The sequence below is a fragment of the Mangifera indica genome, chromosome 16 (genome assembly GCF_011075055.1).
Source record: "Mangifera indica cultivar Alphonso chromosome 16, CATAS_Mindica_2.1, whole genome shotgun sequence".
Taxonomy (NCBI): Eukaryota; Viridiplantae; Streptophyta; class Magnoliopsida; order Sapindales; family Anacardiaceae; genus Mangifera; species Mangifera indica.
The window spans coordinates 13,218,190-13,289,489 of record NC_058152.1 but is presented as its reverse complement, the minus strand read 5'-3'; the positions used below and the strand labels follow the sequence as shown (position 1 = coordinate 13,289,489).

The window sequence follows — 71,300 nt, the reverse complement described above, 5'->3', positions numbered from 1 at the left end:
GTCTACTTCAGTTGTTTGCTAGTTCCGCATCATAAGCCATACTCAACTGCACTAGCTGGAAGAGGAATGTGGATAGTTGTTGTTTCCGTATAATAAGCCATGAAAGCCATAAAGTGTTAGTGGATAGCTTTGTTTTCCTAATTCTTAGCATTATTTTATTTTCTACAGCAATTGTAAGACTATTATATATAGTCAACAAAATCTGCAATAAAGCATAGTTTTTAAAAGCCAATAACTTCCTCTCTTATTTTCTCCTATCTCCCTTATTAAAAATTCTCATATCAGTGGTATCAGAGCCCGGTTTCCACAGGTCTCAGGTTTCTACCATGGATACTCGTGGTAAAACAAATGCAGAATTTCGCAATGAGGTCAACGAAATATTGGCCCGACATGAATCAAGCTTTGATCAAGTTAATACTACCCTGCAAACAGTGTTAACAGAGCTTCAAGCTTTACGAGCCTTGAGAAACTCACACACTAGCCATCCTGAAATCAACCCATTTTTCCAGGGAGAATCTTCACATTCCCCGAATGCTGCTCACACTAACACCAGTAATGGCCACCATCACCAAAACCTCAAATTATCCTTTCCAAAGTTTAATGGCGAGGACCCAACTGGATGGGTCTACAAGGCAGAACAATATTTTGATTTCCAAAATATTGTACCTAACCAACAAGTTCAGCTAGCATCTTTCCATCTTGAAGGCATTGCCCTACAATGGCACAGGTGGTTAACGAAATTTCGTGGGCCGCTTACATGGGACGAATTCACCAAGGCGATCATTCATCGTTTTGGTCCAACTGATTACGAAGACCCGTCAGAAGCTCTCACTAGACTTAAACAGACCTCAACTGTAGCAGCATACCAAGAAGTTTTTGAAAAACTTTCCCACCAAGTTGATGACCTTCCTGAAAATTTTCTTATCGGTTGCTTTATTGCGGGGCTTCGAGATGACATTCGTCTCGATGTAAAAATTAAACAGCCTCGCTCCTTGACAGATGCAATTGGAGTTGCGAGGTTGATTGAGGAACGCCATCAATTACAAAAGAAACCAAGCCAACCATTTCGCTCCCAACCAACTTTACTGACTCCAAAGGTCAATCCCAACTCAACAGCTGGCTTACTAGGCCCCCTACCAAATCAACGTGTGAATTCAAATTCAAATAATCCTCCAACAACATTTCGTCGAATCACCAATCAAGAGGCACGAGAGCGACGAGAAAAAGGGTTATGTTACTATTGTGACGAGAAGTTCATTCCAGGCCATCGTTGCGAACGTCCGCAATTATTCATGATCGAAGACTCACTGCCTCTTGGTTCCGAGGATAATAACACTGCTCGACAAGAGCCAGAGTGTCTAGATGCAATTCCTGAAATTTCCTTTCATGCGATTGCAGGAACCAGTCATCCACAAACAATACGCGTCTTAGGCAAGCTGAAAAACAAAAATATAACTGTGCTCATAGATGGCGGCAGTACCCATAATTTCATTGATCAAGCCTTAGTCAGCAAATATGGATTACCTGTGATTCGAGACAAGAAATTCCAAGTTATGGTGGCTAATCGAGAGAAAATAGAATGTGCTGGGCAATGTCAAGCACTCAGCATCACTATCCAAGGTCATTCCCTCACTGCTGACTATTATGTTCTTCCCGTTGCAGCATGTCAATTGGTCTTAGGCGTACAATGGCTTGAGACTCTTGGCCCTATCGAGACAGATTACAAGCAACTGACCATGACTTTCAAAGTTGGAGAGGTTCCCTGCACTTTCCAAGGATTGAAGCATGCCGACATGGAACCTTTAACTGATAAAGAACTCAATAGCCTAGAAGGTATTGGACTTTTCTTCCAAATCATTCCATCTGTTAATGGCCCCCAACATAACTCATACCTACCTGACCTGGATCGTCTTCTCACTGAGTTTCCCCAAGTATTTGAACCACCCACGAGCTTACCTCCAAAGCGACTGCATGACCATCACATTCCATTACAGCCAAATGCAGAACCTGTAAGTGTGCGACCATACCGATACCCTTATTACCAGAAGACTGCAATAGAAAAAATGGTGAAGGAGCTTCTGCAGTCTGGCTTGATAAGGCCCAGTAATAGCCCATTTTCATCACCGGTCTTATTAGTGAAAAAGGCGGATGGCGATTGGCGATTTTGCGTAGACTACCGGGCATTGAACAACATAACAATCAAAGATAAATATCCAATTCCTGTGATCGATGAGCTTTTAGACGAGCTTCATGGGGCTAAGTTCTTCTCTAAATTGGATTTACGAGCTGGCTATCATCAGATTCGAGTGCATGAGGACGACATTTTGAAAACAGCTTTTCGAACACACGAAGGACATTATGAGTTCATTGTCATGCCATTTGGTCTCACCAATGCACCCGCAACCTTCCAAAGTCTCATGAATGACCTCTTTCGTCCTTATCTTCGAAAATTTATTTTGGTTTTCTTTGATGACATTCTGGTGTACTCTAAATCCTGGGAAGATCATCTTTCACAATTGCGAACGGTTTTAACAATCTTATCAACTAACAAATTGTTTGCAAAGGAATCAAAATGCAGGTTTGGAGTTAAGCAGGTCGACTACTTAGGCCATATTATTTCAGAGCAAGGAGTGGCAGTTGATCCAACTAAAATACAAGCAGTCCTTGAATGGCCAACACCGACCACAGCAAAAGGAGTACGGGGATTCCTTGGCTTAGCAGGTTACTATCGAAAGTTTATCCGTAATTTTGGATCTATGGCTGCTCCTCTAACTCAACTCTTGACCAAGGATGGGTTTCAATGGAATACGGATGCTGAGATAGCCTTCAAACAATTGAAGCAGGCATTGACTTCACCACCAGTTTTGTGTCTTCCAGATTTTTCTCAAAAATTTGTGATTGAGAGTGATGCAAGTGGAATTGGAATCGGTGCAATACTTTCTCAGAACAATCGACCAATAGCTTATTTCAGCGAAGCTTTAAAAGGATCGGCCTTGGCACTCTCTACCTATGAGAAAGAAATGTTGGCTATTGTCAAATCAATTCGAAAATGGCGTCCGTATTTACTCGGAAAACCATTTACAGTTCGTACTGATCAAAAAAGTCTGAAATACCTTCTCGAGCAACGAATCACTACCCCGACACAGACTCGATGGCTCCCAAAAATACTTGGTTATGATTATGAAATTGAATACAGAAAGGGATCTGAAAATCAAGGTGCAGATTCCTTATCACGTGTAGCTGAATTTCAATTTTTATCCATTTCAATGCCACGAGCAAATTGGTGGCAGATTCTCCAAAAAGAAGTTCAACAAGATCCTTTCTATAAGGAATTGATTACAGCCAACAAACACCACCAACTGGTTTTCCGAGATGGAGTGTGGTTTAAAAATAACAAAGTCTACTTGAGCCCCACTTCAACTTTGATCCAAGAAATAATTACAGACTGTCACTCATCACCTACTGGGGGGCATTTTGGGTTCCATAAGACTCTCTCTCGTATTAAACACAGCTTCCTCTGGTCTAATATGTGTTCGACGGTGAAGACATTTTTGCAACAATGTGATATATGTCAACGATACAAAAACGATTGTATGAAGCCTGCTGGATTGCTTCAACCATTGCCAATCCCTACTCGAATATGGACTGATGTTTCAATGGACTTTATTGAGGGGTTACCACCCTCTAATGGACATACTGTTATCATGGTCATCGTTGATCGACTCACAAAGTATGCCCACTTTGTTGCCTTGAAACACCCATTTACTGCCATCATCGTCGCCAAGGCATTTGTTGCCAATGTTGTTCGTCTCCATGGCATCCCAACATCCATTGTTAGCGACCGAGACAAGGTGTTTATCAGCTCTTTTTGGCGAGCACTGTTCCAGTTGCAAGGAACCAAGCTTTGCATGAGTTCAAGTTACCACCCACAATCCGATGGTCAAACTGAGGTTGTAAATCGCACCTTGGAGCAATATTTGAGATGTTTTGTCGGTGACCAACCACGAAAATGGCTGGAATGGATTCCCTGGGCTGAATTTAGTTATAACACATCAGTTCATTCTGCCACCAAGATAACACCCTTCGAAGCAGTTTATGGCATACCACCTCCAAGTGTTTTGGCTTATGTTCCAGGTACTTCTCGTATCCAAGCTGTTGATGAGTACCTTCGTGATCGTGACGTCATTTTACGAGAGTTACGCCACAATCTTTCACTGGCACGAGATCGAATGAAATGTCAAGCGGATCAAAATCGACGCGAGGTTTCTTTTGCCATCGGAGACTATGTGTATTTGAAGCTTCAACCATATCGACAGACTTCCATTGCTTTTCGAGGTTCAATGAAGCTTGCCCCTCGTTTTTTTGGTCCATATCAAATCATTGAGAAGGTAGGTTTGGTGGCATATAAATTGGCCCTTCCTCCTAATTCTCAAATTCATAATGTGTTTCATGTTAGTTTGTTACGGAAGTATTTGGGATCAGCCACTCCGACCTCTATTGAACTTCCACCAATCACAGAGGATTCTACCATTCTGCCCCAACCTGAAACTATCCTAGACCGTCGTGTCGTTCATAAAGGCAAATATCGTCCAAGGTCTGAGATCTTAGTCAAATGGAAAGGAGCACCGGTAGAAGATGCGACCTGGGAAAATGCATGGCGCTTTGCTAAATCCTATCCTGATTTTATCCTTGCGGACAAGGATCTTTAAAGGGGGGAGGAATGTTAGGTGCCACCATTTGTGGTAACTTACCACTTACTCAGTTGGCAACATGGATTGACTCAGTCTACTTCAGTTGTTTGCTAGTTCCGCATCATAAGCCATACTCAACTGCACTAGCTGGAAGAGGAATGTGGATAGTTGTTGTTTCCGTATAATAAGCCATGAAAGCCATAAAGTGTTAGTGGATAGCTTTGTTTTCCTAATTCTTAGCATTATTTTATTTTCTACAGCAATTGTAAGACTATTATATATAGTCAACAAAATCTGCAATAAAGCATAGTTTTTAAAAGCCAATAACTTCCTCTCTTATTTTCTCCTATCTCCCTTATTAAAAATTCTCATATCATGTTGATACAAGGATAATAGGGAATCCGTATACCCTCAAGAGAAAAATTCTCATCCCTTCCCATACTTGCAAAAAATTAGTTGAATATTAGGTGTCAAAGTACATGTGTAATAATTCAAAACTTTTAATTTCCTTACCCTGTGTTGATACGAGGATGATAGGGAATCCGTATCCTCTCAAGAAAAAAAATTCTCATCCCTTCCCATATTTGCAAAAAATTAGTTGAATATTAGGTGTCAAAGTACATCTGCAATAATTCAAAACTTTTAAAAATAATTCAATATATTCAAGTTTAGTGGATGTGTCAAGAAAGGGACGAGCCAGATAATGGATAGACCAAAAATATATTTATCTTCATCCTTGACTATAATGATTTTAATTGTCTATGTCTCTGTTCCTATTGGAGAATTCTCTCTCCTATCAAGGACAGTTAGGTTGGAACTCATTTTAGAAAGTCAAATTGCCATCCCTAACCTCCCTACACCCGATCCCTTGTTTGAGTATTTTGATCCTTAATTTTAAATAAATGATGTTGATGTTATCATGACAATCAAACTAGTCTGGTTGAACGATTGTATTACATCGCTTGATACAATTCACTCAATTTAACTCATGGTTTATTTGGTCTAATGACTAAAATAAGTTTAAACATTTATCTAAACTGGATTAATCATCAATTCCAAGAAGGACCAATTAGACCGACTAGTCTAGTTTGGTTTTTAAAACACTTATAAAAATAGGAGAGGAAAATATACATAATTGAGAAGTTGACAAGCACATAATGTCGCAAAGTTTTCATGATATATATATATCTCTCTCTAAAAAGTTGTTAATCTTTTTTATTTCATTGATTGATGGATGATGATCTTTTCTACTTCAGTTATATATAAACCAATCACTTTTAATTCACCTTTGGTTTAAATTTTGAATGATGGGAAAAGTTGTTTCAAAAAATTTTGGATCTTTTTGGGGTGAAAGAAAGCTAGCACATACAGAAACAATCAATTACATATATAATCTTCTGTGTTTGTGTGTAAAAGAGATCAAATTCATCCTTTTTGTTGATGATAATCACACTATATCTTTCATAAATCTGAGAATATAAAATTCAAATGATTAGGCATGGGATTTTGGGAGATTTATAAGGGCCAGGGTGAGGGAAAGAAGAGAAGAGTGTTGTTTTGTGTTTTGTGAGCTGTGACTCTTTCTCTACTCCATCTTTTCTTTTAGTATCATGCATGGTGGCCCATCCCTGTGAAAACCTTTGCTTACTCTTCAGCAATCATGGCTGTCTCCTGTCTTTCTCTCTTACTCAGAATTCACTTACTCATTCACCCCCACAACAGGATTCTTCATCTTTAAAATTATGATCAGTTCAATATGTGGTTTCACACATACCCAAATTATCACTTCTTGTCACTAAAATGTATTTTATAACATTATTAAACGATAACAAAATAATTATTGTATTATATTAAAACTAAAAAAGAATTATTGAAAGCACTTACATATCGTATATAAAGGTTTAATCAAGTTGAGCTAAATACATTAGAGATATCAACGAGTTATCAAAAAAAGAGAAGAAGAAGAGATCCGATAAAGAATCATAAGCGAGCCCTCAAACATGAACTGAGTTGAATCTAGACAAGAGCCAACTTGAGCTTGAGTTTGAAGCGGCTTGAGTAGTAAACAATGACACAAGAAATTACAACGAGTTTCCAAAGAAGGAGAAGAAGAAAAATCACTGAAAAAGAAGAACTCCAACAAAGAAATATCATTGGCGAGCCCTCAAACTAGTTGATTTACTATGTTAAAACTTCAACTTTATCCAGCTCAAATCAAATCTAGCTTCAATGATACATCAACATGATAACATCACTAGATGGATTTTTGTTAAGTTGAAAGAGATATGGATTATTGATAATTACCTATATATAAAAGCTTAACTTAGCAAAAATTAAAAAAAAAAAGGCTTTAACTTAAAATACTCAGATCTATACTTTGCTCTCAAAGATTGCCAGGTTAGGGATATAGTGGCTCCATTTTCGAACTCCAATTTGCTTGTTTTACATGTAACACTTCAATGGGGGTAATACAACAGTTGCTTACAATATACAAAGGCTGAGCTTAAATTTTATATAAATATATTGATGGTGAGCTTTCTTTAAAAATGCCCTACAAATTTGAGCCAGAGAACTCAAAAAGATGATTGACTTTAGGTATCAACAGAAAAGGCTGGCTGGGTGGCACCATTCCCTTTTCGGTTGAAGCCATTCTCTTCATTTCGATCATGCAAACAGCTTAGCATTAGCATATATTCAAGTGCCCAACAGCAGAGACAATATTGTTTGTCACCTTTTGACTATTCTGCCTTGCATGTTTAGGCCCTGTGTTGATCTTCTTTCTGTGTGCCAATTAGAATTACATCTCTCTAATTTGTTGCAGACAGATGGAATATACGATATATCTCTACCTTTAAATTAATTTATCTATGATTTTTTAATTATGTATTCAATTCTTTGATACGAGCATCTTTATAAGAAAACGTATAAAGATTAAAAAATTAAATACTATATGTTAAAACTTTATTATTAAATGGGAAATAATTCTTAATCAATATTCTCATTAGCAAGTGTAAAAAAATATTAAAATACAATATTTAATACAATTATCAATTTAGTGTTCGATAGTGCCAATTAGGGTTGCAAAAAAACTTAATCGCTTGCACGTTAACATTAGGAGAACACATTTAGAGCTTGTGAAAATAGCAAAGCGTTTTGGAGTTGGTAAAAACATTAAGATCCAACCAAAACAGAGTTAGCAAAAGTGACAAATTAGAAAGAAAAAAAAAGTTTTCGACCTTTTATCAACTTAAAAAAAAAAATTCAACAAATTTAGCAAATAAATGAAAAAAATGAATCATTGTTTCATCAAAGTTCGAATGAAAAATAGTGATTCAACCATTGTTCGAAAGTATTATCTAATAATATTGGTATTTAATTATGTTTATGTGAAAAAGTCATAATATAATATATAAAAATTTTGTTAATTGTACATGTTAATTCTTAAAATAATGGTGTACCTAATTGGTAAAGCAAAAAATGAAAGCTCAATAACAACCAAAGCACCAAGGGTTGCTTGAATAAAAATAGTAAGTTTTGGTTGATTACAAAGACAATTATATATGATTAAAGTAAAGATTGATTGTGAAATGACAAGAAAGCGAGTGGGTCTTTCTTATTGCAAACACTAAACCTAAAATTTCAATTGGAAATTCAACTAAATAAACTATATATTATATAGTTTTTTTTTTTTTAAAAGTTAGGGAATTACATTATATTATTGTTACTTGGGTTATTAAACTCAAATCCCAAAAGTTCAATTCGAACTTAAACGGATAGTAATATTAAACAATAATGTTAAATAAGTGAATTGTCAAAAAACCTTTAAATTCGAACCAAAATACTAAACGGAAACTTCAAATAGAGTTCTAAATTTGAATCCACTACTGATTTAAGTTAAGTAAGACTTCTAAATTAGTTGGAGACGTGTTAAAACAGTAGCTATACATTTTCGCTTTGATATAGAATAGATTCTGTCACAATCATGTTATAATGGTATAGAATTTTTGGAATGACTTCATTTTCGCTTTGATAGATAACTTTATTATTTTTTCTTTTCTAAATTCTTAAATTCAAATGCATTTTACTTATGTTCTTCTTTTCATCAATACAATTTTCTTGTAACAACAATTCGATATATATAATCTCCATGAATTTGTTTGAATAACAAAAGAAGAGATTTTATTTACAAGAGAGCATGAGTTCAATTCTCTTTTAGTAATATATCAAGATCAAATTCTTAATTTACCTGGTTCAATAGTTGTGAGGTCAATCACTGAACTTGAAGTTTATCTTATTTAATATAATTGATTTGATCATGAAAGTAACAATCCGACTTGAATGAATTCCTTATTATAAAAAAAAAAAAAAACAATTTGAGTTAAGAGTAAAAAATATTTTAATTATTGAATCATATTGAATTGGATTTGAATCGAATGAATAGTTTCTAGCCATGGTTCAATTAACAAATCAAACAGATCAAATTGTCATAGTGATATCATATGAGTAAAATTTGTTTTAAAATTTTAATTATATCACGCTAATATCGTTGATCTAACTAGCCAACCTACAAATCGACCATTTTGATTAGATCCAACCTCAGCATCTAAAAACATGCGTCATAATCTATAGTTTTCAATTTTTTTAAAAAATTTTTACATAAAGAAAATACTCTATAATTAACAGATGGTTTTCCTTCCTCTGCAAGTAATTTCATATACTTCATACTAATTTATTAATAATTAAAGAATAGGTTATAGGTAATTAAAGTTTTAGCCCTATATATATATAAAATATAAAAGACATTGTATATGTTATAAATATAAATAATAATATATGTAGATGTGGCATTTTCCTAAACCATGACTATTTTTTTTTTCTACCTAATAAATTGAGACATGTAAATCTTGTTGGAAATTAAGAAACCAAAACATGACCAATTGGGAATTGATAATTACTTTAATTAATTAGTTAATAATAATAATTATAACATGAGAAACCAAAAAGATGAATGATTTATAAATGATTTAGTCAAGTAACACATGTTAAATATTGATTTCATATAATTACCTTGAAATTTTTCAATTTTTTTCAATTAAATCATTAGAATTTAAAAAATTAAAAGAAAAACAAAAAACAAAAAGCTTCTTTATTATATAGTCAACCATACCCATATCCTATAGCATATTTTCTCATGTTAAAATTGTTTATTTTGCAATACATACAAATTATTTAAATTAGTAATTAATGTATTTAAAAGTGATTTTGACAGTATTAAAATACTTATTAAAAAATGAATAGATTTTTTTTAAATTTTACAAACATGCCAAATTTAGCACTTGAATATGGACAAAACATTGTGAAATCACTCTCAAAATGAAATTTAAGTTTAAAATAAGTTAAATATTTAATCACATTTAAAGTTAATAAACATGCTTAATTATAATTTGCTTGCTTGAATTTTTACATTAAGGGTTGAATTGGGTCAGGTCAAATCTAAACAATAATCAGTTTGAATTTAAAATAATCAATTCAAGATCAAATTTAATTTATTATAAAAGAAAAAGAATTGTCAAAGATTCGATTTTTAAGTGAGACTAAGGTTGTAATAGAGCCGAGTTAAGTATTGTTTGGCTCAAACTTATCTCTATTGCATTTTACAAAGCTCGAGAAAAGATGAATTAACTTCATTTAAACAGGAGAAATTACATTTAAATTGCTCGTAATTTATATGTTTATTAATTACTCTTATATTCAAAGTCAAAAAATAATATTTTAAAGTTTTTAAGTGGTATTGATACTCAATTTTAGCCAACAAGTTCATCGGGTCAAGTCATAATAGTTCAAGTTCAATTCGATAATAATCAATTCAAACATGACATAGCTCATTTACAACCCTAGGTGTGACAACTCTCGTATGGAGAGAGAGTTCAAATTAAATTAATTTAAACTGAAATTTTTTTAATTTGAATTTGACTAATTTGAAATGAGTATTAACATAAACTCGGATCAAATTCACTTTTACTGTACTTTATTTCTTGTCCACAAAAATGGGCTAGGATGGTCTGCTGAAGGCCCACAATGTCTGCCACTTCTGTTCTTAACCACAAGCAAGCTGGGTCATGTAAAAGACAAATTGTCTCTTTAATTATGGAGATTAAGGTTTTGGATTAATAATTTGAAAAGGATCTACAAATAATTTGGGTTATGGAAGTTGATTTACCATGTTAATTAAAGCTTCATAATGACACAGATTGTAGTACTAAAATTAATTATCTCATTATCAGGGCATAATTAAATTTACATCATTTTGAAATTATTAGCAAATTATGAAAGGATCTTTGCTTGTTGGGGCCTCATTTACATGATTTTAAACAGTTCTACAGTCTTAATCACAACCCTTTTGAAAACTGTAGATTGTAAGGTAAAAATCAATATAACTAATTTTCTTTAAATCTATTGATATTTTATTTAAACTAGATATTATTTATTTTGTAGATAAACATATCCTTCAAAAACCATCTCGCCAAAAAAATTTAGTCGTTATATTGTGTCAATATGATAGTGGGAAGTGGCTAACTATGTTGCTTAGAGGTATAATAACCTAAAGTGTGTAAAAGCAAATTTTGATTATTACACTATAGGTGGTGCAAGGTCACCTTCGAGATATACGAAAAGTTTTATTGCATAGGTTTAGCCATGTGTATCCCACAAACAGGAAATGTGTTATCTATCTTTGTAACGTATTATGTCAAAGAGTAATAATCACTATAACAAACTTATAATCATCATATCGCATTGAATATAACATAATAACATCATTTCAATTTCAAATAGGTCGTGAAAATATTAGTGTTCTTCATGATGCCCATATCCTAAGTATCTTACATCTCAATATTTATGATAAGACTCTTCCCTCCTTACTTTATAAAGGGAAAAAGAAGTAGAAAATATTTTATTTTAGCTTTTAAAAGAGATTTTTTCTTGACTTAAATTTTGGGATCTCTTATTATCTCTTTCTCGTGAAATCTTCTTAATAAAAAAAAAACATTCTCTAAATCCTCATAAGAAGTCTTCTAATAATATATGAGATTCACTTTTTGTAATTATTCACAAAGAACACATTATATATATATATATATATATAAAGTAATAACAATATAGTGACCATAGATTTTGTTGATGTCTCAAGCAACCGAATCACTTAAAATACTCACCCTTTTAATGTTTCATTGCTTTTGTTATTCATACACGAATAGTCTTTGTTGCCCTCTCAATACAACTCTAGTGTTATATCTTCTTCAGATAATTACGTGATTACATTGGTGTATATTCTCTCATCAACACAATTCTTAAATTCTTTGTTGACTTGATAAAATTCAACCAAGTGAAAGTAGTCAATATTTTCTAACCAGTAAATCTAAAGTGTAAACATCTATACTTTAAAATATGACCACACTTCAAAACTTTTAAATCATTAACATAAACTCATTAATAAACACTAACAAAAACATATATGATTTTTTTGACTAATATACATACGATATGTTATAATACCCATTACACCCAAGATTTTTTATTTTTTTAAAATTTTATCAACACTTTTCTCTCTTGATTATATTTGACTATGATGAACATGTGAAGCTTAAACAGGGATCCCAATATCATAATTTAATTTAAATTTAGAATTGTCTCCCAGCAAAGCTCACAGAAATAGTGTAGAAAAGGGCCCTTTGACTTTGAAAATGGTGGAGCAACAAGAGACGAAATAAAGAGGGGTTTTAAGTGGACCCAAATAAGCCCAAACAGTCCTTTTACTCATCATTCTTGGTGCCTTTTCCCACGAGCCCAATTTTATGAATCACACAAAGTGTTTTCACTTTTTATTTTTATAAAGGCCAATGGCCTATTTTCCCGTAAATTTTGACGTATTTTTAAAATTATATTTATATAATTTAAAAATTTTAAAATCTTATCTATGGATTAGTTAGAATTAAAATTTTTTGTTAAAAATAAAGATAAAATTATTATTTTACTAATAATATTAAAAAATATATAAAATTTATTAAATTTATTCTCCTAAGTTTTAAAAACTAATAATTTTATCTTTATTTAAAGTTTTCTAATTTTAAGAAGTCATATTTTTCTCCCGAACCTAAGGTTTTCCTCGTATATATATCTCAAGATGTTCCTCTTGCACCTATATTGAGACTAAAATTAGGGTAAATTTGTAGGTGGGTTAGAAACATAGAATATATTATCTCACTGAAGATCAATAAAAGAAACTCAAATACGAGATTTTAACAAAAATAGATATTATATCCTAACTAGCTTTAACATCTAATTGCCCAAACATTAGAGTGATTATTTAAGTTAACCCATTCAAGATGGTCAAGGGTATCCTTGAACTAGCTTTTACTTATTGAGACTAAATACCCTCTCATTTCAAATGAAGGGCTAATCATCCATACAAAGAATAACGAATTCACAAGAAAGAAAACACTTTTTTTGGGTTTTTTTTTTTTTTTTTTTAAAGATCTAGAAAGAGAGTAATGACAGCCTAGAGCGTTGAAAAATCTATAGAGACAATTGAGTAAGATTGTGATTAGATAGAAGATGGGCAATAGCTTTCGGTGAGGCATTTCCCATCACATATAGTGTAAAATTTTGAAGTTATTCACAATGGCCCTTGTTTATCATTGTTAAGTGATACTTGTGGGGCATATATATCATTTGTAAATGGGCAAATGACCACGTCCCACCCAAGGTTTGATAAAATGATTATCTTCACCTTTTAAGTTTGAAAAAAATCAATTTATCATATTTTTGCCTTTAAGTTTGAAATGGCAATAGAAAAACAATTTAATAAAGTTTTGGGAGCTTTTTGTCTTTTCAATATTTTTATAAAAAATTGAACATTTTTTTAACAAATTTAACATATAGGTGGGAAATTGACTACTTAAAACTTAAAAGATGTGTCTTTGTCATTCCATCAAACCTTGGGTCGGTAATGGTTATTTACCTATTTTTCCTCAATTTTGTTTATTACACCTGACTATTTTGTATAAATAATTATTTTTTGCACTTTATTGTAATTTTTCCTTTCAAGTATCATTTTATATTGTTTTCTCAAATAAGGCTACAGTTGAACAAGTTGAATAGTGTTGGTCTCGAGCTCAACTTAATTGGGCATATGTCAAGTTAGAGGTTGAGACTTGAAAATACAAGCTCAAAATAGAAATAATTGACTTGAGCTCGGCTAAAAAAATTATAATTAAATCTTGTAACTTATATATTTATCAACTATATTTTATATTTAAACTGAATGAGTAACATTTTAGGAGTTTAAATGTAATATTTTAAATTTTAAGAGTTTATTGATATCATACTCTAATTTAGGTGTAAACTCATGAGTTCAACAAATTGAACAATAATAAGGTCAAATTTGTTTTGAGAATTGAATTCGAGTTATTAGAATAAAGGATCGATCAAATTTTGAGTTATAATCTATAAAAATAAATAATCAAAATAAAGTTATTTGAGTTTTTCGAAACAATAGGTGAATAGATAGATGGGTGAGTAGACAAATTGACGATGGACAAGTAGACGAGTAAGTGGCAAACGAATAAATGGGTAAATTGGTAGACAGATCAACAAGTAGGCGAGTAAGTGAGTAAACAAGTAGGTGGGTAGGCTAAGTACACGAGTAGGCAAATAGGCAACTAGGTAGGTTACGTGGGTAGGCAAGGTTAAAATATAATTTTAAAACTATCTGGGCTTATGTAAACAAATACAAAATTCTATTACCTTGTTTTCATATTCTAAAAATATGTGAAGGGTGATGGATAGCCAACATTCAAATGTCCATATCCATTGCCCTCCACATATTTCTAAAACATCATAAGATGCTATAAAATTTTGTATATTTTAATAAACCCAAACAATATAAAAAATTACATGTTAACCCCACCTACCCTTCTACTTGCCTACTCGCCTATCTGTTTATCCGCCTATTTGTCTACCCTTTACTCGCCCTAATTTACTTGCCTACTTATAATTCTGTATCAATCAGTTTTTAACAAATTATAATCGATCTTTAATTTGAATCTAAATTTAAAATAAATTAATTATTTATATAACTAAATTAATTACAATAAAATAAGAATTTATAAATGAATAAAATATAATTGGTTGTTATATAATAAAATCTTAATATTTTAAATTTTAATTTTTTAAATAAAATAACAAAAAATAATAAAAGGCTAATTTTAATTAAAGATTTATTTATTTTAAAGATTTTTAGATAACAAAATCTTGGATAATATAAAATGGATTAAAATAGTTAAACGCATTAGAAAGAAAATATTTTTAATAAATTTCTCAAAGATAATATTAAATGAAAAATAAAGAAACCATATCCAAATCGTTGGGAGGCGCGCCAAAAAGAAACTTAACTGTCAAGCATCATAGCCAACTATTTTTCTCCACGTGTACAGATGCTCACAACGTCACGTCATCTTTCCTTTCCGTATAAACAATCCACTCTCTACGAAAAGAAAAAAAAAATGGAATCACTGTCAAAATCTGACAATCCAACGACGGAGAATGAATCTCAGGCCGTCACGAGACGCATCCAACGGTTGACCTTACACCTGACTCCACTGTCCGATCACTACCGCCACCACCAACCCCACCTCCATCCTTCACCATGCAGCGGCGGCGGCGGCGGCAACAAGGCCAAGATTGAAGTGAATAAAACAGAGCTTTCGAATTACATGAGAGGGAAACACAGAGAAATTCAAGAGAGGGTGCTTGAATATTTTAACTCGAGGCCGGATTTGCAGACACCAATTGAGATTTCGAAAGATGAGCATAGAGAGCTGTGTTGGAGGCAGCTTGTGGGGCTGGTTAGAGAGGCGGGGATTAAGCCTTTTCGATATGTTGTTGAGGATCCTGCTAAGTATTGCGCCATTGTTGAAGCTGTGGGAAGCGTTGACATGTCGCTTGGGATCAAGCTGGGCGTGCAGTACAGGTAAATTTTCTTATTTTTAATGGTACAATTCTTTATGTTATATTAGTTTGGGATTGCTAGGATTCCAAGTGCATATCTTTTAAGGTTTGGTTTTCCCAAAGTTCATGTCACGGATGATTCTTTGAATGTTTGTTTATATGTATGAAAGTTATATAGGTATTTGGTCTTTGAAATCATTATTTTTTTAAGTTTTACTAAATCTTAGAATTTGACTGTATATCATCCTTGAAACGCCTATGTATGAAAGCTCTATGGATTAATTTCTTTTAGTTTATCATTTCTTTATTATGTTTTTACTTTGTTTTTAGAATTATGCTGATAGAATGAAAATTTGAATGTATGGATCTATGTGAAAATTGAATGGTTGCTTATTTTTAAGAGTCTTTAAGAGCGCGAATATGTGTTAGCATATGCCTTTGGTGGTTGAGAAGGGGAGTCTTATTTTTGTTTTCATTTTCTTGCTATGTATGCAGTCCCTTGCAAGTTGTTTGTTCATAAATTAAAGAACTTGAAACAATCTATTATTTAATTGATATGAGTTTGTTGATCATGGTTGTGGGATTGAGGATGATGGAAATTGGTGGGATGGTTGTTAATCTCCCTTGCAATATCTCCTAATGCAGTCTTTGGGGAGGTTCTGTCCTCAATTTGGGAACCAAAAAGCACAGGGACAAGTATTTTGATGGTATAGACAATTTGGACTATCCAGGTTGTTTCGCAATGACAGAGCTTCATCATGGTAAGCAAGCACAAATATTTAATCTTTTTTTTTCATAGCCTCTAATTTTGATGATGATATTGATAATTCGGTGATATTGATATAAAGACTAGCTTCTGGGAGCACTGTTTTTGTTTTGGAAGGTTTGTGTGATATTACCAGAGGTATTGGAATATAATTTTACTCATACTGTGGTCAAGGGGGTTTTGGGGTAAGTTGCATATGAAGAAAATAAGGGGGGATTGATGTAGTTATTGATAATTTGCTTTCACTAAAGAATTTTTTTTTCATACTCAAGTTTTTCCTTGGTTAGAGGTCATTATGAAATGTATTATATGTTTCTTTTTACTTAACATTTGTTCAGCCTGTTGCTTATGTTGGAGAGCTGTACTAAATATGCATGTCTATACTGAATTGTCATTTTTTCCTTAAAAGGCTCAAATGTTCAAGGCCTCCAAACAGTTGCAACATTTGATCCTATCACAGATGAATTTATAATCAACACACCAAACGATGGAGCCATTAAATGGTGGATTGGCAATGCTGCAGTTCATGGGAAGTTTGCCACTGTTTTTGCCAGGCTTATGTTACCAACTCATGACAAAAATGGATATTCTGATATGGGTGTTCATGCCTTCATTGTTCCAATTAGAGATTTGAAGACCCACCAGACACTTCCAGGAGTTGAAATACATGATTGTGGCCACAAGGTTGGTTTAAATGGGGTAGACAATGGAGCATTGAGATTCAGCTCAGTAAGGATTCCTCGAGATAATCTTCTTAATCGATTTGGAGATGTCTCTCGAGATGGAAAATACACAAGTAGTCTTCCAACCATAAATAAAAGATTTGCTGCTACTCTTGGGGAACTTGTAGGTGGAAGGGTTGGCCTTGCATATTCTTCAGTTAGTGTCCTCAAGATTTCTGCAACAATTGCCATCCGATATTCTCTATTGCGCCAGCAATTTGGTCCTCCCAAGAAGCCTGAAGTCAGCATTCTTGATTATCAGTCTCAGCAACACAAGCTAATGCCGATGTTGGCTTCCACTTTTGCATTCCATTTTGCCACTGCACATTTGGTGGAGAAATATGCGGAGATGAAAAAATCTCACGATGAGCAATTGATCGGAGATGTTCATGCACTTTCAGCAGGCCTCAAGTCATATGTGACTTCTTATACAGCAAAGTCATTGAGTGTTTGCAGGGAAGCCTGTGGAGGTCACGGGTATGCTGCTGTCAACCGATTTGGTACCCTGAGGAATGACCATGACATTTTTCAGACTTTTGAGGGTGACAACACAGTGCTTTTGCAACAGGTTATGAACAAATTTTTTTCTATTACATCGTTGATGTGAACTCTATATTTGTGACCTTAGATATGACAGTCCCAAAATTCATGTTAGGCCAGAATGTGTTAGCAATAGGGTTTTACTACTATAGTGAAAATTCTACTCTGAGCCCCAATAGGACCGTCCTGCTTCATTTGGGCACTTCTACCTTTACTCTGAGCCCCAAGCAGTGCACAATATTTCCATTGTCTTCAATTTCATGCAAATGGGTAGGTGATGTATTCTAAATATTTGACTTGAATGGGCCCTGTCCAAACCTAGCTCTGAAAACTGATGGCTTTCTCCTAGAATGCTAGAACCAAAGTTCAGTTAATGGCATTGCGCTAGTAGATAGCTTCAACTTTCCGTTCAGATATAATTTTTGTGTTTTGGCTTTTTGAATGTCACCCTTTCCTGGTAATGGATATTAAAAGATGTTTTGAGTTTCTAATGTATATGTCATTTGTGACCTTTTGCTTTTCATTGAATGCAAACTAGATCTGAATTGTTCCATTGTGATGCAGGTAGCAGGTGATCTTTTGAAGCAATACAAGGAGAAGTTCCGTGGTGGGACATTTGCAGTTACATGGAATTACTTGAGAGAATCCATGAACACCTATCTCTCTCAGCCAAATCCTGTAACTGCTCGTTGGGAAAGTGAAGAGCATTTACGAGATCCTAAATTCCAATTGGATGCCTTCAGAGTGAGTGTCATCTTTGTTTTTTGATTTCAAATCTCTTGCTTCTGCTATAAAATAAACTTATTTTATGTTCAATACAATATTTCTTTTTTTCAGTACCGAACATCTCGATTGCTTCAAAGTGTTGCAGTGCGACTTCGCAAGCACGCAAAAACCCTAGGGAGCTTTGGTGCATGGAATAGATGCTTAAATCATCTTCTCACCCTTGCAGAATCCCATATCGAGTCAGTCATCCTAGAAAAGTTTATTGAAGCTGTCCAGAAGTATTTCCCTCTCTTAGATTCACAGGTTCATGTATTGTTTGCTCTGTGATTTGTGATTTTTGATTACTAATTTGGCTTTGGTATATCCACCAGATGTCCAGATCCTAGTTCTCGAGCTGCTCTGAAACTTGTCTGTGATCTTTATGCCTTGGACCGAATTTGGAATGACATTGGAACCTACCGAAATGTCGATTATGTGGCTCCTAATAAAGCTAAGGTATTCAGAAATCCTAAGTAATGAATCAAATTATATTATCATAATATTTCTTCTAATTTCTCCAAAGCAGAAACACCCCATTTTTGCTTCAAGAATCAGCTTATATTGTTTGTTTCTTGGGGATGCAAATCCTGTGCACTCTTCTTCATTGATAATTTTGCTTCCTGTTCTGCAGGCTATTCATAAGCTATCAGAATACTTGAGTTTCCAAGTGAGGAACATTGCTGGGGAACTAGTCGATTCATTTGATCTCCCAGATCATGTTACAAGGGCCCCAATTGCCATGCAATCAGAAGCTTACGCTCAATACACACAGCTTGTTGGATTCTAATACTCCAAGGGAAAGCAAAAAATAGTGAAGTATACATTTGAAACAACTGTGGACGCAAAAAGAGGTGAAAGAAAGCTCCCACATTTATTATTATTATTTTTTTTCCCACTTAGAATATGATACTGAATCTGTGGAGCAAAACCCATGTTGGCATACCAGACAGAAAAATAATATGCTGAGATTTAAAGAAAAAATAGCATAGTTAATGATATTGTATGGAACAATGGATCTTGATTCTTGTTGATAAACACTATTAAATAAAAATTCAGTCAAATTTATCATCTTGGTTTAAGAACGAGTTTCTGTCAAGGGAGTGGGAAATAATATAAAATGGGAAAACTGTGGCCTCTTCTCTTTTTGGTCAGTGAGGCCATAAAGAAAGTAGGAGTAATGAGATAAGCAGGCAAAATTTTGTAGCAACACTCTCAATATTTTATAAAACCAAGAGCATGAAAACCTATAAATTAGCCGACACTTCCAGTTTCATTCTCCACTCTTAAACTTCCTGCTTCTCAAAGGCTTTATGCAACATCTTGAAATTTACACATACCTATTTCAACCACAAACTTAAAGATGTCTATATCGACAATCACAACATTCAACCTCTGGCTGGCTTGAGTCTTGCATATGACTCAACGGCTTGATCATTTTTCAGTCTAATATCCTCATACATTTTGAGGGATGCCTCAGAAAACTTGTTGAGTCGATCAAGAACCTTTGCCAGACTTGTATGTAAACATGACAAGTTTACAGAGGCATTATCGTTTTTCTCGTCATCTTTGCCTTCTGATTCTCCATTGTTTGCATCAAGTAATTTCTGTTTCTCCTGTTGCTGTTCTGCTTGTTGCTGCATTAATTGTTGCAAATCAGACAAGAAGGTTTTGATTTCATTGCTAAGTTCATCTGATGGCAAACTGCTAAGCCCAGCTGACCAATCACGACATAGAACAAATATAGGTGGGGCCACAGCTCGACGAGGGGAGAAAGGCTTCCTGCTTTTGGAACGCTCTTGTTGTGGAAGAATGCAATTGTTCAGCCAGCCGTTAAGAGCTATCACATAAGATGTGAGACTGTTGATCCAGTCAGCAAAGCTCAAGCCGAAGCATTCAACCTCCTCCAGGAGCTGAGCCAGAATCTGCTTGTGTGTATCTCCCTGGGGAGTTCCTGCTGAGCTCCTCGAATGATATGCCAATGAGATGGTGATGTACTGTGCATGATGACATTCAAGCATGGCCTTCCACATTCGGATCAACCTGCATAAGGTTCAGAAGTTATAGTTCCATTTCTGCTGAAGACTTAAAAAGCACAATTTTAGTTGAAATATAATGCCAAAAGCCATCAAATTATATAACCAAATGGCTGCTGGAGAAGCTTCAAAGTCTTACCCCTGAATTAGCTCAACAAGTTGTGGATGCAATTCTTCATCTCTCATTTTTTCAATTCGCCTGGATATGGAATCAACGGATTGAAGTGCCACAATGATTCTAGAGTATAGATCCTTTATCACTGACCGGGTTTTATCAATTGCGTGAGTACTATGATCCTTTGCAAACTGGTGCCTCAGCTGGTCACATTTCTGGTCATATTGCTTCTGGATATATTCACTGGCCTAAAGAACCATAATAAGCGCGTGTTAAAGAACAGTGGCACATTATTTAAGAGGTAAATTTAATTACTTCAAAGGCTTCACTAGAAATGGCAAGAACTAGGTCATGTTCAGGGTGGAGAATCTGCGGCTGCAATTATATGAGATGATACTTATGTTCATTAAAAATTCTGCAAGAAGTAACATCCCTTTCTACTGCCATTTATATCCAATGGGTTAAAAAATTGCTTCCTATCAAAAGAAAAAGCCATAATATGTAACATCATTTAAACGTGTCATGAATGTGCTTAAGGTGAACTATGGATGAAGCCTGTTTCTATGGAATATGCAACATTGGATTTCAAAGAAACCCAACTCTTAATACGAAAATGGTTACAACAAAATACCTTCACTTCATCATAGAGTTTTTTTTCCCATGCATAGAGTCTATCCAGGGAGGATGCATGACTTCCTGCTATCATGCAGAAATCTTCGAAAAAATCACTTCCACTGTCACTCATATCATCTTTTGCTCCTGTGTTTAGCGGATTCCTTGATGAAGATGACCTTGACGATGTTGTTCGCTTCCAAGTAATGACCTTTGTAACAGGTTGTACAGGTTCTACACAAACATTGAAAACTTACATTATGGCAAGAAAAGAGTGAAAGATTCTATCTGATATGCAGGAAAGGAGAAAAAGAGAAATGTCATCCACCATATAAAATTGCCAACTAATAGAAAGAGACCAAGCACTCCCATGTTGTACAATTAATAGCTTTGCATATTGTATATCAATCAATATAATCCCATGCACATTCAAAAAAAAAAAAAAATTACTGGATCTTAATTTAAGTTGTACAAGTCCTCAGTGCCACATAAAAATCCACTGGCTATTTGTTTTAAATATGGTCAAAATAAAAGTAAATTCTCGGCGTGCAATGGAAACAAGAAGAGTTTACAAGAAAAGCCATGTGATTAAACATTATGCTTCATCAATCAGAAAGGCACTACTCTTCAAAAGTGCTAACATAAAGGATTTTGCTCAGTAGACTTGTGCTGAAAAATCTAGGCTCAGGCACAAAGCTTTCAACAGAATGCGATTACATTCTGTCTAATTAGATAGAAATGAACAAAGTCAATGAAGCAAAAGGGAAGGCGATTTGATCTAGATTAACAAACCACTTTAAAAGTGGCCTAGGAAAAGCATAAGTTGTGTATTTCACATGGGTTCGTGAAAGTTATATCTAGATTAACAAAAACAAAAGCTTACCATCAGAAACTGGTCCATTCTTTCCACAGCAGCAACCTAGATGAAATGATGCCAAAGCATCTGAGGCTGATGAACTCCCTACAAGAAAGAATTTGGCATGAAAACTCATTAGGGAGAAACTAAGCCAACAAAAAGAAATCAAGATTATATTGCAATCGAATGCTGAAGAATCCATATCCAATCAACCAATACTAAAAGCAATAAGATCACATCAGCAAAAATGATTACCTTTTGCCTCAGAAATTCTAACCCTGATATTGGTTGCCTCAAGCATCCGAGACATTTCCTTGCCAGACTCAGATGCTCTAAAGAAACGGTGCTCTATATCCTTGATGCTGGACAGAAAATCCTTAGCTCTATGAGTAATGAACTCTGAAGGATCTTCTCTTTCAGCACACAAATCTTTATCCACCGTAGTATTCTCCCTCTTAGAACTTGATTGCTCAAGAGCAGCATTTCCCCTTAATTCAACTCCTCTGGAGCTCATCGGACAACCATTAGCCGCATTAAAATCCACAGATTCACCAGTCATTTTGGCATCTTTTTGCCCCCATTCCGGCCTCATAGTTCCCTCACGATATTCACTACTCCCAGCAGAACCAACCTTTGCCCATTTCCCCTTTCTCTCAACTACGTTATCACCAGCACCAACACCTTCAGTCCTAAACTGTCCCCACTCTCTCGTATCCTCATAGTCCAAATCAAGGCCCCCGTTATGCCCCACAAACCTAAAGCTCTCACTCTCATCACTAGGGTCAAAAAAGTCCCAAGAGCCTGACTCAAAAGGAGGTGGTGGTGGTGGGGGCATAGGCATTACCAGTGACTCATCCTCCAAAAAACCACTAGCACCACTATTTGCATTCATCACAACAGTCACAGAAGTGCTCTTAGCAGTTCTCATATAGCTTACATTTGCCGCCATGGGTGGGGCAATGTGATTGAGCTTAGGGCTAGGGCTAAGACTAGGGCTTTGCTCATTGTGCAAAGGTGAATCAGATGCTTCGTTAATATGTGAAGGAGATGGTGATGGATATGATGAATGTGATGGTGTTTTGTCAAGCTCAGTGGGTGAGGTTGTTGATAAAGAAGACTCAATCAAAACCTCAGCCTCAGCATATCTCCTTAAGCCAATGCCAATATTTTTAAGAGACTGAGTATAAGAAACATGGGCAGCCGCAAATTCATGCCTTGAATCAATTGCTTGTTTGATAAATTTCCTCCTTGCTTTGCACAAACGCAAAGCTTCATTTCTCTCAGATTTCGAACTTGATAAACCCATTTTCCCTTCAATTTAACTGCATTTCTTCTACTAAATGAAACAATCAAACCCTTACAACAACTTCAACAACAGACCTCATGAAATAAACCCCATTCACAGACTATAAAACCAAAATGTTGCAAAACTAAAACCCTAATAAACCAAAAAAACGAAGTACACAAAAAGGCAGAACCTTGTCTAAACCCTAAGCTTAAATTTCAAAACAGAGCAAACCTCTTTAAAACTCGTAAAAGCTGAAGACTTTCTTCACAAAACTAAAAACTCACCAGTAGAAAGCTTAGCACGGAGGATTGATGCATAATTTCAGTGGACTTATCAACACTAGTGTCAAAGTAAGACAAGAGTGTAAAAACAGAGTGAAAGAGAGGAGGAGCTGCTTTCAAGAGGCAAACTGCAAAAGCAAAGAAAAGAAGAGTTTGGTGAGCAAAAAATTTAACTGCATTAATTATAGGAAATGGATGCTATGAACAGACTACAGAGTAAAAGAAAGTGAAACGTAGCAGGAGCCAATAGGGAGGGTTAGTGTTGGATGAAATGAAATGAGTATTTTGCAGAAATGTGAAGAGAGAGAGAGAAAGGAGTAAAATGGAGAGTTGGAAAGGCAAAGAAAGAAGAAAAAAGTTAATGGAGAGAGAGAATGACAGGAGGGGAATCTGTGTCACAGAGAGAACAGAGATGGAGCTGCCTCGTTCTGTGTGTGATTCTCACTATGCCTTCTTCTCTTTCATCACTGTTACAAAACTTAAAAGGAAACAGAAAGAGTGGAGACCGGTTTGGGCTCGAGTTGGGTATTTTAAATTATTTAAAATCCAGTGGCCTTCCCTTTTAATCAAATTAAATAGTTTATATGTAAGTAATATTTTATTATTATATAATTAAATACTATTTTATTTTTTATTTTTAATTATATAATAATATATTATTATTTATATATAAAAATTATATACATAATATTATTTTTTTACCTTATTAATATAATTAAATATTTGAATTTAAATTAAAAAATATTAATATCATATCTTTGAATTATTTGGTATAATAAAACTCAAATTTTATTTAATTGATGCAGTTGATTCAATTTAAAAAAAGTAATTCAATTTAAATAAAATTTTTCTATAAAAAGAAAAAGGAAATGGTCGAGCTTAAGTCTAAGTCACATACTTAGAGAGATTTATCTTTTTGTCGCCATGTTTTAATTATTATTTAATTTTTTTCTGACATAATTATTATTTGAGCAACGTTACAATAAATATCAAATTAGAATTAACCCTAATTGTTTTCTAATATATTTAATAAAAAATATTAAAATTTTGTTTATTATTTTCTTTAAATAGAAAAAATTAAAAATTTAACATTAAAAAACTAAAAATTTAATTAATTTATTAAAAAACTCAATAAAATTTTAAAAAAAACTTTTATTTAAATCAAATTGTCCGAATAAGGTTAAACCAAATATATTAATATAGTGAAATGCCAAATATATCACAGAGCTTGATGAATTTTGAAGGCATTTGAAAGAAATTGATATCTGAATTCTGATATGTCCTAATTATAGAGTGGTGATTTAGGGCCGCGCAGGCAGAGAGGAAATGTTGAAAACACCAAAATTTGTCAGAGAGAATGCATGTTCTCTGTTTTTATTATTGAAATTGCCGAAGAATATTATTTTGACATAATTGCCCCTGCCTTTTATGGCGCAGACATAACATTCGAATCGTGTATCAAAAATTTAATTTTTATATCATGTATCTAATATTATAATATATCATATCATATGATACTATTTTTAATATATAAAATAATAAAAAATTTGAACTGATATATTCATTATTTTAGAAAATATCATAAATATTTTAAAAAATATAAAATATCTTATACATTCTTATTATATAATTATTTTATCTAAAAAAGATGTGTATCAATTTGTATTGATAATATGTATTATATTATAAGATATATATTATATTGTATGATACATCTATAGTATCATATTAATTTAATATAGTTTATGACACATATCGCTTTTTATTTATATCGTATCATATCATATGATACATATTATGTATTGTATGATACTGATAATTATAAGTGTAGGTATAATAACCATGTATAAATATACATGTTCAATCATTATGTGTCTCCATATAAGTCAATGGCATGGTATACTTAGAAAGGGCATATGTATATACACTGGAAATACACTTGTTTAGTTGCAAATTTGTCATGCATATTAGCTTGACTCAGTCAAGCGGTTCTTATACAAACTTGAGCCTAGAGATATTATATTATTGAACATAAGCTTAGAGAAGTTCGATTCAAAATAATCAAAACAATATTATTTTAACTAGTATATATCAAAATAATATTATTTGAACTATTTATAATACTAAATTTAGCTAAATTTAAGCTCAATTCAATCGTTGGATTGTAATGATTTAGTTGTCATGTTGACATCCCGTAACTAAAATTCGTTTTAAAATTTAAATTATGTCATTATAATGTTATTAGTCCAAATAATTGATTTGTAAACAAGCTTTTTGATTGAGTTACTACCTGATTTAAATCTAAAATCATTGTATAAATGAAGGGTTAGATTCCAGGTAAATCAAACATAAATTGGGTGAAACTCATTTTCGACTCATTGTCGAGTGGGCTTGGCTCGAGCTCATCAAGCATGGAGAAATATCAATTCGTGTTCGACTTACTTTATAATTTAAGAGTTTGTGATCGGCACGTACCTAGCTCAGGTTCATGTAGATGGGTCAGAGTTGGCTCATATTGTCATAAAATGTTCAGCTCAACTCTCCTAAACGATGTCATCCCTTTTAATTTTTTAATGATGTTAGCCAAGTTGTGCTCGGCTTGTGAGCTGAACACCTCTATTTGGGTGCGAATTCATTTTTTCTACTATTCTCTAGCTTATATTTAGGTTCATATTTATTTACCTTATATTCATATTCAAACTCATTTAAATAAAAACTTATTTTGAGTTTAAATAAACTCGATTTCAATTCAAACCTACATAAAGATTAATATTATAAAGGCCAAATAACTATTTCCCTCCCAAGTATATTATTTTCCTAAGTTTTTTTCATTTAACTTTGAAAATCTCAAATACCCACTCATAAGCAGTTAAAAATTAATGGAACCTTAACATCTTAAAATTTTATTTCTTTCCCCCCCTTAAGCTTTAAAAACTAAAAGTTTTCCCCCAACCTAAGTTTTAAAAAATGACAGTTTTCCCTTAGGGTTTAGTTTCCAGATCTCCAATGTCATATTTGACGCCATTGCCAGTGCCCTTTATCTCTCGAAGCTTTCTCTCTCTCTGACTGCTCTCTCCACCCATTTGGACATCTGATCGATGTTGAATGAGACTGATTGACGATGGGAGAAGAAGATGAAGATGTCGTCTTTGTCTGAGAAAACGATCATCTTCCTAGACGAAGAAGATAACTTCGTCTTCATATGAGAAGATGAAGAGCTTCGTCCTCATCTGAGAAAACGAAGAGTTTCGTCTTCATTTTTCAAGCTTTATTTGATGTTGATCGAGCATTCAAATGGGTGGAGAGAGACCATCGGAAGGAGAGAAAGCTTCAGGAGGGAGAGATCATCGACAATGACATCGGATTTTATATCAGAGATCTAGAAATTAAACCCTAGGAAGAAACTGTTATTTTTTAAAACTTTGGTTGGAAGAAAACTTTTAATTTTTAATATTTAGGAGAGGAAAATGAGATTATATTTTAATTTATTTTTAATATTATAAATTAAACTTCGGTTAAATAGATATTTGAAATTTTTAAAATTAAAAAGGAAAAACTGGAAACAATAACATATGGGCGGGGGAGTTGTTGGGGTTGCGAGGGAGGGAATATGTCCTTTTGCCTATTATAAAATTAAAGCTTGATAATGGACAGATCTGCTGCGAGTTTTTTAATTAATAATGTGATTTATTCCTGAATCAGATTGATGATAATTTTAATTCGGCGAACAGGTCAAAAAGAAGAAATGTAATTCCACTTTAGCAAATACTCTAAAGAGAAACTCATGAAAATGATACGCACATGGTAAAGCTTAAATAAAAAATTAGAAGTAAAAATAATAAAATTATGTACATATATAATATATATAATTTTAATATATAAATAATATTAAAAGATTTATTCTTATTCAAAGTTTAATATATTTTCAAACTTTTAACAGTAAAATTTCAAAACTTAAAATGTCTACTATTCTGTTAAAATTTTCTGTTAAAGTTAAGAGTAAAATCGTCATTTAATTAAAAATATTTAAAAAACTAAAATTTTATCATATATTCTCCCCTCGTGATAAAAAACTAACGATTACTCTATACCTAAAGTTTGAAAACTCACATTTTTCCCCTTTTAGGATTTCATTTTAACTTATCCTTCTCTGATCGATAACTGACATTCTTCCTTTGTCACGGACGACCACCAATACAAGTTACAACAAACCGCCCAAAGATTGACATTTCCCAAAAACTTTGTCTGCTCCTTTTTGCTACTAACATCGACACGAAACACCAATTGTTGGCATCCTTTGTCTTTAGGAATGTTGATTAGATGTAAAATGAAACCCTAAGGAACAAAAGGCAAGTTTTCAAATTTTGAATGTGAAAAAATTGTTAGTTTTTTAAACTTAGAGAGGGATATGTGATAAAATTTTAATTTTTTAAAACATTTTTAGCTAAATAATGTTTTTACTATTAACTCTAACAGAAAATTTTTACAGAAGAATAGGTATTTAAGTTTTTGAAACCTTGTAAATAAGAGTTTGGGAATACACCAAACCTTGGGTGGGAATAAGTCTTTTGGTTATATAAATAATAACATATTATCATATACTTAAGTATTATTTTATTTTTAAGTTAAATTTATCCAGTCATATGGTGATATGTATTACTTGTGTATATTATTTATACACATAATACTACTTAATTAAAAAATTGATGGGATTTTATTAATTTTGTAATTATTATTATCATATAGAAAATTACCAAAATAATAATTCTATTTTAGGATTTTTTTTAACACCATTCAAGTTGTTTGGAACAATTTTGGCAGCTTTATTACTTGGTAATTAATATGATCACATGGGTTATTATTATTATTATTATTATTTTACATGAAAATGTAAAAAATGTTTTTAAAAATTTAAAATTGGGTTTTTTTTTTTCACATGGGTTATTGTTGATATAATTTATTAATAACAATATATAATATTTTTTATTATTTCTTAAACATTAAGAAATTAATTATTAAATCTTAGAAGAACACTGTGGATCCCCCTTCAGGCTTTTGTCAAAAGTATAAAAGAGAAAAGCGAAAAAGCAAAATAATCAAACATTATCTTATTCAATTTTTACTTTATTTATGTCTTTGTAAATACTTAGGATATTCTAAAGTCATCTTTAATGATATTTTTTTTTATAACAAATTTAATCATCATGATTTCTTTGTTTTTTTTTTCTAATTTGATGTTAATGTTAGGATAGTTTTATTAATTATCATAGATGCAATATTATATACATTCAATTTTGAATATCTAATTAAATACCTAAATAATGTATAATTATATGATTAAATATTATTTTATCTTTAAAATTAAAAATATCCAATCATATAATAATATATTATCTAAATACTCAAAATTGGGTGTATATAATTTTGAAAGGACTCTAACCTTTGTCTAAGGGAGTTCAAATCTGTATAACATTTGGTTGATTGAATTTAATTTTTCAGTTTCATTATTCTTTTTGTATGCTGAAAAACCTAATTGTACTAATTATTAAAGCTTAGGTCAAGACCAACTATATCTCCATGCATTTCTTCCATAAATGTTCAGGTTTAAGTTTGAGATTACGTAATTGAACTTCTTGAAGGAAAAAACTTAATAATATCATGATATTGATTTGAAATTACATATACTAACCATAAGTATGTGAGGCTAAACTAAATATGAAAATGATAATAAATATATATAGTTAGTTGAATGAATGTACATATTATAATGTGGTTTAATCTGTTGTTCGAGAGTTTATATTTACAAGTATACTATTTCCATTTCCGAGAAAAATTCCACAAGAGAATTATAGAGAGTCCCCCAAGTCCTTTCTAACCCTCTTTTATTCTTTATAATCATATACTTGGGTCATAAGTCAAGTCAATATTTCTATATGTTACATCCAAATTTAATTTCAAATTTAATCACTTTATGTTTCATATGTAATACGATATGATGTGGTAAGAAGTTATTATTTGGTTACATAGTCACACAATAAGAGAAATTGTAATTTGATCTTCGTGTAAAGAATGTGTTTAATCATGTTATCTTTGTAACTTGTCTCCTTTTTTAGTGCTTATCTTTTTTTTTTTTAGTTTGGTTGAACTATTGAAAAATGTTTTTGAGAGTCATGTTAGTCAATGTTGACAAAACAACTTATATTAAAAGATAAAATAATTTATTCTATACGTTATGAGTTTTGGTGTTTTAATCACGTAGTTTAATCTCAAATTAATCTGGCCTAATGATCAAAACATGTTTTAAACATAATTGAATTAGATTTGAGACGGATTCTTGGGCTGGTCCAATCTAGATTTTAATAAACTTCCCTGAAACTTTTTGTAGGTAATAAGAGCATCTTCACAAGCATTATTATATATATAGCCTTACGTTACAGGCATGCATTTGCGAACAAGCTCACAAAACTCACCTGTGTCTTCTACATGAAATAATGGAAGCTCTCTCGTGGCTTTGCCTTCACTGTCAAACTCTCCACGTACGCTCAATGCCAACATCTCAAGTTCCTCCAAACTTTATCACAGGTGCCACAATTTCAGCCCCCAATTACCTCAGCATATCCCATTTCACCCTTCCTAAAATCATTACCTCGGCTCTTCATGCTCTGAGTGGTTATTTGTTTTCAAGCTTAATTGCACCAAAGTTTCAAAATCAGGGTTAGATCCGATAGGAGTTAACTCGATTCTAATGAGTTGATCTCAAGTAACAATTCCAACTTGACTCACTTGTCTATTATATGAAATTGTTCTTATCTCGTAGGTGACATTTTTGATAGAGATGTTAATGGGGAGGGGATGGCAGGGTGGAGATGACTATCCCTATCTCCATCCCTGCATGATAGGACACCTCTTAGTCCTCACTATGGAGATGATGAGAAATTTTCATCCTCTACCCTAAGGAATAAATAATGCAAAGAGGATAGGAGGAAAGTTATGAATATATCTATTTTCGTTCAAGGATTATCTTTGTTTCTATCCTTATTTATGTTAGGATATCCTGACAAAAACTCTATTTTTATTGTCAAATTACTATTTATAATTTTTAATTCCTCTAATGACATATTTCATCTATCAATAAGTCTCTTATAATATTATGTACTAATTTAAGTTGCGCATTATAGATTCAAATCGAATTCAAACTAATCTTAAAGTTGACTATGATTAGATTGGATTAAATCCACCCTCATCCATAGTAATAGTCATTGGTACACAAATGAGTGTATGTATCTGGATGACATGATATATTTATACATACTTGTACTTACACCGCCGTTGCTATTGTGTATATATGATTGTGACTTTGAATTTGGTCTCGTACCACCGACTCAATAGAGATCAAAAGTGAACGACTAGTGTCCTTGTTGCAAAGAAGAAAGGTGTATAAGTAGCTAAAAGTAGCGAGGAAAACATGTTGAAATTTATGAAGAACTTTTGAGTCCTGGTTCGGATGAACATGAAGGAGGAAGAGAAGAACCGGATTATGAGTCGGAAGAGGTCGGCTATGATGAGCTCAAGAAGCGGATGCAAAAACTCAAAGAGAAACGTAAAGACGAAGAAGCTGAATCCTCTTCAAGACAAGTGGCATCCCGGTGGAAGAAGATGTCAAGAGCTCAAGATTTAATCCTCAAGTACATGGTGAAGATTATGGAGGTCTGCAAAGCCCAAGGATTCGTGTAAGGGAAAACCTGTAACTGGCTCATCTGATAGCTTGCGTGAATGGTGGAAAGAGAAAGTGTGCTTTGACAAAAATGCTCCTATTGCCATTGCTGAGTTCATGGCGCCACTTTTGGAGGAGAAAGATGGAGAAATGGACTTGATTTCAAATATGCATCTTCTTCATGAGCTGCAAGATACCACTCTATGGAGTCTCCTTTATCCGCCCTGATGCAACATTGTGCTCCTCCGTGGTGGCCAATGGGAAAAGAAATTTGGTGGGTGAGCAAGGGATGTCTCAGGAACATGGCCCTCCGCCTTATAGGAAGCCTCATGATTTGAAAAAAGCTTGGAAGGTTAGTGTTTTGGCTTCTGTAATCAAACACGTCCCCAGATTTGAATAAAATGAGGAGAGTCGTGAGACAATCCAAGTGTTTGCAGCATAAAACGACAGCAAGAGAATCAGCCACTTGGTCGAAAGTGATTAACAAGGAAGAAGCTCTTTTGAAGCTCACTGAGACATGTCTAAAAATATCACCAGAGGAAGAAGAAGCAGAAGGGAGAAACAAAGAGAAGCATGCTAGTGAGAAAAGAAAGTGTATGTTTGAGAGAGAGGTCCAAGAGAACACTCTCTATGCTTGTCAAAATTTGAAATGCCCACAAAGTGAAATTGGGTTAGGATTTGTAAACAAGAACTCCGGGAGTGACCATGAGTCTCAATGTTCTTATAAAACGGATCAAGAAAGTGAACACAGTACTGAAGAAAATATAGATCCAAACTCGGATTCATCAGCCTGGAGAAGCTTCCCCACCACAAATAGTACTCTGAGTTCTCTAGATGGAACCAGCAGAGAAAGCCTGAGTCTTCAGGAGGCAAATGAAAGTATGAAGGAAGTTGGAGAGAAGTGTGAACCAGGGGGTATTTCTGCAGTGGAAGAATATGGAAGATTATTTTGGGATGGTGGAATTGAACATCGTGACATGGATGGAGCATTTTACACCCAGAGATACATGGAAACAAGTAATGTGAATGCTTTACAAGGCGATACCATTGGTCAAGGAGTGACTTCAAATTGGGATTTGGGATTTGAAGGGTGAGGCAAAAGTTTAAGTGCTAATTTACTGAAAATCTTTACGACAATAAAATTTTGTGTATTAAAAATGAGTGCTAATTTATATACTAATTGTAAGTGTTAATAATATAGGTTGACTGTGTATACACTTTATGAGCACAAGTAATGTATAAATAATTCAAATACAATTTCATATAGATTATTAGACATGGAGCAAAATAAGAAACAATAAGCTACAAAGTAAAAGAGATGAAACATTTTTATATGGTTCGGCTACAACCATAGCCTAATCTATGAGACTAAGTCTAGCAAATTTCAAATCCACAATGTATCTAAGTATCATATACAAGTAAAATCATCCCCTCAAATAACATAATTCACCCAATCTCAATTGACTAAAACTTTATTGATAGTATTTACATAAACATGAGTATGATACTCGTTTTTTTAAGCTTCTCGCTCAGAAAGAGAGGTTCAAGATACCCTTAAACGATAGAACTAAAATCCATTCATTTTGTTAGGTTAAAATTCTTTTAATCTCAAATCTAACCAAATATCGATTATTTGTATAGAGACTATGAGAGAAATCAATAAACGTTAGCAATAAAAAGAATATGGTGAACAAACCCAAAAATATTTGATATATAAAAGGCAATATTTATGTTCATATCAAATGAGGAAAGGGTAGTTTAAATACCCACTCAAGTTCTCTTGATTGTTGACACTTTCCTTATGATAATAATCCACTTATCCCATTTTGTAATAAAATTACAATAGAACATGTGCACACAATATCATTAGCATCAACGATGAATATTGCAATCACATTTTTCATGGTTTGCAAAAAAAAATCTACAATAATGATAGGAGATCATCATGTAATTGGATGATAATAAATTATATAATAATACGTTATAATTAGTATAAAAATTAATATTCACTATTAAAACGTATGTCACATAGCCGTACTCATCTAGTTTGGTTTGCACTTTCTGATACCCTTGAATAAAAATGTACATAGAAAAGATAAAGAGAGGATATATCATATCATCTGTATTAATTGAGTCATATCAAAAGTGAAAATTTCATTTTGTACATGTTCTAAACTTTTTAGTCAGTATTCATAGAAGCTATGCCTCTGGGGCATGCAATCTTCAAATTCGAAGGTTGGATTTGCACAAGAAAATCCCTTCCTCAGCTTGTTAATGTTGAGTTTATCCATTACATCTTTCTCCACCTTCACTGAGAACACAGCACAAACAGGTCTATGATCTGAAAATCTTGATTCGCCACGAATATATTGTAACTGTTCGATGCCATTGCCACGCCACAATATCCTATCACACCTGCAAATTGGATTCAAAGTTGTTGATGTGTTCAGACTGGTAAGTGCCTGCTACAAGTTAATTCAAAGGAAATGAATATACCAAGCTGGGGTTCGCCGTTTCTTCTTGGATTTAACAGTTTCTCCGGCATAGTTATCTGAATTATGTGAGTATTTGTATGTGGGAGCAAAGAAAATTCTTCCCTCATTGAACCCACTAAATGTTCTTCCTGCTTCTCTCTCTGTATTCAACTGTATAAACAAATTAATGAGAAGAAGATAAAGTTTAGTATTAATTTATTTACTAATAAAACTGTGTCATTATGTATAGTTTAATGAGATACTGTGATCATACTAGAACTGTCCAATAGTGGAGACATTAGGGTTTATTGGATGAGAATTGGCAAGGACTTATCTCTAAAACTTACCGTTTTATAATTTTACTCATTAAAAGTCATTATTAAAAAAGATCTAAGGCTTAACAGGAAAAAAATTGATGATCACATTCAGGCAAATTTCAGATACTATACAGATTTAGCTATGGATTTAATAAAATTGTGGGCCTTGTTAAAAAAAAAAAAAAAAAAAGCAAACCTGATCTTTCTGAAGCAGCGCGTCCCAGTCATTGACTTCCAGAAGGAGAATTGCTTCTTCGTAGCTTAGTGATACTCTGTAGTTTAAATCACCAAGCCAAATCACTCGGCTGCAATGCAAATACAAACATTAACACAAGAGAATTCCTTGAGACAATTAGGGGTGGATTTGTTCTTAGTCGAGTCAACTCAAGTTTAGGGTTAGTTCTAGTTCATATCAAATTTATAATGTCAACTTAAGTTCGAATTCAAACTCATTTAAACTGATGTATAGTGTTACCAAAATGTCGTTGATAGAGTAAACACTTCTGTAAGTTTTAATTTAATATTAACTCATTCAAACTAACTTATGTATTTGATATGAGTCAATTCATATCAAATCCATTTTTGAATACAATAACAAGTGTTTTAAAGAAAACCACATACTCGTGATCAACTATTTTTTCCGGGGCTCTAGTATTATATGTTCTCTTGCAAATTTTGTGAAACTGTGTGCTCTTAAGAATCTCAGCGACATCGGCATTTCTTTTCAGTTCATCTCCCTCCTTCTCCCCGGAAGCCAAATGACTACACACGAAGCAAAAGCTTGTGTTGTGCACGGTCATGCTTATCGAAATGCATCCCTGCAACAATGTCGAAATTTAAATCAAAGCAACACTTTTCTGCAGACTGATTTATCATGATGATTCGACTTACCTTGTTTCCTAAGCAACCCATGATGCCTCTTCCCACTGTGTAAAATCTGAGATGGCCAATGTGATGCATCAAGTCTTTTCTAGCCCAAATTGTGAGAAAAATTCCCACCATTTGCTTGCTTGCTACCAGGCAATAACTCAGCTTCCTTGGAGATGAACCATGTGATGGGTCAGTAGTAATCTCAGTCGTTGATAATAACTCTTCAATACTTCCATGGCTGCGAGGTTTCAGAGACTCACTCTCGAGTTTACGCATTGTGCGATCGCTGATTTTTCTTATTTTTCTCCTCTCCCTCGCTACGGATTCCAGAGGGCAATTACAGACCTTCAAAAGGGAACTTTCAGCCCTTAAATTTTTGCTCAGGAGTTTTAGATTCAGTTTCTGAAAATTCGGATTGCCTGGTGACTTTTCCTCCTTAGAGTTGTTGTTACTGTTTTGCAGCCCGGAAAAAGATGATTCCGCAGTTGAATCAATTGAATCTTTTCCAGGCCTGTTCAGTGCCTTGTTTATGAGGACCAGCCACTTCGCTGCAGGCTCGTTGTCTTCACTACCCAGGACGTTTCCAGCGCTCAGTGGAACAATTTCCTGAAACCTGGAAAGAAAAAATTACAGGAAAAGGCACTTTAATCAAAAGCACTTCCGGAAGCAACACTTTCAGGAAATTTTTCCAGGGAGCCATACCCACAAACATAAATATCAGAGCACCCTTCAACCTGGAGGAAATCTTCAAGATTCAGGCCATGACTGGGAGTTTTTCCTCCAACATTCCAAGTTGCAACAAAAATCCTACAAGCCCAACATCAGCCTGATCAAAAAGCAACAATTTAATTGATTCATTAAGCAAAGTAATCATCATTAACAAAGAAAATAATTACCTGAGCTTCTGAATTTCAGTTCCTGGTGTCATAGATGGCCCAAATGTTGACAAGTTCAGGCCTTCAATGGCTACACTGGCCTGCCTTTCTGGGATTCGATAAGAAATTAACACCATAATTTTAAATTTTAATTTCCTAAAACCAGTATGAAATCTTCAAATCCATTGTATAATTTTTCTTCATTTTATTAAAATATGTGGCTTGTAAATCTGGAATTATTCTTGTTAGGTCAACTACCCAAATAATTTCCAAGAGACGAGGGAAAATTAGTCTTCTTTTCATCAATTACGTGGCTTGTAATTAATACCGACACACCAAATACTTCAATAATTCATGAAATTTCATATTATTATTTTCCTGGTCAGATTCAATCCGGACCAAGCTGAATAAAGCCAAGCTCAAGATAATCGGTTTGAGACTAATAAGTTAAGATTCAAAATCAACTAAAAAACAATTTAAATTTATATTCAATATGAGTTGGTTTAAATTCGAATGCTTAAATTAGCATGAACTCAGCGGATTTTATGGAAAGATAGTCTTAATCCTTAACTCAAATTCAGCTCATTCGAGAAGCTTGGATCTAATTCAATCCTAGGTATTAGGAATTTTCTTTGAAGACAAGTTGTGATAAATTCCCTACATTACCAGTAAGGGTAGATCTAATCCGAGTTTCTCAAATCCACTATTTAGCTTGAATGCGTTGATCTAAACCTAGAGATTTAACTTGATTCGAGATCAATTCGTTTGTTTATCCGATGACATTATTTATCCCGTTAAATATATTGTCCACCTTATTAATAACCCTCGTGTGTACCAATTCAAACGGGTTCAAATTGAATATTATGGATTCAATCCAAATATGAGTCGACCCCAAGTTCGACTTAAACCGAATCCACCTTTATTTGCTAAACATGAACAGTATGGATTATTTTATATATTTACCTAAGAAAGATTTTCCCACCATAGGAGCCGCCTCAACGATAGCCTTTTTCGCTGATTCCAATTTCTTCTCAATATCTATCAAACCAAAACCAAATTGAACAATTACACATAAACAAGAAGAAAAACAATAGATTAAAAAAATTAAAAAATGTATACCAGAAAATCCTTCTCCATCTGATGATTTACATATGTCATCTTCCGGTGAACCTCGACCATTCTTCTTCGAACTAAAAATCTTCGGAAGAATCGACTTTTTTTTTTTTTAAGAAATACGAATAAAACAATAAATAAATCATTATCGATTCTTTTCATGATAATTTCTTAATAAACATAAATATAAAAATACCTTCTTCTTTTTATCGTTCTTGCTAGGATTGTTATCAGGTGTACCAGGGCTGTTCATGGAGGAATCGGTGGCCTTAGTCATTTCCAAGTTGGTGTCAAATTCTGGAATAATTCATTTATCCAAATAAGCAAATTCGATCTGGAGCATCAAAAAAGTTTTTGAAGAAAAAAAATATTCTGGGGTTTCTTGTGTGCATAGATTTGTAGAGAGTTTTTCTGCTATTAATTTTCTTGGGTTGGTCTTAGGTTTTTTTTTATTGTTTTTTTTTAATTTTTAAAAATATTTTTATTTTATTTTATTTATGTTAATAATGGAAGATGAGTTCTTATGATTCGCTTCCAATTCCATGGGTCAGAATTTGGCGCCAAGTCTTCCGGAGAAATAAGTTAAAGAACCGTTAAGTGAGGACAAATTTGCACATAAAATCATAATTATTTGTCATATTAATAAATAATATTCTCAAAAACTTTAACCACTGATTCCATAAGATTATTTACAAAGTAACTATATTTTCATATTATATGATAAATAATACATATTATATTGTAACAAATGCGATGATATAATAGCCTTCATCAATATTTTTAAAATGAGACTAAACATTAATATGATAGAAAGAGCAATTTAGTCTAACCGATGGTTAATCCAATTAATCGATGGTTGGATTGGTTAACTGTTTAAAAATAATATTTAAAATAATTTTATATAATTTATCATTAAATATATTAGTATTAAAATAAACTTAATTTGATGTTATACATGTTTGAAATTGATAAATAAGGGCTTAGGTTCAATTAATAATGAATTTTAAAAAATTATTTTTTATATTCACTGGGTCAAACCCAGTTTTTTATCTGGTCTAACAGACGGTTCGAATAGTTCAATCCAGTCCAAGGTGGTTTAACTCAAAAAATGGTTTTCAAGTGAACTAAAACTATTTTAGTTAGCAAGTTTCGGTTCAATTAGTTAGATTGGTCGATCCGATCTGGTTTTCAAAACCATGGTTTTTATGATGGTGGTTAGTATCTATGAATAATACGAATGAGAAGTAATATATACATATGTTAGGATTAGGATAAATTGAAACTTAGTATGATATGACAGATGTATTGTACAATATGTACCTATCATATCAAGGTTATTAACATTGTACATTATTGATATTCATTGATACACCTTTTGCAAAGTGATGATATGGTGGGGTTCATTTGAGAAATTTCATAACTTTATATGTGTTTGTGATATTTTTTAAAATAATGAAATACGTGATACTAGGGGTGGATTTGATCTAAGCTAAATCAAGTCTGGGTCAGCTTAGGTTTGGATCAAATCAATGATATTACAAGAGGGTCGTCAATAGAGTATACAATGTAATTAGAATAGTGAATAGATTATTGATAGAATAAACAGTGTCACTAATGACACAATATTGATATGGGCTATTGATTTGGAATGTCAGCTTGAGATTAGCTTATTTGGGTTGAGCCATGGATTCGAGCCAACCCAATTAGATTAGATCCACCCCTACGCCATATATGATTCGAAAAATTCGATTTTGAATACATGATTCAACTAACATGTTTGATATAATGGAGGCAAATTAACCTATGAATTCAAATGCAAAATATTAACGTTTTTAATGTCACCAGAAGTGATCAAACTGCACATAATCTTAAAAGAGAACACATAAGGAAAATTAACACTCTTGATGTCTTCTAAATAGCATCGTCTTGGAGCTGGTATTGCTTCAGAAACTGGGTGCATCCAGGGAGAACCTGATTCCTCAGGAATCCGAGAGAATTTGCATAATGGAGATTAGAAACAGCTCCATTTGAGCGAGTGAGAATGACTTCGGAATGGTCTCGTCCTGGACCTGGTGTTTTGCAGCTTCCCATCGGGCTGCTAACGAGCTTTGCGTAGCAAATTTGATCCTGGTGATCGTCTTCAACCTGTATGTTGTATGTTCCTGTTGAGTCTGTCTCTCCATCTTTGCTGTATTTTACTTCTAAAGTATCCCTGTTTATGCACTCAATTCTAACCCTCGCCCCTGAAATCAAATTCAAGCAATTAATTGTTGGTTACCAAAAAAACCTTAAAATGTTTAGGGGAAAATTGTTCTATACAAGTATGTGAAAAGGACAAATAGAGGTGGATTCCATGAAAACACAACTTAAATTGTAACCATAATGTTTAACTCAAGTTCAAATTTGAATTGATATACAATATCATCAGAAGATCATTGATTAGATAATAGTATCATTAAAGGGTGAACAATATTATTAGAATGACTAGTAATATCGTCTAATGAAGAAACGAGTTGATTTTGATCCAAGCTAGGGTTGGATCTGATTCAAGTTAATATGATCTTGAAAGTCGGGTTTGGCTCAGTTCGAAATCGAACCAAGTTAGAGTCAAGAAATTTGACTCATTTTGCAATTGAGTCAAATTTGAGCTAAAGAGAGTTTGACTTAATTTAGCTTACAAACTGGATAGATAACTCGATTCGATTCAAACTTGACTCATTGTTTGATTTGAATTATATTAAACAATTGTTAAAACGACATCATTTTAGTCATTATTAAATAAAATGATATCGTTTTGTCAATGACTCACAATCTTAAACAATGAATTTGAACCATAAATTCAAACTATTGATTTGAACTATAAACTCGAGTCAAACTCTAATTGAATTTGAGTCAACTTATTTTCATTTGAGCTAAATTCGAATAACTTTAATTTTACCTTAGCAAAATCAAAAAGAATTCAAGTCTAATTATTTTTCATTCAAATTGAACTTAAGCCAACTGGTATATTTGGGTTCAGTTCGGTTTATATCCACCTTAACCTGAGCTACCAAATTGAGCTCGAACTTAAACTCGAAATAGACTCATTAAAATTGAACCATAGATTCGATCGAGTTATTTTGGATCGAATCAGCCCTCGATGAAACTAACGTAATGTATGTTACCATGAATGTAAGTGGAGGCCGGGGTCTCAAAGCCACACCGGCAAGTGTCACAGTACACACGGCCGCGGATAGTGAAAGGAGTCTGCTGTCCATTCATGAGCAAGGGGAGCAGAACCACCGCAAAAAGCACCAACAGTCTAGCCATGGCTGCCAAGAAGAAGCTGAATGAAGAGGAAATACTGCAAGTTGACAAGCTAAGTAGAGCAAAATACTAAGGGAGCTTCGCGATGTTAAAATAGCCGGAACTTGGTAAACTTATGGCGAAGGGCACATGCATTACATTAGAAAATAGCTATTTCTGCGGCATTTTCTTCTCTATTTGTGTGAGATCATTAATATTATTGTCGGCTAGATCTGCTTGCTAATTAATATCTTAATTATATTGCATTTGCATGTGTTGAAGCTGACTTAGTGGAGGAGAAAGCTCAAGGGAAATTTCCCAGAACAGATCCATGTAGGAGAACAAGAGAGGAGGAAGTTGGCTTACTAATAATTAATGCTACTGTGAATTTTGAAGACCGAATCCTCGTATCTAGCGATTATGCCTATTTAATATTAATTAGTAACTTAATAATACTTTATTGTGGAGAAATTGCGCTAAAGAGGGAACCAATTCTCCGGTTGCAAACTAGCCAGGTCAGTAGTAGTTTGGTTTAATTATTATTGAATAAGGATGACAACGCGGAGGGGCAGAGAAGAGATCTTAATCCCCATCCTTGTAAGAAATATTTATTTTTGTCTTTTTCCTGCGAAGAAAAATCTCTTCCCTATTCTCTCATTATCTCTACCCTTGATAGAAAAAATCCCATATCCATACATTTTAAACATAACATAAATATATTAAATAACAAAATTAACTAAAATTAAAATCAGTACACTATTTCAAATGTCACAATATCATATGTTAATCACTTTAATATGTATAACAAAAATATAAAAAAATTAAAAAAATATAAATAATCTAAAACTATAAAGATGTGTTACTATTTTAAATAAATATATTAATATAAAATAACGACGAAGAGGACAAAAATGGGGATGGGGATGAGAGCGAGGACGGGGCAAGGACGCATGCATCCCTGTCCCCAATTGCAATGATATGTTTTGTTTTCTTTCCCATTTTTATAGTGGAATCTCCTCTTAATTAGGATTGAAAACCCTGAATTCAACTGAAATTGTCATCTATATTATTGAATCTAGTTTGAGTTTGACTCGTGTCAAACTTGAATTTGCTATTGTTTAGCATGGTGAGCTTGCAAGTTTCAACTAGTCTCAAGTATAATATTACTAAATCTTACCCCTATACCTATAAAATTTTATTCTCTTACTTTAAACACAAATGATAATTAATAAATATATAAGTTGTAGGATTTAACAGTAATTTATCGAGTTAAATTTGAGTAAGTTGTTTTTATCTTGAACTCGAACTCAAACAAAAAACTTTCAAACTTAACAAGTTTGAACTTGAGTTTTGTTTAAATACAATCGAACCTAACTTGAGTTAAACAATACTCAATTTTACTCTATAGTTACTTTAATTGAATATTTAGTGAATTCACATTTGCATTGTTGAATTGGTTAATTTTATTATTGGGCTACAATTAGTGGCCCAATAAGTTTGTCTAGGCTTTCTTAACCCAATATTATACATCCTTGTGTCCCTTTTTCCACGCACATTCAAAATAATAAAATTATATATACATATAATAATACCAAGTTTGATGCTGTTAATATAGTGTTATTATATAATTATAATAATTTTGAATTAAAAATAAAATAACTATTAATATTATAATAATATATTATCATTAATAATTGAATTAATACTTATTAAAAGTATACATGTACAAAAAGTAGTAAGGAAAAGGAAGACTTAGTTAGGGTTTTTTTCTGCTATGGTGACGACTCAATTAGGTATGTAATTTCCCAAAAGAATGTCTCAATATAAAATTTTTATTTTTTTCTCTAACAAAAATGTCCCAAAAACTAGTTCTTGCAAGATTTTAAAAGCCAATCCGAATCAGTGGTCCAGTTGTCCTAAACGAAAATAATTTGCAGAAAAATCGTTTTATCAGTTGGATCGGGTTGGTCCATTGTCTCATAGCTTGAACCGTCCTAGTTTGAGACAGGAAAATATAAAAATTTTCATTATTTAAACTGCAATATTTTAGAAACCAAATCTAGATCGGTGGTCCAGTTGCTCGATCACCACCTGCTAAGCAAAGCCAAGATGATTTGCAGAAATTTCTTTTTATCAATTGGACCAGATTGTTCTATAGTCTAACTGATAGGGTCGTCCTAATTCATAGATAGGAAAATAATAAAAAATTTCTTTCGTATTTATTAAACAGATAAATCTAAACTAGATAAGTCAAAGTTTCACAAGTGTGACAGATATTTAAAGCCAAATTTTTACTTTAAAAATTTTAATACTCTATCAATTTTGCTAACCTTTAAAGTGTACAACCTAACACCTCACTGATGAATTTAAAGTATCTATGGCCTTAATTATGATTGAATTATTTATGTTCTCTAGCTAATTGGAAGGTAAATAAAGAGTAATAATTAAACATTAATGAGTTACTCTTAGTTATGTAGTTTAGTGATGCCCTTGTTCGCATCCAAGGTTTGGTATAATTTCAAACTCTCACTTACAAGGTTTTAAAAATTCAAATACGTACCATTTTTATAAACTTATCAGTTATGGGTAATGGCAAAAACATTATTTAGTTAAAAATATTTATAAAAACTAATATTTTATCATATTTTTTTCTCTTAATTTAATAACTAAGTAGAGCTACTCATAGGAGGATGAGAAAAAAACCCTAAGGGTAAAAAAATAACTTTTCAAACTTTGTATGGGGAAAGAGGGAAAAATTATTTGTTTTTTAAATTAAGAAAAAAATGTTATAGAATATTAGTATTTTTAATATTTTTAGCTAAATAATATGTTTGGCCTCAACTATAATAGAGAAATTTAATAAAAGAATATATAAAATTTTAAAACTTTTAAATGAAAGCTTGAAATTAGACCAAACCTTGGGTGGGAATAAGTCTTTTGACCCTTTTTTTAATACATAGACTAGATTGGTCCATCTAATGGAGAGCTAGAGCCAACTTCAATTTAGGTTAGGATAAAATTATATTTTATTTCTAATTTAAAATTATTATTCACATAATGACATATATTTATTATGTATTTATTTAATATTTAAAATAAATATATATAATTTTATTATTTAATTAGTAAACCAAATTAATTCTAAAGCAAATAGTTTAAATAATATCGAATCATAATTTAACTGATATATAAGATTGGTGGTAATATTTTTCTATAACCAAAAATTTTATATGAGTTGAGCCATTCTTTAGAATTGAAGAATTTAAATTATTTATATTAAATAAATAAAATTTTAAAATTTATTATATCAGATAAATTAAAATTTATTCTGATTTAGAATTGTTCCATCATCAAATGGTTAAACAGGCTCTAAAATTTATGGGATATTAATTAAAATCAGCAAAAGTTTTTTCGTTTAAACTTTTTTAGGCAAACGTGCAACGATTTTATTTTTATAAGCAAATTTACTTTTAATTTCAAAAATACTATTTCCGACTTATTACATAATTTTTAGCAATTTACGTGTGCGTATCACAATGTATGGGTGCGTGGATGCGTAGGGTGAATACAGAGTGCGTAGGATGAATACAGGATACGTGAGTACGTGCAGAGTGCGTGGGTGCGTAACACACACACACACACACACACACACATATATATATATATATATATATATATATATATATATATATATATATATATATTATAATATTTAAAATATAATAAATATATATAATAATATAATATATATTTAAAAATTATTTTTATTATTATTTTTATATATTATATAATATTATATTAATATATATATTTATTATATTTTTTAAATATTATAATATATATATATATATATATATATATATATATATATATATATATATATATATATATATAATAGAGTGTGATGGGGGTGCGTATGTATCTTGCATGCACTTACGCACCTCACACGCACTCACACACCCTGTATACACCCTGCACGCACTCACGCACCCCACAAGCACTCACACACTCTGCACGTACTCACGTATCCTATACTCACCTTATACACCATGCACGCACCCATACACTGTGATACGCACACATAAATTGTTGAAAATCATATAATAAGTCGGAGAAGATATTTTTAAAATTAAAAATAAATTTACTTATAAAAGTAAAATCACTGTACGTTTGATTAAAAATGTTTACGCAGAAAAAAATTTTACCGAATTTAATTAATAACCCAAAATTTAGTTGTGACTATCTTTCTCCTTAAATTACTGGAAAGACCATCGTACTAAGCTATCTGATGTGATGTCGGAACCCAAATCAGACGGTGAAGAATGGTCCAAACATCTTTTCACATTTCAACGTCTTGAAGATGCATGAATTAAGCACAATCTTTTCCAACTTTCCACCGCACAAACAGTATCTCCTAATCATGATTATGAAACACTAATCAAGTTCTAATTAATTATAATTTGTAACTTAAACCCTAATTATGACTGCCCCAATCCAACAACTCCACTATAAGCAAATTACGACAGTAATAAAGATGATAAAAACAACTCATTTTCTGATGATTTTCTTTGAAGATGATGATGAAGATTTCTTGCGAGGAATGCATTTCCCTTTCAACCCATAATTGCTTCTTTTCTCTTCTTCATCTTCAACGGCATTCATCTCCTCCATCAACGCAGCCTTCGAGCTCCTGAATCATCAAAATCACATCATTAGGTCATTCTTCGTATGATTAATCAAAACATATGATAAATACATCACATGATATTTCAGCTTGAACTAATTCAAAGTTAAGTTTATATTTGATTCGAATGAGTTGAATTAAAACTAAAATTTTAGCCCGTAAAGATTTGAAAATTGTTTATATTTCTTTATCGAAACTCTTTTTTATCCAATTGGTTGGACCTTATATGACATAACTTGTAAATACGATAAATTGCATCGGATTCAGTTCGATACGGCACTCTACCTTGTCTAATATTAGGTATCGAATATTTAATTTTTTATATTTTCAATATTAAGTTAATAAAAAATAAGAAATTATATAATTATTTTAATCAAAAGTCAACATAAAAGGATCTTTTAACTTTTCAGTTAACCGAGTCAACTCGTCAGCAAATAGTAAAAATTAAAAGAAGAATTAGAATCTACCGACCTTTCTTCGTTATAGGAATTTGATTTCTTGAGAACGGGCTGAGTCTCAACTCGATCCTTACTCACTGACTCGACAATGCTTCCGCTAAAATACTCCTTCTCTTCAGCCTGCAAATTCCCGAACCTGGGATTCTCAGACATGAAGCTTATCATATCCTTATCTTCTTCTTCAGCAATCTTCATCGCTCTTTTACAGAGAACCCCTCTGTGCAAATCGCTGCTGCTTCTTCTCACGACATTGCTGTTGTTACTCTTCGCTTTAGGGATGGGTAGATTTCCACAGGAAATGAGCTGGAGGAGAACCGAGTTTCGACTCGAGGCAGACTCGGTAGCAACTGGGTCACCATCTTCGAACCTTCTAGACGTGTTGGTGGTGGTTTTGTTGGTTGGTTTTTCCTGAGACAAGATGGAAGACAGTGAAGGCGGTGAGCGAGCTAATAACTTTGGTGTTGACTCAGTGAGCTGGGGTTTCTGCGGTTCCGGTTCGTCGAGTTCGTCTGTTGAGACACCTCTCGAACAACGAGATTGAGAAGTGGTGGAGCTTGTGTAGCTGGTCTTCTCTTCGTCTTCCTCAAATTCGTCTTCGTAATCTTGATCTTCATACGCCGTTGTTTTAAATGTTTCCTTTGGCTCCTCAATCAACTGCCTACTACTCACATTCAACCCCTGCAATTTCTCTAAGAAAAATCACAAGATAAATTTCAGTATGATAAAATTTTAATTAATTTAAATAAATACAAAATAATAATAATAATTACCAGCACGACCTTCAAGAATTTCAGAGCCTTTTAGTACATATTCAGCTCCATCAGCTGGAAAAATAACATCATTTTCAGCCAAGTCGTTCCACACATAGCCATTTTTGTAGCTCCTGAAATGGAAAAAAAAAATTATAATAAGATCTAAATCTTAATTTATAAATTATTAAACTTTATATATTACTTGATTAATTTTATATTACACCTTTTGCATGACCAAGAATATAGAGAGGGCATGCCTTTGCCTCTGAGAGCGATCAGCCTGTCCATTACGTCTGCAAAACAATGAAGAATGAAGAATAATTAATTTCTTTTGATTTAGAAGAAGATGTAATAGATTGTTTTACCTTTTAAGCGAAGGGGCTGAGTGGCGAAGTGGGAGACTTCCATGTAATGGGGGTGTTCCAGGTGGCCATTTCTGGTGAGATAGTAAACGACTTGAACTTTTCTGGTGGGATTAGGCTTCGGCGGCTGGCGGTGGCGGTGCTGTTGCATGGAGAGTTTGGCTCTGTCTGGACTGGTTTGTCTAGCTCTTCTGGATCGAACATCCATGTTTAGAGTTTGAAGTTTGAGACGAGAGAGAAGGATCAAAGAGGATTCAGATGGTAAAAAGGAGAGGCAAAGGGACAGTGACAGACAAGAGGGTTCAAATGGTATAAGTAAAATTATGGAAGCATTAATGCAAAGTTGGGCGAGAATTTCTTTCCTTGGATTCCTTTGAATTTTGTGATCACTAGTGAGAAGGATGAGTAAAGAAAGAAGGGTAGAAATCGAATCGAATCTAAACATCACTATTTTGATCATGAACCAAATTTATTTAACTCAATTTCGATTCGACTTTGATCAGAAATAAATTGACTCTCTTAAGTCAAGTTTAATTAGAATTCGAACTAAATTAAATTGAATTACACTGACTTTTGATACTAAAACAACTCTATTTAAGTCTAATCTTAAATATGTTTGTGTTGGAAAATTTTTCTTACTGACACATTAAGTTTACTAAGAAAATTGAAACCTATAGATTTAAGGAAATAACACTTCTTGAAGATTGAAATTTGTTATACGACACTTAGGGGGCGTTTGGTTTGGGTAATGTTTGATTACTAAAATAGAAAGATTACCTTGAAGATAGATTACTTAGAAGATTACTGGGTATAAATGATTACTATGTTTGATAAAATTTTATAGGTATAAATAATTATTGTGTTTGGTTAAAGGTAATAAAATATTACTAGTAAATTATTTTACTTAAATGCCCTTGAATATAATTATTTTTAAATATTTTTTATATTATTTGTCATATTAATTAAAAATAAATTTATTTTTATCTCAAAAAATTAATAAATAATAATTTTTCTATAATAAACTAAATATTACCTCAGTAATCTTTAAATACTTAAGGTGAAGATGGTAATCAGATTATCACCTATATTACCTGCCACGTCAGCATTAGTAATAAAAGATTATTGTAATCTTTTATTACTGACAAACCAAACAAAGAAATAAAAGATAGATTACCAAGGTAATCTTACATACCCGTAACCAAACGCACCCTTAATAAATTATGAGCATTGCCTTGTTATAGAACTAACATAATCTACAATCGCCATTAATTATGATCATTGACTTTGTAAATGCCACTTTTGAAGATACACAAAACAAAGTGAAAGAAAATAGTTTCTGAAAAGAATCAATTGGAAAATAAAAAAAAATAGAAAACAGACTTTCCATCAGGTAATGTCACATTCCACATATGGAGTACAAAATGAGGGTACGGCCTATCTAAATGAATGAGACTGTATGTCTACTAAAGATAAATTTGAGCTAAACTAAATATAAGTAAGAGTTGGTTTGAGTTTAATTCTAATTCGTAATATATAACTTAAGTTTGAGCATGTTTGATCTCGTATGTAATGTTTATTGAACGATTACTGGTGGGATAAATAGTATTCTTCCGAGGGGTAAATGGAGCAAAACTTGATTCCAAATTGGCTTGTTTTGAATACACCACTCAAGTGACTTGAGTCTATCATTTTGATTTTTGAAGGGTGTCACTATTATTTATGAGTGTGCATAGTCTTGTTTGATACACTTTGAGAGTTTTTTCAAATCAAACTAAAAAAACGGTTTGAAAATTTTTCAAACTAAATCAAATTGAAAAAATAATATTTTGTTCAGTTTAAATTACGGTTTGAATATATTAAAATCATGTATTTTTTAATATATATTATTTGATAAAATTAATTGAATTATAATTTTTTATAATATAATATAAATATTAACATATAAAATATATATATATAATATACATGAATAAAAAATAATAAAATAAATATAAAAAATAAATTATACACTTAATTACTTATTAAAAAATTCTATTTAATATACAGTTTACAATTCAATTTAATTTGAAAATCATTTAAAAAATAATTTAAATCAAAAATTATTTTTCAAAAATTTATTAATTAAAATTAAACTATTTTATAAATTAAATTATAATTTTTAAATAATTTAATATAATTTTATAATTTAAATTAAATTATATGTACTCCTATTATTGTTTTAGGAAACCTACGAAACCTATAGGTGTTAAATACTCCCGTTAGTGTTAGGTGGCAATCGCTATCGGATGAAGTAAATTGAAGTAGGAAGCACTGTGGCAAAAAGGTAAGGATCAAAGAGAACTTAGCCACCAAACCAACCAACTGATCAATGGTTTCTTCATCGATTCTCACGTAAACGCTGTTGATGATTAATGACTGGTCGGTAATTTTGCCTAGTGAATATTATGGATGGATTGGAGATAAGTCGGCTTTGAGGGAAAAGGAATATTTTTCATCCAAATTTTAACTGTATGGATAAATATATATTTATAAAGTTTTAAAATTTTAAAATATTATGTACCATCTAAAAAAATATTTTTTAAAATTGGAAAAATTTAAAAAAATAGTGAAACTGATAGTTTTCAAAATTTATGAGGTAAAATAGGAAAAATTATAAACTTTTTAACATTATTAATAAAATAACAATTTTACCCTTAATCTTAAAAAAAAATTTTAACAAAAGTTCAGTAATGGATAAGATTTTAGGTTTTTAAAACCTAACAGATGTATAATTATATTTCCATTAAAACTTAGATGGGAAATAGTTCTTTGGCCTTAGTTTGACCCTTAAATTGAGTAGAGCCAAATTTAAAATAAAGATTAATTCGAATTCAGTTTAAATAATTCATGATGTCAGTTTAAATTGGTTTGAATAATAAAAAGAAAAATTATTAGAGAAATAAAAAGAATCGTTATAAAAAAATTATCAAAGAACAAAATAATAGCCGAAGTAAAAAAAAGATCTTTAAAGAGTTATTGACAAACTCTAACCATCTAGTTAATATAAATATTCAATTCAAATTTGATTTGTTCAAACTAAATATAAATTTATGTTTGAATCGATTCAACTTAAATTATATACCCTAATAGTTCAAGCTTGCTTTCATGATCTTTCATTGTTGAATATACTTAAAAGTAAATTTTGGTTTGTTTATCATTAGGAATCAACCCATCGAAACAAATTGTTTTTTTACTTCTTAAATTTGAAAAACTCATTTTTCACCATTTATAAATTTTGATAATAAAATATATTAAATTTTTTATAAAATTAGTAAAAAATATAACTTTTATTTTTTATTAAAACTAAATAATAGTTTGTTCTTACAATAATTAAATACTAAAATTATGGAACAATAGTGTTATGAATAAAGAGAACAACGTTGAAAATAGGTTAATAAAGTTGAAAAAACATTAGAAAGTGTCGAAATTTTGAGGAGAGGGGGCCGAAAACCATCCATCCGAAAGCGTAGAAAACCAAAAGAACATCAATATCATTGTAGCTTTGATTGAATCAAACCTATTTTGGATTGTTTTCAATTTACATCTTATTTGCTTTCCTTAAAAAATATGCATACATTTTACTCTAGGGATCTCAATATTCCCTAGGATTTTCTTAAAAAAGGCATTTGATTTGAGAATAATATATTAAAATTATTGAAGGAAAATTTTGCATATGGGTGGCATAATTAACTACACCAACCACTGTAACTTTTCTTTCATAAATTATAATTATTTTTCTGTGAGGCAACAATCATGGAAAGGGAATTTGACTCAACTAAGTGAAATAATTCAAGTTTCTTGACATTTCTCTTCCATGTTTGGCTTTTTAACCATTCATACCTTCTCCTTTTCGTGTTTAATATATAATTGATTAAGTACAAATATAACTTAATTTAAGATAGATCTTAAACCAAGAAAAAAAAAAGTCGATTTAGATAGAGATCAGCGACTTAATGCTTATAATTAAATAAAATTAATTTAACTTCATATTCACTCCAAACTTATTCGAATCAACTCAAACAAATCTTACTTGAACTTAGAATCTAACCCTAATTAAAAAATTAAGAATTGGAGCAATTTTATCAATGATAATTTGCACAAGTTATGGAAAATATTTTTTGTTGAAAATGTAGGGCCAAGTTATATGAGTGCATATTGGGTCCAATGAATAATTTATAGTATGAAATCTTAATTACTTTTTTGGATTGAACTAAGATTACATTTATATCACATGGGTACTCATAATTTGTTCTATCAGAAATCCAAAGCACTCAATAGGCTAGATTTGATTTAAAATTTTATTAAATAAACTTGGTTAATATTTAGAGACTATTTTTTAAAATTAATTATGTAAATATAATGATCACAAAATTTATAGCTTATATTGTATGTAAATAAAATGAATTTGTAATCTCTTTTTTTTATATGTTACATTAATTTGTTATGGTTTATTATATGTAGTTGAATAATGCATTATGTTATGAATTAAAAATTTAATTTTTCTTATCATGTTTTGGTATCATATCTCATAATAAAACTTTTAAAAATAAAATAATAAAAAAATTTAATCGACATATTATCATTTTAGAAAATATTACAAATATTCTTAAAAATTTAAAATTTCTCATATATATCTTTAGTACATAATCATTTTCTCTAAAAATATGTATTAATTTACATCAATTATATATATTATACGATAAGATACATATCATATTGTATAATATGTTCATTGTATTATATTAATTTGATATATCTTATAATACATATCATTTTTTATCTGTATTATATTATATCATAATATACATGTTATTATGATGTATTGTAAACCATGGCCAATTCCCTTTATCAAACTCTCTCACTTCAACAGCTGCCAGGCAAGGGCATGATCAATAAAGAGAGAATGATAATAAGATAATTAAACAAAGGCAAGAAGAAGAATAAATAAGGGAGACAGAAAGCCCTCGTTTATGGAGCTTTAGCCTGCCTGAGAGGGAAGAAGAAGATCATGTTTTGTCGTTTCATATTGCCGTCAAGTCGTTTCGTGTCGCAGAGACGCCACCTGCCTGTCGGGGCCTAGCTCTTGCTTCTGCTTGGTTGAATCAAAATTGTGTTATAAATAATACTAGTTTTATGAAATAAATATTCATTTAATGATTTTCTTCATATTATTATTTAGGCCAAAAGACTTGCTCCCACCCAAGGTTAGGTGTAAACTTAAAGTTCTACCATCTAACTTTAAAAAACCCAATATCTCACCTATAAATAAAATTATGAGAAAATTTTCAGTTAAAGTTAAGTACAAAATCATAATTTAACAAAATAATTTTAAAAACTAAAGTGTTATCAAATTCCCCCCTTCCCCTCTAAGTTTGAAAATCAAAGTATTTTTCTCTATCGAAAATTTAAAAAATAACAATTTCACCCTTAAAGATTTTTGAAACCATTATTGATGAAAACAAAATCTTTTTTATTTCAGATGAAGATGATGTCTTTGTCTTTAACAAAAACAAAATCATCTTTGTTCGAGACAAAAACACTTTGACGAAGGAGGAAATCCTTGTTGTTGGTGGATAGGAACAAGTCAACATAAGGAGATAAGCAGGGGAGAGAGCCAATGAGGTCGAAAACGATGAATTTTGTCATCTTTAATGATGGTTTCAAAATCCTCATAGTAAAATTACTATTTTTTAAACTTTAGATAAAGAAAAAATTTTATTTTTTTAAATTAAAAAAGAAAAATGTAACAAAATTTAAGTTTTTTTAATTTTTTGTTAAATAATAATTTTACTCTTCATATAAGTTAAATTTTTTAATAAAATTTTGCTTATAAATAAAAAAAATTTTAAATTTAAAAAAATTGGAGAAAATGAGTGTACGATTACATCTAACCCTGGGAGGGATCAAGTCTTTTGGCCTATTATTTAATGCAAATTTCCAGCAACATGTTTTCGTCTTTATTATTGAGTCCCATCCCTTGCCTAATTGTTGCTTTTGACAGAGGTGAAATGATCGAACCAGAAACTTTATAGGACACGCTGTAAATTGTTTAGTTTAGAATTATTCGACCGGATCACATGCACACAGTAGAGCTACATTTTTTGAGCATCATTGAGCAGCGTTTTGCCTGCCAAGACATCCATTTTAACCAAAAGTTCATGTTAAATTTATTTTGATCTTCTAACAAGATAAGCATATTTTGTTTTTTTTTTCAAAGGGTGACTTTTCCTGATAGCCATAGAGAAAAAATGACAAAAAGAAATAACTTGTTTGTCGATGCACATAAATGGTTTTTCCAATGTTAAAAATTACAATTATTTTTGCCTATAAGAAGAAAAGACAACTATATATAAATGTTGAATACAGTTAAACTTATCGACAAATCTAAAAGGGTTAAGAATAATCACTTAAGTCTCATTAGGTTTGAAAAGTTAGTTTTAATATTACATTCTTTTAGGTTTGAAAAAATAATAGTTTAGTGTATCGAAAATATCAAAATAATTTTTAGAATTTTATACCGACTCCTCTTTTTAGGTTTTACTATTGTTTAACTGATTATCTATATTTTTACTTTTATTCAAATTGATCCCTATATTGTGTCTCTGAATCCGTCACTGGTTGAGTTATTGTAAACGGTGAAGGTGAACAATGGCAACTAGGGCTAGTGTTTTCAAATTTTAGTAAATGTTGAATAGTATATTTTCAAATTATAAAATATTCAAATTTGATATTCAAATAGAAAAAAATAAGATAAGAGAAAAAATATTTTTTTAATTTTTTGAAAAGTTTTGAATGATAAAATTGGTTTTTTGATTATGAAAATTCTTATTTAAACTGAATTGTTTTTTTGAAAGTGAATTGATTATACCAATCATGTGAAATCCCAAACCAACCCCATCAGGCGATAAATTGTTACTTTAATAAGATAAAAAGTGTTTTTCCAGCAAGCCTTGGGTAGGAAAATGTCTTTTACTCTTTATCTTAGTTAGCATTTGTCAACCCAACAATTCTTAAAGCATCTCTGAGCTATGACATCACATGCATGCAGCAAAAGCGATAGCCATAGCAGCAGCAGCAGCAGCTAGCCAAGAGAGCTAGCTTACCCAAGTCCCCGTCTTCTCGTTACAGTCAGTGTGTCCATAGGTCCCTCCTCACAGGGAAATCCTTGAATCTTGTGTCCAAACTTGTTTCTTCTTCATCACTCTGCTGCACAATATCTAACCCTTTTTTCAGAAATTTAAAAGCTCACTTTCACCATTCTCACTGTCTTATTATACCTTCATTATTATTTATATTATTGTTGCTATTATTTGCCTCTCTGGGCTACAGTTCTCTGTCTTACAGTGGCAGAATAAAAGTTACTAAGATTGTTATACTTTCCACAGGCTCCATTAATTTATTTTCTCGTAACCTGTGAGGACTTTTCTAAGTCTTAATTATTGATAGAGATACTGTGGATTCGTAGTTTTGTACTGTTATATTTGAAGTACATGCTTGGACTCATGTAAACGTGCTTCAGCTTTTGATAAATTTCGGCAGGCAGAGAAAGCTAATCCTCTATAAAGTCAACTGTTCTTTTCCCTTATGGATGGTTAAAAATGTGACGATATTTGAGTTAACGTTTAAAGATGATGTTCTATTATAGATAAATGGGCAATTTTGACAATGACATTAGAGATAAATATAAATCGAATTAAGATTAAATATTTTTTAACTTAGAGTTAATTCAATTAAAAAATAGTTTAACTCAAATTTAATTTAAGTTTATTAAACTAAAATTAAGAGTAATTTGAGTTTAGTTTAGTTTGATTTAAAGTTAGTTCAAATTTATGATTCAAATTTATAGTTTGAATTCGTAACTTGGATCGCTGGGTTGAGTTTGTCATTTATTAATAAAATGATGTTGTTTTACTCAATAATTGACAAAATGATATCATTATTTAAATTAATTACAAACTCGAATTATGATTGTGAGCTATAGATTTGAACAAAACTCAAGCTACGAATCCAAACTCTAGATTTGAACTATGAATTTAAACTGAATTTGAGTTGAGTCGAGTCAGACACCTATTGACTTGAGTTTAGTTAAATTAAAAAATAAATTGACTTTCTGGCTTGAACTAAGTTTGAATTTGAATTAACTCTAGTCAACTCAATACGAATTTAGCCCTAGATGAAGTATTAGAACGAATAAAATGTTTTTCATAAGCTATTTTACTGCAATATTGATATGATAAAGTTAATAAAACTCCACTTTGAAATGTTAGATGCATTACTAAGGTGATGTTTTAGGATTAGCGATGGATTTAAGTTGAGTGTAAACTCGAAAAATAGCAAGATCAAGCTAAGCTTGAATCGGAATGATCAACTTGAGTAATGGTGAACAATGATTACAATAAGAAGAAAAAGAAGAATTGTCAAAAATAAAGAATCGTTAAAAAAAAAAAAGAGAATCATCAGAGAAAAAGACCTCTTATACAATGATACTAATTGCTATTAAGCCCTCAAACTTGAGATGTCAAGCTGGAGTTTGAGTTTGAGTTTGAGTTGGAGTAAATAGTTTAAGTTTCAAAAAGGGGGCTTTCCGTAATCTTTTATTATGTATAATTAGGGAGCTTAATTGTCTTATCATATCTAAATTAAGTTGAATAATTGGTCTTCAATCCTTGGGCTATCTGACTCTGAGACAAAAAGTTTGACCCTACATGAAGCCCAAAACATAAACTCAAGTCCAGCTTAAAGCTATTACCGGCCCAGAAGAATTTCTTTCACTTGAAATTATTGAAAATCCTCCACCGACAATATAAATATTTCGAAGAAATTTTCAATATTTTTTTAAAAATAAAAAATATCGACAAGTGTAGATTTTATGGAGGATGGCCTGAGAAAATATATTTTTTAACCTAATTCATATAAGAATTTAATGTGAATTAATTTGACATATTAATAAATATATAATAAAACTCTCCAGGCAAAGCTAAGATTCCCGAATAGCTTTTATTTGGTGATTTGTCTAGTTTTTTGACCCAAAAAAAAGGTTAGTTTATTGTTTCTTATAATATTTTATTTATTTTGATATTAAAATTTATGCGATTGAAAATAGATTTAATTGGTTTTTAGATTAGGGTTTTCGGATTTATATAATTGATTATATGTATTAATTTTGAGTGTTTTGAATGAAGAAGAGCTTTTTTTTGTTAAAATAGGTATAAATTTTTGGATAATTAATTTAATTTTCCAAAAAGAAACTTATTATGAACAGTAAATTCGTGGGTGAATAGTGAACAGTAAATTCATGAGTGAACAGTGAATTTGCGATGTGTTTTGTTTTTTCTTTTCACTCCAGCTATTGGACGACTTAGTCTTTCCACCCATACGTTTGTCGGAGTTAGAAAATGGAGGTAGTGCCTTCAACCGAATGAAGCCAAAGCCACCGACACTTCTCTCCTTTCCCAGCATTGACGCGTCGTTTCTTCTTCACACAATCAGCCTTGTGTTTCCATTTCATCTCCAGAGCAGCCGCAGGTCAGCCCATTTTCTTCACATAAGCAGCGCATTTCTAGTTCTTCTCCAGCCGTGCCACGCGTTGCTTCTCATTTTCAAAACACTGCAGCGTGCCTCCTCCTTTTCTCCGCAAAGCCGCATCCCACTTCTCTCTATCAGAACAGGTTCTGTCTTTACTTCCCCAGCATCAAGTTTTCCCATTCTCCAATCAAAATAGAGCAGCACCACCTCCCCATTTTTCTCTACTTTTTCCTCCCAGCGCACTTCGCCTCCTTCTCAACACCCACGCATTGATATTTTTCCTCCAGCAGTGGCGTGCATCTTTCCCTCCTTTTCTCCCAACACCCATGCTGTCGGCAGGCCGGATTTTGACTGTGGGAGAAAGAAGATTAAAAAAAACGTAGGAGAAAAATTAACTTATTAAATTTTTGGATGAGAAAAATTATTAATTTTTTAAATTAAAAATATATAAAATAAAATTTTAAATTTTTTTATTAAATAAACGTTTGAAAGAGAATTTTAATGTAAGAGTAAATATTTGAGTTTTAAAATTTTACTAATAAAAGTTTTGAGATGGAGTAAGTCTTTTTGCTTTTTTTGATTTAAGTATTACAAAAAAATAGTGAAATTCTATATTGTATATTATTTATCACATTGTGAGACATCTTATTAAAAAAATAATAATAATAAAATTTTAATTATCACATTATCTTTTTAAAAATTATTAAAAAATCTTTTAAAATTTTTTAGATACATATCTTTCATGTTATCCTTTTTTCAAATAAATATATTAATTTATATTGATAATATATATTTATTATATGATATATATTATACTATATAATATCTTTATTGTATCGAATAATTTTTAATATATTTTAAAATTTATAGTATTTTTTATTTATATTGTATCATATAATATGTATTATAAACTGTATGATATGAATATTTTATGATCTAAGGGTTTATGGAAATTATATTTTAACAAGGAAACAAATATATTGATTTCATTTATTAATTAATAGAAAAAGGTAAGAACTAATAAAATTATAAATAAATAATTTTTTAAGCATAGTGTCGGGCACAAAATCTTTAAGAGTTCATTTTTTAGGTGGCCCATATATATAGAGTTACCAGTACTTATTTTGCTTTTTGTGAATATGACAATGGCTTACTACAGTGCAATTCTCTCATCGTCATGCCTCTTCTGGATTCTCTCTTTCTCTCTTGTGTCTCCCCAGGATTTGCCATTAAAAGCTGCAAGTCTTGGGAACTGGCTTCTCATAGAGGGATGGATGAAACCTTCCCTCTTTGATGGAATTCCCAACAAGGATCTTCTGGTTAGTACATCGTTCCATTTTCTGCACTTATCAATTAATTTTCATTAGAGTATATAGATCATTGAAGTGAAGAAAAGGTAAGTTTTTCTGTGTTTTAATGCTTCCTCAAGGAAGATTCAGGAGATAATCTGCCCATCTTAACTTTCTGGCTTCAATCTTTAGCTAGCTTGACGCTTGCCATGCCACACAATGCATTCAATGAGACAGATAAATATATTTAATTTTGATGGTGAAATAAGTCAGACTTGGGAAATTTAGTCAACATTTCAATAAATTGTATTGTGACGACACTGAAGATATTTAATGACTCTTGTGGATGTGATAGGATGGAACACATGTGCAATTTATGTCCATAGAGCAGAAAAAATATCTCTGTGCAGATAATGGAGGTGGGAAAAGCTTGATTTTATGTGGAAGCTCAGAATCTAATTGGGAAACTTTCAGGGTCTGGTTCTATGACTTTGCTGTCATCTTCTAATACTTTCAGGGTCTGCTTGATTTTAAGTATTAAATGTGTAATGCAGTTGTGGAGAATCAATGAGACGTTTTTCAGCTTGAGAGTGTCCAATAAGCAATTTGTTGGCCTAGAAAATGAAGGCGAAGGAGACAAACTAGTAGCAGTGTCAACATCACCAAAATCGTCAGAGATATTTCAGATTGTAAGGGAAGAAGGCAATAATTATCAAGTTCGCCTCCAAGCATCTAACGGGCAATTTGTTCAGGTACTGTAGAAAATCTTTAAATGATGCATCTATAGAGATTGCAAGAGGAGGGGAGTGGCGGGGATGGCTATCCCGGTCTCAACCTGCAGTGTGGGACCCGTCCCGGTCCCCTCTCCATCCTCGCTAGAGAATTCTCGTCTCTTATCCGTAAAAAACTATTATTTTTATACTCTTCTCTTCCCCATCTCCTAACCGTATCTTTTTAAGTTAAAACTTTATTTGTAGAGTTAAATAGTCATTTTTATACGCATATATGGTACCCATTTTCGTTTATGTTGAAACTCTATTTTTAAAGTCAAGTTGTCATATCTAAAAAGCTCGCTTGATCAATGACTTGTCGAAAGCTTTTAACAATAACATTAAATGTGGAAAACGGTTGAGGGAGAGATTGTGCACCACTTCATTAAATAAAATAGTCACACCAATGTAATTATCGGGTTTATACGTAATCATATTACATCTATCAGAGTCAATATTATTTAATACGTTATATCTCTTTAATTACAATGAAACTAAACACTTTCAGAACTATTACTAAACCAAACACTTTAAAGATTCTTATTTTTCAGGGAATCTCTAAAACACCTGTTTATAAGATAAATGCTAATCGCGGGCAACATCTAGTAGCAAATAATACCCTATCTTCTGTCTGATAAGGGAGGGATAGTGAATAGTTAAATATCATTTACAGGCTTAGGGATGTTGCCACCTATTCCCTTGCCCACACGCCACGGAGCAGGGAGTCCACCCACTGATTGAAAAGTGGGACTTGTATGCCTTAACTTATCGCTTTATAGATAAAGTGGCATTTATATCATTTTTTCCTTTTTAATAAATAGTCTTGACTAATTAGCTTCTACAATATAATTAGGTGAAATCAGATACAGAGATTACTGCAGATGGTAATGGCTCAAGTTGGGATGATAACGATCCATCTGTCTTCAACATGACAATTGGTAGTAGCTTACAAGGAGAATATCAACTGACAAATGGTTATGGTCCAGATAAAGCCCCTCAAGTTATGAAGGTAAGAGTTAATTTAAGAAAAGGAGAAAGTCGGATAACCATATTAGAATTTTTAACTGATTTAATTCATCTATGTTTAATATTAGGATCATCGGAACACTTACATCACCGAGGAGGATTTCAACTTCATGTCACAAAATGGCATCAATGCTGTGAGAATCCCAGTTGGGTGGTGGATTATGTACGATCCCAATCCACCGAAGCCTTTCATCGGAGGCTCATTGGAGGCCTTAGACAATGCTTTCAAATGGAGTGAGTAAGTACACAATCATATTAGAGATGGGAGGAGAGGGGTACGGATAGTTATCCCCATATCTATTACCGTAGGGTGGGACACATCCCCATTCCTCTCCTGTCCTCGCTATGGGGATTATGGGGAATCCTTAATGAGAAATAATCCCATTTGCATTTCTTACCCTTTCTCGTTCCCTCTGCTTCATAGTAATAACATTTTGTGGAAAATAATTAAAAGTATAATGATATTTATAGGGTATCAAGTAAGGACAGGGCTTGATAGAGATATATCTATCTAGTTTATGCTATTTGGGATTGTTTTTGTTCTGGTTCTTCTCTCCACTCATGTAGGGGAATTCCCTCCCCGTGTGAGGTGGGATGGGGACCTTATTGTTGCTATTTCTAATCAATTTCCTAGACGAACATCTTTCAATTCACTCTTATCTAACAAAAATAGACAAATGAATGGACGGTTGTGTCTAGTAGCGAAGAGATTTTGCTAGTAGGCCTAATCTCGTAGCCTACCTGATTTCATATGGGCACGGAGGCTTCGTTCCCACAGTATGGACTATATGATTCAATGGATAAATTTGTCATTCCATTAACTAAATGCAATGGGTAGAATAACAATTACCTGAAGTAAATTGGGCGCCACTTGTGGGTACAAGTGTCTAGTATCTTCCAATTGGGGTTGTACATAAAATTTGTATAAAAGTGTATGAAAAAAATGAGAGCTCATGTGCAAACAAGAGTAAGCAAAATTAATCTCTTATTTTTCTTATAATAATCTTCATTCATAGTTGAAATACTCTTCTACCCGTGGATTTACTTATTGAGTTTTCAATATAAATCTTGTATTCTTGTTTGGAGTATTTGTTCATTTTGCTGATTGATCTTCTTTAGGTTTCATACCATATCTGTTTATGCAAGTGCAGGAAATACAAGTTAAAGGTGATTGTAGATTTGCATGCGCTGCGAGTTTCCCAAAACGGCTATGCTCACAGCGCAACAAGAGATGGCTTTCAGGAATGGGGTAGTTCAAATATACAAGAGACTGTAGATGTCATAGATTTTCTTGCCAAAAGGTTTCATGAAACTAAACTCCTCCTTTTAGCTTTCATTTCTGTTTTCTTGTAAACAATAAAAATATAAATGAGTACATAAGTGATTGGATGATTTTAAATTAATTCAATCATATGATGACATGATTCATCATGTATGTATGCAAGTATTATGAAATCTAATGTATGCAAATATAATGACTCTGCATATTGCAGATACGCTACTCAACCGAGTCTTGTGGCCATTGAGTTGATGAATGAGCCACTTTCCCCTGGTATCAATTTAGATGACCTTAAGAAATTTTACAAAGATGGTTATGATGCTGTGAGGAAATACACCAAAGACGCTTATGTGATCTTTTCAAATCGATTGGGAGGTGACTTGAAGGAACTGATCTCATTTTCGAGCAATTTTGGTCGAGTAGTCATTGATTTCCATATGTATAATCTCTTCTGGGAGGGCTTCAACAGCATGACTGTACAGCAAAATATTGATTTCATTTATAATAACAGAGCTTCCGCTATCAAATCTGTCTCAGACCAGGGCCCTCTAGTTTTCATTGGTAAGTTGAAAGCAAGATCCAGCGATTCTAATTGTCTTTGCGAGCTGGACTCAAAGCTGAAAATATCTACTGAATTTTGCAGGTGAATGGACATGTGAATGGAAAGTAAAAAATGCATCAAAAGAGGATTATCAGAGATTTGCAAACGCAGAACTAGATGTGTTTGGGCGGGCCAGTTTTGGTTGGGCGTATTGGGCGTACAAGTGTGACTCAAATCACTGGAGTCTAAAATGGATGATTGAAAATGGCTTCATAAGCCTAAGCTAGAGGCCTTCTTTTCCGACAGTTCTTCAAAGAAGGCTGAAGTTTGGGGGTCTTATTTTTAAGATTCCTCAATTGATATTCTTCTGATTTTCAAGCTAAGCCGATTCATTAGGTAATGTCAACTGTCTCCTAATAATTCAATCAGACTATATAATTCTTAAAGGCTGATTGAATAATTGATTTGAACGAAAGGTGATGTGCTTCTTGCTTTATAATTTGGTAAAACTGTATTTAGAAATTAAAGGAAGAAGGAGAAGAAAAAGAAATTACTGCTTTTAGAAGATTCATCTCCTTTATTCTTCAAAATGTATTCTTCAAAATGTATTGATCTGTCCTTTCTGAATTCTGAAGTATCTCTTTTTTATTTCTTGTGGAAGAAATGGAAAAATTAGATCTCTTATCTCCTCCTTTGCCAGCCATTTTAGTATAAATTTATAGAAAGTCTTATCCATATTGTGCCTAATTGGCCCTACCAAATATTCTATGCATAAATGTATGTGAGATTGATCATATTACATTCTTATGATGTGTCGATGATGGATAGGCACCTTATCATCTTATCATGACGAAAGCTAAGGGGTAAAATTCAAGTTCACTTAGGCGAGTGATACGGGTTTGGTTAGCAAAGTTTGTTTTGAGTTTAGAATGTGTTGAAAGTGAATCTCTCCCAACAATTAAATAACAGATTTGACCAAATCAAAATAATGGTACAAAAGTAAAGATGATACAATAGATTTTTTACATTGTTCGATTATTAAGAGTCAATAGAGCCTACACTCATGGGACATTGTTCATCTCAAATAATTCACTAAGTAATAAACGTACTGTCAAATGCAAATTGAATTTAATATACAAGTAAACATTTTCTACTCAAATAATTTCTAAATTCTCCTATGACAATAGCTTATTCTCTGGTTTGAAACACTTCAAGTATCCGACTCGTTGTTCAAGTTCCCTTTGAACTTTCAGGCTGAAATCCCTTCAACCCCTTACCATGAAATCTTTTTAAGCACCAGTCACAAATTTGTATCCCATTACCTAAGCAAATAAGCTAACTTGCATGACAAAAAGAAGAAACAAACATAGAAGAATAAAATCCCAGAACTAAGATGCTCTAAATCAGAAGAAAGGAATAAAATCCCAGAACTAAGATGCGCTAAATCAGAAGAACTTGACCAAAAATGGCACTGTAAAATTAGTTCTAAAAAGCAGAGAAATACAAGAGTCAATATACTCAAAGAATAAAGCAAGTTTATACATTCAACAAAGGTAAGACAAATGGTGAAATCTATAGGAAATCACAATAGTATATCTGGATAGAAAACAACTTCGAATATAGACAAAATAAGTTGTTAGATGTTCTTAAATAAATATTTTAGTCTAAATGTTTACACAAAATGCAACGATATGCACACATTTATTTGTGTGTATATAAAACCAAATGTGAACACAATTGTTTGTGATTTGCCAAAATTTTACAATAACGTGGACGTAAACTGATAGTTTAAGAAAATAAAATTTTTGTCTAAACTATTGACAACTACAAGTTAACCTGATTTTAAAATTCGCCAAATTCTTAATGTTTCATTAAAAATGGGAAGTGGGTTCAAGGTTTGTCTCACATTTGATTTATAATAGCCAGTGTAAAGCACATTTTAATTTTTGGTGTGGTTGGTGGGTTTGAGTCATTAAGAGAAAAGGTGCTACTGATATTTGATCCTCCTTTCCCTACATGAAGTGGGGCAAGGAACAAAAAGAAGCAAAAGCACCAATATGTCACAGATAAATCACTTGCTAATGTCTTACTTTTCTACACAATATTTATTAGAAAGGGACTGAGAATCAGTGCAAGATTCTTTCTTAACTTTTGGTTTTGGTTCTATTACTATTACTTCATTTTGATTTACCAGAGACTTTTAAAAATATCATATCATTCCATGCCAGAGTAAATGAACAATAAGAATTTAGGTGAAAGCCGAAAACTGAAAAAACCGGGCAAAGGATGAAGAAATTATTAATACTGAAGTTTTAATTATAAGGAGAGCGCAAGAGATTGAACAGTCTTTGAATATTAAATACAGAATTCCAAAAACCCTAACCATTTTGTTAAGTCTATTTCGAAGCCTAATAAAATCTACGAAAAGTATACATACACACACACACAAAAAAAACGAAACAGTTGTTCTATTCTTTGTAATAGCTAACTTTAATATAGAAACAAGGCTGTTTCTCTATTTGTTCAACATTCGGGCCAAAATTGGAGATTCAAGTGGAACACTTTTTCATCACACTGAAACGTCTGTTTTACTGTTTGAACACCCCTTTTCAACCTGAACCACCAGTTCCAAAAAATTTATTTATTAATGATAAATCTGGATATTATGATAAAAATTTATCATCTTAGTCAAGAAGAGATGAAAGAATTAGATCTTGTAATTAATTTGTTCTCCATTGTGCTATTGAAATCCCTTTTGAATTTCTGGGATATGCATGTTAGTGCAATCAACAATTCAATGATAACAAGATTGAACACCTTTGCAAAAGAAAATCAAATTTCAAATAAATTGGAGAGATTTTCCAATCTAATTGATAATTATCATCTAAAACTTGATTGAGCACTTTGTTTTGAGCCACCATTTATGCCAATGGATACAAACACTGAGAGCTATAATTGGTGTCTGGGAATCCTTTTAGAGCTCCCAATAATGTGCTTGATGAGTGCCCAAAATAATGAGCTCTCTTTCTCACAAATATATATTTATAAACCTGTTTGTAGTGGGAGTTTATTGTTTCCTTTATGAAGCCATGACAACCCATTTCTCTATCTTATTGCTTTGGTAGGAAACATCAATTATTACACCTCAAAAATTTAATGGGATTCCCTTGTTCTCACAACCATACTTTTATTTGCATGTGTGAGAGTGTAAAATTAAAGGTGTTTTTGTATGCAGGTGTTGGCCACTACTGCTCCTTCCTCTGCAGACAGACTTAACATCTGTATATGCCATTTTAATATCAAGGGGCTTAAAAAACCAGCTACCAATACCATATCCTTGGATCTTTGCTATACTCAAGGCAATAGGTGTATTATTTTTTTCTTTTTAAAAGGAATCCCCTTTTGCGGTCAAGCTCAACCATCAAGTTATAAAATCCAAAGGGAATAATTAGAAATATATCATTGTTGTATACACTTGATTTAGTCTATTTGTGAGAGTGTGAAGTTAAACCTGGATCTCTTAGCTCTATGCTTGAGTTTTTATATAATAATTTAAGTTTATGGTAAAGACTTAAAATTGTATCAAAGTTAAAGTTCTCAAATTGAGGTTTTCGGATTTCAAATGAATAAAGGAGAATTTATGTTTTGCTTCTTGAATTTTTTTTTTTGGGTTGAATTCTTACTAAATAAATTAATTTTTAGATCAAGTGATAACTTAAAGATAATAACCATCACATAAATCTGAATATAAAGATGTTGACATATTTTAGTTCTAATTTTTTTACAATCTTGATAGATTATCAAATTGATATGTTGACTTAATTAATAAAAGTATTTAAAATTAAAGGAATATAAATTAATTTAGGTTTCATATTTCTCTTAAAAATGAGTTGTTAATGAAAGATTTTGATTTTGATTAAACTAATTAATCAAAGTAACTAACTATGTGGAGGGGGGAAGTAGTACTCTTGAACAGAATTAACAATTTGTTACATGACCCATTAACCACATATTATATAAAAAAAAAAAAATTGGTTTGAATTCGGTGTTTTTCATATAAATAGCAAATCGGTCATATGTATACCAACCCGTTTGTAAGATAAGTTATGTTCGGTTGTCTTTTATAACTAATGGGTCACATTTATATGTATAATTTTATTTTAGAGTAAGTATCTTTTAATATGTAACACGAAAAGACATGACACAAATACAACCTGTAACACATACTGCCTGCCATACTCTTGAGGAGGGTGGTAAAAAATAATCAAAGTAAAACTGATGCTTAAAAAAGATCACCGATGAATGATCAAGACAATGAAATTACAAAAAGTTAATCATAAAAAAATAATCATGCTTAGAGAAAATTAATAAAATAAAAATTATATTATTGAACAAACATATGAAAAGCTGGAAAATTTGAGTAGTCAGATGAGAAGTTAACACCTGGAAACATGAACTGGGCACTGATGATGTGTTGGGAATGGGGCCATTAATTTATTTATACATGACGACAACACATAGCTTGATTGGTCGGTTCAGGTCTTCTAAATTTGTTTTCGATTTTTTTTTTTAAAGTTTTGGCCTTTTTATGAAGGGTGAAAGACTTGCTCCCATCCACGGTAAAATGAAAACTTAATAGGTTATCCTTAAACTTCAAAAAATTTAAATATCTATATCTAAAACAATTTGTTATTAAAAATTTTATTTAGTATTAGAAGTAAAACTATTTTTAAAAAAAATATTAAAAAATTAAACTTTTATTATATTATATTTTTTTAATTTAAAAATCCTACGATTTTTTCTTTACAATTTTCTTTAAAATTTAAAAAGTGATAATTTTTTTATAAGGTTTTTTTGTCTTTTCTCTAGTGATAATCTATCATTCTTTCTTTTACCTTATCTCTCCCTCTAGTCTTTCTTCCTTTTTTTTTTGTTAGAAGTAGACAAAAATCGTTTAGAAATTTAGATTACTTTCGTTTGGATCATCGAAGAGAAAAGACAAAGAGGTTGGGAGAGAGGATGCTTGCTGACTGGGGAAGACAGATTGTCGTAGGAGAAAAGAGAAAAAAACATAAGGGAGATTATCATTTTTTAAAGGCCAAACGACTATTTCCCACCCAAGGTATGCTGTAATGACAAGTTTCCCCCCTTTAACTATGGAAATACCAAACACCCACCCATGGCCAGTTAAATTTAACAGAACCCTAACGCCTGAAAATTTTATCTCCTTTTGCCCCCCTAAAGTTTGAAAAAAAAAATTTCCCCCCAGCCTAAGTTTAAGAAAATGGCAGTTTCACCCTAGGGTTTGGTTTTGAAATCTCCGGCGACCTCTCCGGCTCCGTTGCCGACGGTTTCTCCCTCCCGAAGAATCCTCTCCTTCCGGTGATCGGTTTCCTCCCATTTGGAGGTCCGATCGTCGCCGGAAAAGCGGTGGGAGACGAAGAACTTCGTCGGGGAAGACGAAGTTCTTCGTCTTCCCAGACGAAGACGAAGCCGTCGTCTTCGTCTGGGAAGACGATCGTCTTCCCAGAAGAAGACGGTTGTCTTCCCTGGGAAGCCGATCGTCTTCCCAGACGAAGACGACAGCTTCGTCTTCGTCTGGGAAGACGAAGAACTTCGTCTTCCCCGACAAAGTTCTTCGTCTCCCACCGCTTTTCCGGCGACGATCGGACCTCCAAATGGGAGGAAACCGATCACCGGAAGGAGAGGATTCTTCGGGAGGGAGAAACCGTCGGCAACGGAGCCGGAGAGGTCGCCGAGATTTCAAAACCAAACCCTAGGGTGAAACTGCCATTTTCTTAAACTTAGGCTGGGGGAAAATTTTTGTTTTCAAACTTTAGGGGGGCAAAAGGAAATTATATTTTAGTTTATTTTTTAATATTATAGAGAAAATGACAATTTTACCCTTAACCCCGTTAAATTTAACTGGCCATGGGTGGGTGTTTGGTATTTCCATAGTTAAAGGGGGAAACTTGTCATTACAGCATACCTTGGGTGGGAAATAGTCGTTTGGCCTTTTTTAAATTTTAGATAAATTATAAGATTTTTAAATTTAAAAAAGAAAATATGATAAAATTTTAATTTTTAAATTTTTTTTTAATAAATAATAATTATACCTCTAACTTTAATTAAAATTTTTAATAAAATTTAAAGAATGAAAGATAAACCTTTAGACTTTTATTATATCTGGGTGGAAACAACCCTTATTTTACGAAAAAAGAAACGTGGGATTGGGATTTGGGACCGACAGGGGACCCAATAATTGACATAAAGTTTACAAATAATTGGTCCAAAAATTTATTATTAATTTGATGAAAAATTATTGATCAAAATGAGCCATCACTATAAATAGTTTAATTCTAGAATGAATTTCGATATAAGTTTAGAGGGCAAATTAATTAGAGGAACAGGACCATAAAGAAAGATCCATTAATATTCATAATAATTGTTCGTCTAAAAGGTTGGATTGATGAAAAATATATTCAATTCACATTGATAAATTTGAGTGCAAGAATATGAAAAAATATAATTAAAAAAAATATATAATTAATTTTTACCGTGATTCATCCAATATATTACATAGTTTATATTCATGGTATTATTATTGTATGAGCAATAAGGGATTGTATAATAATAAGACTAAAAACATTGAATATTATGCGTCTTAGTTTTGCTGTGTAAATGAGGGTGTAGTTAAATGCTTGATAAACATCGTCGCGATTCTTATATAATAAGAGAGTAATTATATTTTAATTATGATCGTTAAAATTGAAAAAAACGATTCTTTTACAAAATAATTATTTAATGTTTGATGAGTTATGGTAGTAATGATTTATTTGGTTTTTGTTTCCTATTTTGTGACTCTTAGAAGAAAATGTATCTTTTGGGCTTCGAACATGAGCAATACATATGCACTAGTCACCAATCCTTATTAGAAGTCTCATCCATTATTTAGCTGACGAGCAATTTTGACTGTATAAAAATAATTATTAGAGACAGATTCGAGTCAAACTAACTTATTATAAAAATTGAGTTTAAATTGAAGAAAAATCAGCTTAAGAGTGATGTTTCACTAATGATTCTTCTTTTTTTTTTAATGATTTTTTTTATTTTCTAACTTTACTGTTTACTAGTTTAAATAAGTTAAATTCAAACTGAGCATTCTAAATTAGAGTTAACTCTTATTCTGACTCTTATCGAATTCATCCCTATTATTAATTATTGATTGATTATTGCAACATACAAAATCAACTTTGAATAGCTTTTGCTTCTTGTCATTAAAACTTTTGTCAAGCTCATCCTAGAAAAAAAATGAAAAGATAGAGCACCTAATGGCAAAACAAATTTCTTACGCATCTCTAAATGTTGTATATAATTTTATTAAATTTAATTAGCTTGACTTCAGCAACATACATCTACATACATAGTTCACTTATACTTTTTGTTAGTATTATTGGGATATTCCATTATATAAATAACATTTATATTATCTCCTATTCAATCCTATGATTATTTATATTTTATAAAATAATTGTGGTATAAAAAAAGTATGTGTATCCATTTAATTATGATACCTCATATTAAAAGTGTTCGAGTTTAAAAACTTTAAGATAATATCAATTCTTTAATGATCGCATTGGGTTGTCCCACTTAGCATTTAGGTAAGGAAAGGTCCTATAACACTTAACAGTGACATTAAAGTTTAATTATAACAACTCCACTTAGGAGTCCTCAAGAGTGATCATTAACATGAAGATTTGATTAATAACCTATTATGTCTCTAGATGACTGATTATAAATAGTGTCAAACCGATGGTCTAATGGGTTGAGAGGTGACCTAAAAGTCCTCCAAAGTGACCGACTAATATAAAGGCTCAATCAGTAACTTATTATATCTCTAGATGACAAATTATGAGATATATCAAACTCATGGTTTAATGTGTGAGGAGAGGTTGTTGCGGTTTCTCACATCGGTTTGGAAAGAGATTAGACGTTAGTGGAGATATCTTTATGTCTCATCTTTTATTTTTATTGTTAGGAAGAAAGCTCCCCCTTCATAATTAAATCTTTTAGCACATTAGGGAACTACCCAACTAGCGAAAGTTAGCCAATATCGATTATTTTCCTTCTTCTTTCATTACGTGAACAAGTTGAACTTCATCTCAAACTAGATCTTTTCGAGTTCAAATTTCAATTGAATCCATCATTATTGAGAGCTACATCAAACCAATAATGTTATTGATCCCCATAATTTGAAAATGATTTTATGAACTATTAGACATTAAATCTAAAAACATATCATATTAATAATATTATGCCTTCAATATTATAATAACACAAGAAAAAGAAAACTAAACTAAACTCTATTAGATCTTGAATATAAAAACTACATCTGACTATAATGTTAACCGAGCAAAATTATTATTTCTGATCCCTTAGATCTCAAATCCAAATATGAAACTGATAGCATCACTGTCATCCACTTAATAATAATTAATGTAAAACCCTTTTCACCGGTGATAATTGCGAAAACCCTAGGAGTTTGGGGCTTGGAACGCAGATATCAATGGTGGTTTTTGAAGTGAGAGCATGAAAAAATGCAGGCTAAAAAAAAAAAAACAAAAGAATTCTTGTAAAAGTGAAAAGATGTTGTTGGTTGTACACTGGCCACTAAATGTGTGTACGACTGGTCTAGGTTCACTCCTCCAACCCACTCTTTACGACGCATGACAAGCCTTGTCTCTCGGAAATTTATATTGCTTTCTCTTCATCCTGTTCGATTATGTGCTATTCCTAGTCTTAGCTAAAGGACACCAGCTTTTTTAGGCTGAATTGTAAAATATTCTCTCTCTTTTTTTATTTTTTCTATCCAAAGCTGAATTTAGGGCCGGCTTGAACTTGGATCCAACTTTTAAGGGACGATGATAAGAACAATAAAAGGTATTTTAACTACAAAAAAAAATGTAAAGGTTGAAATCTCTTTAGATGATATTTTAAAATTAAATTTTTAGTTTATTTAATATAATAATTATAAGATTAAACTTATTTATTATAATAAAATAACTCAAATAAGATTTTTTTTGTTAAAAAAAACTTATATCCAACGTATATTATTTAACTTGAATTTGTTTAAATTGTTAAATAATATCATTAGAGTACGAATGATGTAAACAATATCGATAGAAAGTCGTAACGTATATTGGAACCATCCCTACTTTCAATTTGACGAGAAAATAATGGACAAGAATGATGAAAAGTAGAAAGGCGGTTGATTTTATTTAATACTCATACTGTTTTGCCTCCAATTTTAACTATTCATCAATTAAAGAGCTTCAATGTAAAGAATACATTGACAGTTAATTGTGAACAGAAGAAAAAAAAAAAAAGCTTGAAAAGGAAATTAAACAACCCTTTTGTTTGCTCTCAAGAGAGAACTTCTTAGGTATTTTTTTTTTTAAAAATGTTTTTTCTTATATTCAACAATTATAAAATATGTTCAATTATCATGCGTCAATGGGTAAAATACTCCTATATAATTTAGTATACCTATTTTCTTAACTCAATTTCAAACTTTTTCTTTTTTGGCGAGTGAGATAACATTGACTTAAAATTTGTTGGTGGCAAAATTTCACAAATTGAAAGATCGTAAGATTAGAAACAATAAAATACCAATAAAAATTTTAAAATAATTCGATATATCATTTAAAAACCTATATTTACTATTATGTTATTATTATTTTAAAAAAATTTTGACAAAATAACATTATAAAATGTAAAAGATGTTGTTCTTTTTATCTTCATACAATCGTGTATATATAGAGCATAAGAAAAAAACAATTATGTAATCACATAAAAAGAGATACTTAAATCTTAATATATTGATTCTAAATATCTAAAATGAAAGTTGTTGATAGTGCTATACCTTTGAAATAGAAGATGATTGAACTTTCTCGTTATAGTATAAGATAAAGATAGAATGTAACATGTTTAAGAGATTACGAAAATAGATGAAATTGTCATAAGTTATTTTTTTTTGTTATTTCTCAATAGAAAAAATTATATTTGCAATCTAGATTGACATGTGTATTGATGAAGTATATATAAACATATAAATTTATTGTATAATCTCAATATAATCAAACATATAAGTTGTGACAACAAATATAATAATTTGTTGAGCAAATACATACATTTATTACGACGAAAAAGATGAACCGATATTGAAATTATATTGACTATGTTAGGTATAAC

General features: G+C 31.8%; 7 protein-coding genes across 13 annotated transcripts; 3 read left to right on the top strand and 4 right to left on the bottom strand.

Moving 5' to 3' along the window:
- Positions 1–15,218: 15,218 nt before the first annotated feature.
- LOC123199065 (acyl-coenzyme A oxidase 2, peroxisomal) lies at positions 15,219–19,559 on the top strand. Its single transcript, XM_044613886.1, has 7 exons — positions 15,219–15,720; positions 16,344–16,459; positions 16,874–17,754; positions 18,291–18,470; positions 18,564–18,730; positions 18,824–18,947; positions 19,123–19,559. Exons 1-7 carry the CDS (start codon positions 15,254–15,256, stop codon positions 19,276–19,278), a joined length of 2,091 nt encoding a protein of 696 aa, XP_044469821.1. The 5' UTR covers positions 15,219–15,253; the 3' UTR covers positions 19,279–19,559.
- Positions 19,560–19,687: 128 nt separating this feature from the next.
- Positions 19,688–24,138, bottom strand: LOC123199063 (protein ALTERED PHOSPHATE STARVATION RESPONSE 1-like). Of its 6 annotated transcripts, none has more exons than XM_044613883.1 (7): positions 23,887–24,138; positions 23,680–23,804; positions 22,363–23,443; positions 22,135–22,212; positions 21,271–21,485; positions 20,664–20,887; positions 19,688–20,531 (listed from the first exon to the last, which is right to left on the bottom strand). In XM_044613883.1, the coding sequence occupies exons 3-7, from the start codon at positions 23,411–23,413 to the stop codon at positions 19,877–19,879; spliced, it is 2,223 nt and encodes a 740-aa protein (XP_044469818.1). In that variant the 5' UTR covers positions 23,414–23,443; positions 23,680–23,804; positions 23,887–24,138; the 3' UTR covers positions 19,688–19,876. The 6 variants fall into 6 exon arrangements, with proteins under 6 accessions (XP_044469818.1, XP_044469819.1, XP_044469816.1 ...); XM_044613884.1 differs by having other exon boundaries at positions 22,363–23,440; positions 24,056–24,074; XM_044613881.1 differs by having other exon boundaries at positions 23,680–24,138.
- Positions 24,139–30,167: 6,029 nt separating this feature from the next.
- LOC123199023 (putative ETHYLENE INSENSITIVE 3-like 4 protein) lies at positions 30,168–32,484 on the top strand. Its single transcript, XM_044613820.1, is given in 6 exon segments — positions 30,168–30,390; positions 31,193–31,406; positions 31,408–31,603; positions 31,606–31,666; positions 31,669–31,771; positions 31,773–32,484. Coding segments are annotated over 6 exon segments (1,509 nt in total).
- Positions 32,485–33,425: 941 nt separating this feature from the next.
- LOC123199681 (type I inositol polyphosphate 5-phosphatase 5) lies at positions 33,426–36,063 on the bottom strand. The gene is made up of 7 exons (XM_044614719.1): positions 35,948–36,063; positions 35,754–35,858; positions 35,073–35,664; positions 34,803–34,999; positions 34,378–34,486; positions 33,887–34,035; positions 33,426–33,805 (listed from the first exon to the last, which is right to left on the bottom strand). The coding sequence occupies exons 1-7, from the start codon at positions 36,061–36,063 to the stop codon at positions 33,574–33,576; spliced, it is 1,500 nt and encodes a 499-aa protein (XP_044470654.1). The 3' UTR covers positions 33,426–33,573.
- Positions 36,064–38,950: 2,887 nt separating this feature from the next.
- On the bottom strand, positions 38,951–40,348 carry LOC123199022 (protein DOWNSTREAM OF FLC-like). The gene is made up of 2 exons (XM_044613819.1): positions 40,204–40,348; positions 38,951–39,282 (listed from the first exon to the last, which is right to left on the bottom strand). The coding sequence occupies exons 1-2, from the start codon at positions 40,346–40,348 to the stop codon at positions 38,951–38,953; spliced, it is 477 nt and encodes a 158-aa protein (XP_044469754.1).
- A 4,299-nt stretch (positions 40,349–44,647) lies between these two features.
- LOC123199044 (protein SOSEKI 2-like) lies at positions 44,648–46,956 on the bottom strand. 2 transcript variants are annotated; one of them, XM_044613845.1, is made up of 5 exons: positions 46,584–46,956; positions 46,442–46,511; positions 46,246–46,349; positions 45,480–46,155; positions 44,648–45,014 (listed from the first exon to the last, which is right to left on the bottom strand). In XM_044613845.1, the coding sequence occupies exons 1-5, from the start codon at positions 46,786–46,788 to the stop codon at positions 44,873–44,875; spliced, it is 1,197 nt and encodes a 398-aa protein (XP_044469780.1). In that variant the 5' UTR covers positions 46,789–46,956; the 3' UTR covers positions 44,648–44,872. The 2 variants fall into 2 exon arrangements, with proteins under 2 accessions (XP_044469780.1, XP_044469779.1); XM_044613844.1 differs by having other exon boundaries at positions 46,237–46,349; positions 46,584–46,955.
- Positions 46,957–57,271: 10,315 nt separating this feature from the next.
- On the top strand, positions 57,272–61,735 carry LOC123199648 (probable glucan 1,3-beta-glucosidase A). The gene is made up of 8 exons (XM_044614681.1): positions 57,272–57,463; positions 57,789–57,908; positions 57,988–58,185; positions 59,057–59,212; positions 59,298–59,467; positions 60,381–60,530; positions 60,723–61,069; positions 61,152–61,735. The coding sequence occupies exons 1-8, from the start codon at positions 57,284–57,286 to the stop codon at positions 61,334–61,336; spliced, it is 1,506 nt and encodes a 501-aa protein (XP_044470616.1). The 5' UTR covers positions 57,272–57,283; the 3' UTR covers positions 61,337–61,735.
- The last annotated feature ends 9,565 nt before the right edge of the window (positions 61,736–71,300 follow it).

What these genes read in the sequence shown, in the direction of transcription:
- LOC123199065 (XM_044613886.1), top strand. Translation starts at nt 15,254, where the DNA reads ATGGAATCACTGTCAAAATCTGACAATCCAACGACGGAGAATGAATCT. An exon ending in AATGACAGAGCTTCATCATG is followed by an intron (nt 16,460 to 16,873) that starts GTAAGCAAGCAC and finishes TTTCCTTAAAAG; the next exon opens with GCTCAAATGTTCAAGGCCTC. An exon ending in ACACAGTGCTTTTGCAACAG is followed by an intron (nt 17,755 to 18,290) that starts GTTATGAACAAA and finishes ATTGTGATGCAG; the next exon opens with GTAGCAGGTGATCTTTTGAA.
- LOC123199063 (XM_044613881.1), bottom strand. Translation starts at nt 23,413, where the DNA reads ATGGGTTTATCAAGTTCGAAATCTGAGAGAAATGAAGCTTTGCGTTTG. An exon ending in TAGAATTTCTGAGGCAAAAG is followed by an intron (nt 22,213 to 22,362) that starts GTAATCATTTTT and finishes TCTTTCTTGTAG; the next exon opens with GGAGTTCATCAGCCTCAGAT. An exon ending in GAATGGACCAGTTTCTGATG is followed by an intron (nt 21,486 to 22,134) that starts GTAAGCTTTTGT and finishes ATGTTTGTGTAG; the next exon opens with AACCTGTACAACCTGTTACA.
- LOC123199681 (XM_044614719.1), bottom strand. Translation starts at nt 36,063, where the DNA reads ATGGTGTTAATTTCTTATCGAATCCCAGAAAGGCAGGCCAGTGTAGCC. An exon ending in TGGGTTGCTTAGGAAACAAG is followed by an intron (nt 35,000 to 35,072) that starts GTAAGTCGAATC and finishes ACATTGTTGCAG; the next exon opens with GGATGCATTTCGATAAGCAT. An exon ending in GAAAAAATAGTTGATCACGA is followed by an intron (nt 34,487 to 34,802) that starts GTATGTGGTTTT and finishes TTTGCATTGCAG; the next exon opens with CCGAGTGATTTGGCTTGGTG.
- LOC123199022 (XM_044613819.1), bottom strand. Translation starts at nt 40,348, where the DNA reads ATGGCTAGACTGTTGGTGCTTTTTGCGGTGGTTCTGCTCCCCTTGCTC. An exon ending in GGCCTCCACTTACATTCATG is followed by an intron (nt 39,283 to 40,203) that starts GTAACATACATT and finishes ATTTGATTTCAG; the next exon opens with GGGCGAGGGTTAGAATTGAG.
- LOC123199044 (XM_044613844.1), bottom strand. Translation starts at nt 46,788, where the DNA reads ATGGATGTTCGATCCAGAAGAGCTAGACAAACCAGTCCAGACAGAGCC. An exon ending in AATTCTTGAAGGTCGTGCTG is followed by an intron (nt 46,156 to 46,236) that starts GTAATTATTATT and finishes GATTTTTCTTAG; the next exon opens with AGAAATTGCAGGGGTTGAAT. An exon ending in AATTCCTATAACGAAGAAAG is followed by an intron (nt 45,015 to 45,479) that starts GTCGGTAGATTC and finishes TTGATGATTCAG; the next exon opens with GAGCTCGAAGGCTGCGTTGA.
- LOC123199648 (XM_044614681.1), top strand. Translation starts at nt 57,284, where the DNA reads ATGACAATGGCTTACTACAGTGCAATTCTCTCATCGTCATGCCTCTTC. An exon ending in TTCCCAACAAGGATCTTCTG is followed by an intron (nt 57,464 to 57,788) that starts GTTAGTACATCG and finishes TGGATGTGATAG; the next exon opens with GATGGAACACATGTGCAATT. An exon ending in CTAATTGGGAAACTTTCAGG is followed by an intron (nt 57,909 to 57,987) that starts GTCTGGTTCTAT and finishes TGTGTAATGCAG; the next exon opens with TTGTGGAGAATCAATGAGAC.